Source organism: Bufo gargarizans, chromosome 2 (assembly GCF_014858855.1).
Source record: "Bufo gargarizans isolate SCDJY-AF-19 chromosome 2, ASM1485885v1, whole genome shotgun sequence".
Lineage (NCBI taxonomy): Eukaryota > Metazoa > Chordata > Amphibia > Anura > Bufonidae > Bufo > Bufo gargarizans.
Genome location: NC_058081.1, coordinates 483,998,776 through 484,070,864, shown reverse-complemented (window position 1 = coordinate 484,070,864; position 72,089 = coordinate 483,998,776). Strand labels below are relative to the sequence as shown.

Sequence of the window (72,089 nt, the reverse complement as noted above, 5' to 3'; positions counted from 1 at the left end):
CACATGTGTGTGCTATTAAAAGGAAAACGAAGCAGAAAATAGACGAGTCCACAGACTTATTACGAAAAGCGTATACATCTTTCTTGACTGACGGCACGGCAGAGCGTAAGCAAGCCTGGCAATTGGCAAAGAAGGATTATGATCTCTGGTACGCTAGGTGGGAAGAGATGCATAGAAATAGGAAGGAATCCATGTATTTTAAATACAGTAACAAAGCTGGTAGAATCTTGGCAAGGCTATCAAGAGGTCCCAGGGAACAGATGTGCATACCCTCTTTGAAAGACAGGTTAGGCCAGCTACAGTCGTCTCTGGACTCAGTCCTAGAAATTTTTAGAATGTATTACCAAAACTTGTATTCCAGAGAGGATATAACACGACCACTAACAAAAACCCTATTAGATAGAATTTCCCTCCCACAAGTAACGGTAGAACAACTAGAGGACTTAAATAGGGTAATCTCACAGAAGGAGGTATTACAGACAATACAGTCTTTAAAATCGGGGAAGGCCCCTGGGCCTGAAGGCTACACGGGCGAATTTTACAAGATGTTAGGGAAAGACATTGCTCAATTATTGATGAAACAATATAATGGTATACTAAGGGGGAACAAGCGATATTGACGGATAACACGGCGTATATTCGGCTGTTACCGAAGCCAGGGAAAGATCCAGCACTGCCGGCATCCTATCAACCTATTTCTCTCATAAACGTGGATCAAAAAATCCTATCAAAAATCATGGCAGACAGACTAGCCAATATTTTACCAAATTTGATTGGTTTTTCACAGGTTGGATTTGTCAAGGGTAGGTCGGCCGTATTTAATATACGAAAGGTACTGACGATACTGGATCACTCTTATCGCAAGACGCCTGACTTGGCAGATCCAGCTTTGCTGACCATCGATGCCGAAAAGGCTTTCGACAACGTTAGGTGGGAATGGCTGACGGCAGTGCTGGAAAAAATGGGGATCACGGGAGTATTTAGAATTTTTCTTGAGGGCGTTGTATACTGACCCAAAGGCACGGATAGCTTTGCCAGGATTTTTGTCTAGTCCCTTTCTGTTATTAAAATGTACGAGGCAGGGTTGCCCCCTATCGCCGTTACTGTTCAACATCGCATTGGAGCCATTAGCAAGATATTTGGAATCAAAAGAGGTATTTGAAGGAATCACAATAGGAACAAAAAAGGTTTATACGTCCTTGTTCGCAGATGATATTATAATGTTCTTAGCTAATCCTAAAAGAGATTTAGCTAAAATATTTGGGGCACTAAATGAATTTGGGGAGTATTCGGGTTTTAAAGTGAATATTGCCAAATGTGAATTATTATTCCTAAGGGGACAATCAGGGAGGGTCAGTTAAATTACACCAGGTCCCAGTCAAAGTAGCAAAGGAATATATTACATACCTTGGAATAAAAATAGGCAAATCCCCTCACTCCCTGTACACTCTAAATTACACACCATTATTCTGTAAAATCCAGCAGGAGTTAGGTAGATGGAGAAATTTACCCCTATCATTACTAGGGAAATGCCACTTAATAAAGATGATAGGCTTTCCAAAATTGCTGTATCTGATGCAAACAATACCGATTCTTTTGCGCCACAAGGATATAATGGCACTCAACAAAGCCTTCACAGATTTTATATGGTCAGGGAAAAGGGCACGTATTGGTATGAAAACTTTATGGCGGGCACAGAAGGCGGGAGGAGTACAATTTCCAAACATAAGGAGGTATAACAATGCAGGGATATTTTGACATTATAGAGATTGGATTACCCAAACGGCACACTACTCGAATGTGGCTTTAGAAAGGGAGTTAGCAAAAGGCCATAACTTAGGGGGAATCTTACACTCCAGATTGGCATTATTACATCCAGATTTGAAGAACTCGGTGGTGATCAGGGACACAGTAGTAACATGGAAAGAAATGAGAAAAATATATGGCTTATCCTTCTTAGCATCTAAGCATATGATGTTATTTGGGCATCCAGAGTTTGAACCAGTAAGGTCTAATAAAATGTTCAAAAACTGGAGGCAAAAGGGAATAAATACTATGCGACAGGTAATACATGACAAAGAGTCTAGATACTTGACATTCGGCGAGATGCAAGACAAATATGCTCTCCCTGGAGGTCAGGTTCTTCCTTATCTGCAGGTAATGCACTTTTGCAAAAATAGACTGAAGGACTTAAAAAATGAATATGCTGTGAATCAGTTTGATAACTTATTAAAAAATAGGGAACGCAAAATATCCCTATCTGAGGTGTATAGGGAGATTAGAGAAAGGGAGGACAAGAGAACGGAGGCCAAGTTGTTTCAGCATTGGGAGCCGCTCCTAGGAACATCAGAATGGAAAGATAAGATGGTGGATGGTTGGATGAGAGTGAGAAAAGCAGTGACGTGTGAAAGATGGAGGGAAAGCCAGTTCAAGTTACTCCACAGGGCCATATATGCCTTCAATATACCTCAAAGCGGTGCCTATCCTAATAGATTGGTGATGTGCCCGAAGTGTAAAGAGCCAAAAGCAAATCTAGACCACTGTGTGTGGAAGTGTCAAAAGACACAAACGTATTGGAAGGAGGTGCTCACATGGATTAAACAAACATAGAATGTAGATTTGGTTTGTGAACCACAAGCTGTGCTCTTTCATGTGTATGAGGATCATTTAAGGGTTCCAAGATTGGTGGACGGGTCACTATTAGTAGCGTTGAGGTGCTTACTCAATAAGTGGCTGGAACAGGAAATTCCGTCTATGGCTGAATTTGTAGGTCAGATGAAACATTTCTTGTTGATGGATCAACTAGAGGCAGAATCGCACAAGAATAGCACGTCGTCACACTTTTTAAACAAGTGGAAAACATTGATTAGTAAAAACCTGTCAGAGAGTGACATCCAGAAGATCATGCAGAACTTTAGGCATACAGAATGGTATCTAATGAAAGATCTAAGAGGGACTTTATGGAATTTGAAAGTGAATGAGTGAAGTTAAGATAAGTAGGAGGGAAGGTATAAAGAGACACAACCAGAGAAAAGTTGGGGGTGGGGGGTGGTTGGGGACATAAATTGTTGGAAGCATGCATTGTATTCATACAAATGTATACTTGTCTCGAGATATGGGCTATACAAGTATATCATCGGGAGTGGATTTTGTACATTTATAAGAGCATTTAAACTAAAATGGTGTAAAAGAATTTATTGGAATGACATGCTTTGAAAAAACACTAATAAAATGTTATTTCAAAAGGACTTTTGGGTCTCTAACAAGTTTTTTCTCTAAAATATTGCTATTTCACTCCCTACACTATCTGTCCCTTCTTCAGCACAGCTCTACCTGACTGACTGAGCCGAACACGTGTCATCGGGTGCTATATATGCACCTGATGACGTGTTCCGGACAGCCAATTACTGTAATGACAGTAGCCAACATGGCTATGGCATTACAGTAAGTGCCAGTACCTCCGGGCACTTTTATTAGCTGCGTAGCAGGGAGGAGCATTGCGCTTGAGCACACACAGCGTTCGGCTGAACATCGCGATGCTTGGCTGAACACCACGATGTGCCGAGCATCGCGATGCTCGAGTAAAATTAGTGTTCGGCAGAGCATGCTCGCCCAATACTAGTGGGCACTAATTTTGCCATGGATATAGACTCTGGGAGACCTCTGATCCTGATGTTGTTTCTTCCACTTTTCAGTGTCTTCATGAAGACGATAGAGTTGAACTGATATGTTGATCTCTGGTGTCTCCTTTATTCTCTAGATCTACTTTTCTGGATGTTAATTCATCCTGGTGAGATGCCATTGCTTCTACTCTTTCTTCAATGATTTGTAAATTGCTAGACATTGTGTGACTCGTGCTTATAGGATGTCTCCAGGCGCACTATAAATTGCTCCATGTCTTGCCTGGTCGGTAGTTGTTTTACATGTTCTCTCCAGTCCCACGTCATCTCTGGGGCTGGGGGAAACTGCTCTATGCCCTGCTGTCTAGAGGCCTGGGGCTCTGTGACTGGTGTACAAGATGGCGGCCACTGAGTGGAGGGAAGGACCTCTGAGGCCAGCGATGGTCCCCTCTGTTCCTACTCCGCTGATCTCGAGCCAGCAGTATGGTATCGCAGGCAGCGAGTATGGCCGGTGAGACTGTGGCTGCGCTGCAGCGCTTATTTTATGCACCATGGGGAGGAAGGCTGCCGTGTGAGGGTTGCGGCCTGTTACCGTATGGGGCGAAGAAGTGTTGAATGCCGCCGCATCCTATGTCCAATGCTGGTGTTGATAGGCCGGCCATCGAGCCCTTTCTTTTCCGAACCATCGAAGCTCTGGTAGGTCCGTCTGGTGGGTGAGGAACCACTTGCTTTTGGTCTCATGGCGAGAGCTTACAGCAGGTGCGTGTTCACTCTGCCATAGTCAGGACATTCCCCCCCCAATAAAATATTTTAATAGTATTGTATTGTGTGAGCAAACATACGTGTCAAGCTACTTACTCATTTCATACAATAATAAATCACGCATAATTGTCAGATGCCTCTGCTTTTTCTCATCTTGATATACAACTGACCAAGGCTACAATTTCAATTTTCTTTTATTCCAGTAAAATAGTCTTTGTCATTTAACCTCCATTCATCCAAACCCTGCTCCATGTTTTTCCCTAACGACAATTTTTTTTTTGTAAAAGCGGAGATGACAAAACATGAAGCAAGGACACAAATTTATTAACACAGACCATGCAGAATAGGTAAGGTGTTAATAACCAAAAGGAGGGAGTATTTATGTTTTTTATTATTTTAAATAATTAATAATATTAAAGAAGCACTCCAGCAATGTTTGTGCACCTATAATGCTAACCTTATAATAATAATATTCTACTAGTGTTTCTAACACAGCTCAGTTGCATCCATACATTTTGAACCCTTTCACATTATGAGCAGCTATGTCAGGCGATCACTAGTCTGTCCACTTGTTGTAAGCTTGCTTTGCTGTGTAATCTTGAAGTCTCCTCTGCGTGGCTGACTGCAAACTACACAATTACATCAGCATCTAACAAATCCAGCCTGCCAGCTCTCAGACACAACCCCTTCACCCGCAAGATCTTCCTTATTCCTGTATATTTCTTCCAGGGGCAGACTGGGAACTTAAAGTGGCCCTGGGAAAAATACTAAAAGTGGCCCCATTTTGTAGTCAGGTCCTAACTGATTGAAGGCAGGGCCAACAATACCATATTGTAGCACATTATACCACCCCAACAGAGACAAATACCTCAGTCCATCACAAAATACTGCCAGCAGCACAAAATACATCCGCAAAAACTTCCACTGGTAGGCTGTAAACAGGGCTCAGACGGCCCCCTGGGCATCGGTCCACTGGGAACTTGGCCAATCCACCCCTGATTTCTTCACATGCATAAAATGTTGCTGAAGATATCTTTTTTGTTCTCTTTAAAAGACCAGGAGAGGAGTGGGTTATAAAACTCCGCAGAATTGCACTAACTCTCTATGCGTAATGTGTGCAGAATCTGAAGTGTATTTCTATGAGATGCTTCACACTGCTTTCCTTGCCTCCTGCTGACCTATCCCAAGCATAGAGCAAGAGAGACAGGCTGAAGCTCATAGGCTAGACAGGGGATTTTGCCACTGCACTCACACATACAGTAAGTGAGTGAGAATTAAGGGAGTTATATAATCCTAAGTTTACATGTGGGCTGAACAGGAGACTGCATTATGAGAAACATAACAGAGGGAAGAAGGAGCCCAAATTGCTGGCAGCCAAAATATGCTGCATCAACTAAAACAGGCATATACAAAAGCCTTTACATTATTCTTAAAATAGCCTATGTTGAAATATACAGGCAAATAAAAAATGCTGTAGGGGTAACTATAATAAAGGTCGGGATTGAGCTGATAAGATGTGATATCATCTATAGTGAATAGTAGATCCTATGTTTTATATATATATATATATATATATATATATAGTGGTGTTACTTGTCATTGTAATTCTGTCTGTGATGATAAGAATAATAGCTACTGAAAAGTTACCTGTACAAAAAAGAGAATTAAGGACCTATTTTTAGACCTAGTGGCCAGTGTAAAAAATCATGATTATATAAAAATTTTTAATATAGAGACATGGTAAATTTAAAAACAAAATCAAAAAACAAAAACAAAACCTAATTTAACCAATAGTTAATTTTCTGATGACATATCCCTAACATCCCTCATCTATATACAGTCATGTGAAAAAATTAGGACACCCTTTGAAAGCATGTGGTTTTTTGTAACATTTTTAATAAAATGTTATTTCATCTCCGTTTCAACAATACAGAGAGATTAAAGTAATCCAACTAAACAAAGAAAACTGAAGAAAAGTCTTTTCAAGATCTTCTGTAAATGTCATTCTACAAAAATGCCTATTCTAACTGAGGAAAAAGATAGGACACCCTCACATGTATTCCCTCTTAAATTGGCTCAGATCTCACACAGGTATATCACACCAGGTGCACATAATTAGTAGATCGTTACTCTGCATGTTGAATGAGGCTTGCCCTATTTAAACCTCAGACATTTAGTTTGGTGTGCTCCTGACTGTTGAAGTGAGAGTGAGCACCATGGTGAGAGCAAAAGAGCTGTCAGAGGACTTCAGAAAAAAGATTGTAGCAGCCTATGAGTCTGGGAAGGGATTTAAAAAGATCTCAAAAGATTTTGAAATCAGCCATTCCACTGTCCGGAAGATAGTCTACAAGTGGAGGGCTTTCAAAACAACTGCCAACATGCCCAGGACTGGTCGCCCCAGCAAGTTCACCCCAAGAGCAGACCGCAAGATGCTAAAAGAGGTCTCCAAAAACCCTAAAGTGTCATCTCGAGAACTACAGCAGGCTCTGGCTACTGTTGATGTAGAAGTACATGCCTCTACAATCAGAAAGAGACTGTACAAGTTTAACTTGCATGGGAGGTGTGCAAGGAGGAAACCTTTGCTTTCCAAGAGAAACATCGAGGCCAGACTGACATTTGCCAGAGATAAAGTTGACAAAGACCAGGACTTCTGGAATAATGTTCTTTGGACAGATGAGTCCAAAATTGAATTATTTGGACACAACAGCAGAGGACATGTTTGGCGTAAACCAAACACAGCATTCCAAGAAAAGAACCTCATACCAACTGTGAAGCATGGAGGTGGAAGTGTTATGGTTTGGGGCTGCTTTGCTGCAGCAGGACCTGGTCAGCTCACCATCATAGAATCCACGATTAATTCTACTGTGTATCAGAAGGTGCTTGAAGAACATGTGAGACCATCAGTTAGAAAATTAAAGCTGAAGCGGAACTGGACCATGCAACATGACAATGACCCAAAACATACTAGTAAATCAACCAAAGATTGGCTAAAAAAGAAGAAATGGAGAGTCCTGGAATGGCCAAGTCAAAGTCCAGATTTGAATCCCATTGAGATGCTGTGGGGTGACTTGAAAAGGGCTGTACGTGCAAGAAACCCCTCAAACATCTCACAGCTGAAAAAGTTCTGCATTGAGGAGTGGGGTAAAATTTCCTCAGACCGATGTCGAAGACTGGTAGATGGCTACAAGAACCGTCTCACTGCAGTTATTTCAGCCAAAGGAGGTAACACTCGCTATTAGGGGCAAGGGTGTCCTATCTTTTTCCTCAGTTAGAATAGGCATTTTTGTAGAATGACATTTACAGAAGATCTTGAAAAGACTTTTCTTCAGTTTTCTTTGTTTAGTTGGATTACTTTAATCTCTCTGTATTGTTGAAACGGAGATGAAATAACCTTTTATTAAAAATGTTACAAAAAACCACATGCTTTCAAAGGGTGTCCTAATTTTTTCACATGACTGTACATTAGGATAACCCAATACATATTACTTTAGCAAATAGAATTTATCATGTAGAGAAAATTAATACAAGGCACTTAACTAATGTATTGTGATTGTCCATATTGCCTCCTTTGTAGACTGGATTCATTTTTCCATCATGATCATTTCCATGGTTACGAATACCCTGCAATCCAGCAGCAGCGGTCGTGCTTGCACACTATATGAAAAATCACTAGCCTATGTGCACTCCCACGGTCCCAGCCGCCAGAGAGGCCGGTTCCTTTTCCTATAGTGTGCCACTAGAGATGAGCGAATTTTTCTAAAATTCGATTCACCGGTTTGCCAAATTGTTTGGGAAAAATTTGGTTTGATGCGAATAAATATGCGGCGAATTTCGTAAAAAAATGGCTATTTCCTGGCTGCAGAGAGCCTTTATAGTGGTGTAGAACACTGTACCTTGTAGTAACTCGAATATGAAGTCTGCTTTGGTAGTGAAATAATACTGTGAGTCCGTATGACATGCAGAATAATTGCACACTTCACTTATTAGGGCAGTCACGGGGCCAAAATGGACCAAATGAGTCACGTATGAACTCAGCCTTACAGGTCAATGTTAGCGCCAGGAAGAAGCGCATTCCTTATACACCGTCATCAGCTGATTCCACATAGATGTCTACAGACCCTGTTCTATTAAACGTTTATACAAGTATAGCCCCCCTGACAGAGTGGAGAGGGTGTCAGCAGTAAGTTTGTGTTGACGTCACTGATTATTTTGCCCTTCCTCTGATCCATCAGAACAATAACCCCCAAAAAACAGATCCTGTCTGTGGAGCATCCGCCGTTCACTCGGTCAGCATTTGGTCAGTAATCCATCAGTATTGCTAAAGCCCAAAAAAAAACTGGAGTGGATCCAAAACAGAGATGACACGTGAACTGAATAGTTGCATGTCTTCTGTGTTTTGTACCCACTCCTGCTTTTGGCTACCAAATCACAAGCCAATTCTTTTTTATTTTTTTGAACGGGGAGAAAAAACAATGCTTATTTAACAAACAGGATATTAACATACAGAAAATAGAACACAGAAGGGGCAAAACCACAAGATTTAAAAGACAAACTGGAAAAACAAAGTGCTTCATCAACCAGAATGGATTGACGACCAGTGTCGGAGTGACCCGGATGGTAATGCATACGGATTAAGAAATGTATGGGGTTATGGCTGATAACTGGAGGACAGTCCAGCAAACAAGCTGACTCCAGATCATTCTGTGATAAGCTGGGTTGCTGCTAAGTGGATTCTAAAGGGTCTGAAGAAATGTGAGTAAAGACACTGGAATAAATTGTCCACTTCCTCCAACGTGACCTCGTCCTTTGATTTATGAATATCATTCCATAAAGTCTTGAAGTCCTCTGCGTGGATGGCATAAGAAATGTCTATGCGAGGTTCGACGGGCACAGAGAAAAGGTGTACAGTCACCCATCAATTTTCCCAAAAGAAGCCAGTTTCACATAACACATTTCACCACTAAGTCGTTCCAAACCGCAAAGGGAGGTGTACATTCACCCATACATTTTGTGAAAAAAAGTCAGTGTCACATAAAGAATTTCACCACTAAGTAAGTCGTTCCATACCGCAAAAGGAGGTGTACATTCACCCATACATTTTTCCGAAAAAAGCCAGTTTCACTTAAATAATTTCACCACTAAGTACGTCGGTCCATACCGCAAAAGAAGGTGTACACTCACCCATACATTTTCCGAAAAAAAAGGTTTGTGTCACATAAAGAATTTCCCCACTAAGTACGTCGGCTCATACTGAAAAAGGAGGTGTACATTCACTCATTTTCCGAAAAAAGGCAGTGTCACAAAAAAAAATTCACTGCAAAAAGGGCTTTACCACATATAACTGAACCGCTAAACGGCAAGTAGGCCCTTAATTGAGAGGGGTCACACATGGCTTGCATACACTACATGCCTCCAACATAATTCTTGGGTCTTTACAAGAAAATTATGTATTTGCTGTAATTCGCGAGAGGGGCATTGCTGGAGACATTGACTTCACAAAAGAGACAGAGCAGCGGAATTCTGCCATCTCTATTTGCTTCCCGCCGTTTACTGCTCCTGAATTAAAATTGGGGCAGGCAACCAGCTTCAGCTTCCTCTGATGTGTATGCCTACGGAGTACTTTTGTTATGGCTTTGCATAGGGAGCAAGATTGTTACACACAATTCTGATAGAACTCCTGATCTTAAGAAACTGGACTTGGACTCCAAAGCAGAAGCTCTCCTGTCATGTCTTGTGTGCAGTGGAGATCTAATGCAGACGGAGCAGATAAAAACACATGAATGTTTTTAACTTAGTGAAGCTGCTTGATTTAATTGTGAATAGATGGTAAAGGCAAAGTCTGCTGGTGTGTTGTCATCAGCGTCTTCATGATGTTTACTGCAAAACCTACGACTACGCAATTCGGTCCATACAGCAAAAGGAGGTCTACAATCACTCATCAATTTTCCAGAAGAAAACATGGTTGAAATAAAAAATTTCACCAATGAAAGGATAATGGAATCCGGTTCATACAGAAGTCTACAATCACCCATCAATTCCCCCCCCCCCCCCTCCCCCAAAGAAAAAGCCTGTTTCCCATAAAAAATTTCACCACTACGTAATTCGTTCCATACCGTAAAATGAGGTGTACAATCCCCCATCAATTTTCCCAAAGAAAACATGGTTGAAATAAAAAATGTCACCAATGAAAGGATAATGGAATTCGGTTCATACAGAAGAAAGTCTACTATCACCCATCAATTTTCCCCAAAAAAGCCTGTTTCCCATAAAAAATGTCACCACTGCGTAATTCGGTCCATCCCGCGAAAAGTGCTTCACCACATATAACTGCACTGCTGAATGGCAATTAGGCCCTAATTGTTTTCTACTTTTACACAACATAAAAGGCTTTTCAACAGATAAGTGCAGCGCTGGATGGCAAATATATTTTTATTTCGCCAGTTATACACGGCAAACTGGGCTTTAGAGTATAGCACTGCACCACACAAGTGCAATTAGGTCCTAGTTCTTTTACACTTTTACAGAACACAACAGGCTTTTCAACTGAAAAGTGCAACCCTGGATAGCGAATATATTTTTATTTTGCCAGTATCACACGCCAAACGGGGCAGTAAAATATCTGACTGCACTGCAGAACTGCGTAATTCGGTCCATCCCGCGAAAAGTGCTTCACCACATATAACTGCACTGCTGAAGGGCAATTAGGCCTTAATTGTTTTCTACTTTTACATAACATAACAGGCTTTCCAACAAATAAGTGCAGCGCTGGATGGCAAATATATTTTTATTTCGCCAGTAATACACGGCAAACTGGGCTTTAGAGTATAGCACTGCACCACACAAGTGCAATTAGGTCCTAGTTCTTTTACACTTTTACAGAACACAACAGGCTTTTCAACTGAAAAGTGCAACCCTGGATGGCGAATATATTTTTATTTTGCCAGTAATACACGCCAAACGGGGCAGTAAAATATCTCACTGCACTGCAGAACGGCAATTAGGCCATGTTTTTTTTCTGTTTTTACACAAAAGGCTTTTCAACACGAGTGCGACGATGAACGGCGAATATACAGTACAGACCAAAAGTTTTGACACACCTTCTCATTCAAAGAGTTTTCTTTATTTTCATGACTATGAAAATTGTAGATTCGTACTGAAGGCATCAAAACTATGAATTAACACATGTGGAATTATATACATAACAAAAAATTGTGAAACAACTGAAAATATGTCATATTCCAGGTTCTTCAAAGTAGCCACCTTTTGCTTTGATTACTGCTTTGCACACTCTTGGCATTCTCTTGATGAGCTTCAAGAGGTAGTCACCTGAAATGGTTTTCACTTCACAGGTGTGCCCTGTCAGGTTTAATAAGTGTGATTTCTTGCCTTATAAATGGGGTCCATTATAAATGGGGACCATCAGTTGCGTTGTGGAGAAGGCAGGTGGATACACAGCTGATAGTCCTACTGAATAGACTGTTAGAATTTGTATTATGGCAAGAAAAAAGTAGCTAAGTAAAGAAAAACGAGTGGCCATCATTACTTTAAGAAATTAAGGTCAGTCAGTCCGAAAAATTGGGAAAACTTTGAAAGTGTCCCCAAGTGCAGTCACAAAAACCATCAAGCATTACAAAGAAACTGGCTCACATGTGGACCGCCCCAGGAAAGGAAGACCAAGAGTCACCTCTGCTGCGGAGGATAAGTTCATCCAAGTCACCAGCCTCAGAAATCACAGGTTAACAGCAGCTCAGATTAGAGACCAGGTCAATGCCATACAGAGTTCTAGCAGCAGACACATCTCTAGAACAACTGTTAAGAGGAGACTGTGTGAATCAGGCCTTCATGGTAGAATATCTGCTAGGAAACCACTGCTAAGGATAGGCAACAAGCAGAAGAGACTTGTTTGGGCTAAAGAACACAAGGAATGGACATTAGACCAGTGGAAATCTGTGCTTTGGTCTGATGAGTCCAAATTTGAGATATTTGGTTCCAACCACCATGTCTTTGTGCGACGCAGAAAATGTGAACTGATGGACTCTACATGCCTGGTTCCCACCGTGAAGCATGGAGGAGGAGGTGTGATGGTGTGCAGGTGCTTTGCTGGTGACACTGTTGGGGATTTATTCAAAATTGAAGGCATACTGAACCAGCATGGCTACCACAGCATCTTGCAGCGGCATGCTATTCCATCCGGTTTGCGTTTAGTTGGACCATCATTTATTTATCAACAGGACAATGACCCCAAACACACCTCCAGGCTGTGTAAGGGCTATTTGACCATGAAGGAGAGTGATGGGTGCTGCGCCAGATGACCTGGCCTCCACAGTCACCAAACCTGAACCCAATCGAGATGGTTTGGGGTGAGCTGGACCGCAGAGTGAAGGCAAAAGGGCCAACAAGTGCTAAGCATCTCTGGGAACTCCTTCAAGACTGTTGGAAGACGATTTCAGGTAACTACCTCTTGAAGCTCATCAAGAGAATGCCAAGAGTGTGCAAAGCAGTAATCAAAGCAAAAGGTGGCTACTTTGAAGAACCTAGAATATGACATATTTTCAGTTGTTTCACACTTTTTTGTTATGTATATAATTCAACATGTGTTAATTCATAGTTTTGATGCCTTCAGTGTGAATCTACAATTTTCATAGTCATGAAAATAAAGAAAACTCTTTGAATGAGAAGGTGTGTCCAAACTTTTGGTCTGTACTGTATTTTTATTTTGCCACTAATACACGGCAAACTGGGCTTTAGAATGTATCACTGCACCGCTGAGCGGAAAATATATTTTTTCTTTTTCCACTAATACACGCAAAAAAGGGCTGTAATTTATGCCACTTTTTTCCCACTAATACAAGCCAAAAATGCTTTAGAACATATAACTGCATCACACAAGGGCAAATAAAATGTAGAAATATTTCCTTGTAATAAACCCTGTTAATGCCTGTATCAAACAGCACTTGCACCCGAATAAGAATGGTTTGCTGGAATTACAGAGCTGTATGATGGCAATTTTGATCCCCAGTCAGTACAGCAAGATGTAATAGGATTGTTCCTATTACCCAGGCTGTCACCTTCTCGACTGAACCCTCAACATAAATGCTGTGAATTGATTCCTCCCTATACTTTCCCTACACCTTGAATAATCTTTCCCTGCACTTGTAAATAGTTTTTTTTTGCACAATGAAGTTTTTTTCTATCGATGTCCCTAGCGCCTACAGACGTCTCTCCCTGCACTAAGTGCACTGGTAAACTGCAGAATCTAAGATGGCTGAGGCTATTTATAGGGCTATGACATCAAAGGGCTGGCTGGCTGTTGACTGGCTTCATGCATGTGAGTATGGGTGATCCCACCTTCCCAGAGTTCCTTTCTCCATGTCCTCACACGATCAGCAGCCATTTTAGGAAAAAATGCAAATTGCTAACACGAAGCGTGAGGAAATTTGCATTCGGTGCGAATCGAATTTTTCCTGAAATTCGGAACTAATTCCACTTTGTCAGCTTCTATTCGCTCATCTCTATGTGCCACCACGACCACCACTGATGGATTGCAAGGTGGTCACAACCATGGAAACGAGCAGTGTATAATGTGATGTAATGTTCTAATGACACATTCCCTTTAAGACAGACTGGATGCTAGGGATATGTCGCCTAACAACTACAGCTATTATTAAGTCTCTTCCATCAGCTACAGACATTTGGATGCCACAATGCATATTACTTCAGCAAATAGAATTTATCATGTAGAGAAAGTTAATACAAGGCACTTACTAATGTATTGTGATTGTCCATATTGCTTCCTTTGCTGGCTTTATTAATTTTTCCATCACATTATACACGAGGCTATTTAATAAAAGGAATCTGTCACCAGTTTTCTGCTGCTAGGCTCTAACAGCTTCTGCGCATGCCAACAAGTCCTGATATTTATGAGCTTCTGACTTTCTCCATTGACAGTTTTTCCAACTGAATTCTTATAAATACTCAGGACTCATTGGCATGCACTGGAGCTATTCGATACAAGATTTTAGAAAAATGGCAGAGTCAGTTAAAGCATTTTGCAAAGTAGTAGTTTATGTTGCCCTTAGTTAGGACATCATAAAATTGGTGACAGATTACCTTTAAGGAATTGCCCGCTTTGGACATTCGCTTCTTGTTAACAGATTAGTCAGGTGATCACAGGATGTCCCACTGCAGGAACCTCCAGAGATCAGTTGTAATCTGCAGAAGACTCTAACAACATGTGTTTTATTTCGTAACAGCGCTACCATAAGGGAAATAGAGCATTGCAAAGTTCTCAATGGAATCAATAGACCGACTGTGAAATAATAATAAATAAGGATCCTGAGCGCGTTTTTTTATCCCATTTTAGTGTGTTCATAAGCATATGCAATAAGTTATCTTCTGTGTTCATGCTGTTAGTTAGTTGTCTTGCTTGCAGCCTTTGTTTTCATTTCTGTTGGGTTATTTACCTGTATTGACAGAAGATAAGAAAATGGAAATTATGGAATTTTTTTAAAATTATTTGAAATAGTAAGAACTGTAATTATAAAAATGAATGCACATTGTGGTCCATTGTGCTGCACATTTATTCCATAATTGTATAACAGGTCATGGCGTGACCACCGGGGCCTAGATTGGAGGGGGAGCTAAGAGCACTTGTCTGAAATAGTGGTACTCCCATCTGAACAATTTAGGGGCCATTATGAAACAGATATACGCCTATATATTTTCTGGCGCAGATTGCGGTGCAAAGGTTCTTTGCGCTGCAATCTGCGATTTTTCCGCGCTCACGTCAGGTCTAAAAAAGTGAGCATGGCGTGGAAACAGGCTGGACAGGAGTGCCATCTCATTTACCATTTTCTACACTTGGGTTAGGCATAGAAAATGGTCTAAATGTAAGATAGCAAGGAACCTGGCTTACATTTAGAAGTGGCAATGAATGCGCCGAAGTTATGTAGAGGCCTGCGCCTCTACATAACTGCAGTAGATGCACCGCCAGGTGCAGGGCCTTATTAATCTTAATGTATCTTAATAATTTTGCCCCTTTGTATTGAAATATGTATAACAATAACAACCAAGCCCATTATCAATGTCCACCTAACCACATAAGAAGACATTTGATGCTAGATATATGCTAGATATAGTTACCTCACTATACACCGATCAGTCATAACATTAACATTCACTGGCAGGTGAAGTAAATAACATTGAGGCTCTCTTAAGAATGGTCCATGTCAAGGGGTCACAATATAAGCACGAAGGGGCACATTTATTAAGACCGGCATTTAAGACTCTGGCCTTAATAAGCCCCTGCACTGGCGGTGGATCTGCCAGAGTTATGTAGTGGCACAGGCCTCTACATAACTTTAGCGTATACACCGCCGATTCTAAACACAAGACAGCTTCCTAGCTGTCTTACATCTAGGCCATTTTCTACGTCTAAAACAGGAGTAGAAAATGGCAAATGAGAGGGACCTGCCAGCCCGTCCCCATCCCTCCCACACACATCTGCACTACAAATATGTCTAATATAGGCGTATTTATGTTTAATAAATGATCCCCTAAGTATCTAGTCAGCATAAAGACCAGTGCGACTTTGACGAGGACCAAACTGTCATGGCTAGTCAGGGTATCTCCCAAATGGCTTGTGGGGTGCTCCAAAAGTGTTTCAAGGAAGGACAACCGATGAGCCGGTAACAGAGTAACGGATATCTCCAGTTCATTAATGGGCTTGGGAAGTGAAGGCCAGCCTGTTTGGTCCTCTAAGATAGAAAGATGAAAGAACAGGACAGAATTTAAAGGATTTGCTGCAGATAATTTGGTGCCCAATAACACTGGACACTTTCAAAGTCCTTGTGGAGTCCATGCTTTGATGAATCAAAGCAGAACTGGTGGTTTATGGATGATAGGTGTAATCATTGCATAATGTACCATATATACATCCTATTATTGCTTGTCATTGTTAAATACAGTGGCATTTTAGGGCATTGACAACTAGGCCCCAATTTACTACACAATTTTCGGGGCAAATGGTTGGGAATGGCCAGCCCATGTAATCAAGCAACTGATCAGCCATTGAACAAGAAAATGCTCATTTGTTGGCTGATGGTCCTCTTTCATCCATCAGGGCTCGCACTGCTGGAACATTGGGTTGTGTCGCAGAGCCCTTAGATGGAGGTCCCAATACAGCTCTTGCAGAAGGTCCAAGGACATCCAAGGACCACTTATGATACGCAACTTGTCCATGAGAAAAAGCCCTCCATGTGATTGTAGAAAATTTGAGGCACAGTATGGACTGCAGTGGGTTTAGTATTATAGATCTGTACTACATCAGGGTACATCAAGCCTTATTTCTTTAGCATTAGTCTTTCGATATGCGCTGGACTAGTAAATCTGTGCCTCATGCTGCAGCATGAAGTTTCTTATGCAGTGTGTGTGTCAGCTACAGACACCGTAGAGGTTAAATATTACTTTTGGCAAGGTGCAGGCTCCACATGAATATTCATACATACTTCTGACAGACTCTGGGCGCAGACTGCCAGCAAAAGTCTCCAGATAGGCTATAAACACCAGTGGGCCTCTCCGACGGCACAGGCCTTTGTCTTACATGTGCCATGCCCATACAGTTCTGCCATATACTGTATAGGGGATACCACACTGCTATACCAAGTCTGTGACCATTATTATTAATATTGCTTTTAATTAAGTGCTTTGACAAAGAATATATTCGCTTAACCCATGCCAGGCAGACAACAAAATGTGCCTTCAATTGACAGAGGGTGTTGGGTGGAGGGTCAAGGTGGCACAGGAAAATTCAAATGCTACGAATAGTGAATTGTACATTATACCCCTTCCAACGTGCTTTAAATGGTTATATATATATATAGGTAGAAAGGTGTGGGCAGCACAGCTGTCTGTAGGTGCAGTCGGAGTGCCAGTGGCTGTGGGGGCGATCCACCTCCAATGAAAATAAATGAAAAAATTCCACAGCACCTCCAAGGCGTAAAAAAGGCTTTATTCACCAGACCCGCGACGTTTCGATCCGCTTTCTGGGATCACTGCTTGAGAAAGATCCCAGAAAGCAGATCGAAACGTCGCGGGTCTGGTGAATAAAGCCTTTTCTACATTTTTTTACGTTTATTTTTTCATTTATATATATATATGTCAGTTTACATAAACCGGTGCCGTATCTTATGGTTTTCATGGTAGGGTACGATTGTATTACAGCTTCATATAATCACCAAGTTGTAATACAGCACCCTTGGAAGTCTAGGGACCGTACTGTTCTTCCATATGGCTCCGATCTCACGCAGAGGTTATTCCAGTCAGATTCCATCTATTCCATTGGTTGCCATAGATTAGTGATAAATGAATCGGTTCCCTCTACAGATAAACCCGATTCCTTCACCATATTATCTTTACTGTAGCCGAAGGACTGACTTTATTAAATTGGTTTCTTTCCGATGAGGTCAAGATAGAGATGACTTCCGACATTTTAATCTCGCGCATGCGCCGTTACTGTGAGCAGCGGCACATGTATAAATATACTTCATTACAAATCCGTACATGAATTCGTTATGATTGTTGCATATGCCACAAATCCAAGGTTCGGATACGTAATGATGTATATTCATGCATGTACCGCTACTCAAAGTAACGGCGCATGCGCAAGGTTAAAATGGTCTTGCAAGGCCGGCAGCCATCTAAATCTGGCTTCATCAGAAATAATCCATTCTAACAGTGCTATAAATACAGTCCCTCGGCCACAGTACCGCTAATTTGATGAACGATTCGGAGTTGTTTGTAGCAGGACAAACCAATTCACTCATTGCTAATCTATAACATGGCACCTAGTGGTTTCTGCCAGGAACAACCTCTGTGTAAGATCAGAGCCATACGGAGGAACAGTACGGCCCCTTGACTTCCATGGGCGCTGTATTACAACTTGGTGGTTAAACAGAGCTGTGATACAATCGTGGGCATGGAGTTATCCTTGTCCACAAGATACGTTCTTAAATGGTTAAATGACAAAGTCAGCTCTGCTACATTTGCATATATACAGACAATGGAATGTGCTTGGAATAGGCGATATAAAAGCGATCTCTGTTTCCCGTGCAATATCCATGTATCAAAAGTGAAAGTAAAGCATTCAATAATTTTGGCAGACTATGAACTTTCAGATAATCTGGAGAACGCGCAAACCGACATTTAGTTCCTTACAGCAATGATCCAGCTGCTGATGTAACCCTGAGAGTAATGGAAGAAAGAGCAAGTAATGAAGAGAGTCACATTCACCAGGACATAGATTAGTGCAGATGGGGTGGGGTTCAGTGCCATCATTAAAGATTCTTCTTTAAAACTGCTGCTCGCAGCATTTTTTCCACTTTCGGAAAGAAGCTTCCACTTGAGGCTGCTGAAAATAAAGCAAACTTCTTTTTCTACCAGCTTAGAAGCCTGTTTCATGGCTGCTCAGTCCACTGCCGAGGGGAAACCTGATTTCTGGAGTAGTCAGCAAAAGTATACATAATAGTGGAATATGAACTAATAGAATCATTATTTTGAAAAATATGATAGATAGTAGACACATATTTAAAGGGGAACATACACAGTAAACCAGTATAGTAATTATATTTGTATATCCTGATATTATTGGTCCAATAACACTATGGCAGGAATATCTTCCCTGTATTGAGACTGGTGTGACTTTACAAAACACCATTTGATTCTAGCTGTGCAGCTAGACAGACAGATATAGACAAACAGATCGAGATAGATAAATATTAGATAGATAGATAGATATGAGATAGATATTAGATAGATATTTAAAGGGGAACATACACAGTTAACCAGTCTAGTAATTATATTTGCATATCCTGATACTATTGGTCCAATAACACTATGGCAGGAATATCTTCCCTGTATTGAGAATAGTGTGACTTTGCAAAACACCATTTGATTCTAGCTGTGCAGCTAGACAGACAGATCGAGATTGATAGATAGATAGATAAATAGATGGATAGATAAATAAAAAAGAAAATTCCACGGCACTTACCAAAAATAGATACGTGTTTATTTCACCAGATGCAACGTTTCGGTTCTCCCTTTAGAACCTTTCTCAAGCAGTGACCGTCACTGCTCGAAAAAGGTCCCAAAGGGAGAACCTAGACGTTGCATCTGGTGAAATAAACACGTATCTATTTTTGGGAAGTGCCGTGGAATTTCCTTTATGGTTTGACGGTAGGATCACCGCCACAGCCGCTGGCACCCCTTTTTTTCTACTTTGTTCTACTATTGTTTGCAGTGCTGCCCAGCCGCTTTGACTTGGATAGATAGATATTAGATAGAAAGATAGATATAGATACATAGATAGACAGGATAATTCGATATGAGAATGATGGATTGATTGTTTAGATACAAAGATAGCTAAAAAGATAGATAGACAGACAGATAGATAGAAGGATGCGGTAATTATATATGAAATAGATAGATAAAAATTTCTGCGGCAAGTGTTTTTAGCGGGGAATTTCAATGGATTATCATAGCCTCTGCGTCTGAGGAGCATGTATTAGTAATAATAAAAATAATAATAATACTTATAATCACTTATAAAAGGCTATTCAAATTTTTGTAAATAAATCTTGGTATATTCATGTAGATATGTTATAATAATGCTCATGTTAACAAAGAAGTTTTACATATTTGTTTTATATCGTCAAATGTCAAATTTTTAACCCCCTTTGATTTGGAATTATTTATAGAAAGTTAATCCTGTTCTTTATTGTCTGACCCATAATATTTGGCCGAATTAATATTTTTTGATCTTTTATCGCTATATAAAAGAAAAGCTGTAGTAATGCTTTCCATTTTCCTATACTAAAATAGGCCATTTTTTTATATCTTAAAACTTTTTGTAAATTTAAAAGGGCAAAATACTATTGTATCAGTGCCATTGTAATCAAGACAAAAAAGTGAGATAAAAAAAAAACACATAAAAAATAAATAGCTTAAATGTCAACCTGGAGCTAAAATTCTATTTGACAGTACATACTGCTGGAAGCCCATGGTGACAATCCCTCCAGCAATGGTTACGATTTGTATGGCTGTATAATGAGTGTCGGGAGATATATATGAGGCAGTTAGACACAGTTTGAATGGCCGGCTGGGAGAAAACTGGGGATTAAGTTTTCAAAAGTTAGAGTGATAAGTACAAAGTCCTGACAATGCAGTAGATTCACCTTTGCAAATACTTAACACTTTAACTTTAACCCATTCTGTGACAGTCTCGTGTTTTATAGTATGTTATAACAGTTTCAGTAGACAAAGCTGCCAAAGGTCACAGAATGCTCTTGATTATCCTTATCCACCTCGCGATTCACACGCACAGTTTTACAGCAAAAAATAAAAAATTAGGGAGAGCTTTCTTAAAAGTCAAACTGGGGTTAAAACTTCATATTTTGACATTTCTAAACCACGAATGAGATGGTAAATTTGTATTAACTGCTAAATTATTCAATATACTTTTTTTTACTTAAGATTAATGATAAGTGACAATAGAAATAGTGACATAGAATCTATCTATATATCTACTGTATGTCAATTTTTGTCTGTGTGTCTCTATCTATATGTTTATATAGAGCTCTCTAATATCTATCTATTCCATATCTATCTAATATCTCTATCTTCTATCTATCCGTCTCTTATCTATCTATCTTTCTATCTATCCCATATCTCTTTATCTTCTATCTATCCTTCTATACATCTCTTATCTATCTATCCCATATCTCTTTATCTTCTATATATTCTTCTATACATCTCTTCTCTATCTATCCCATATCTCTTTATCTTCTATCTATCCTTCTATACATCTCTTCTCTATCTATCCCATATCTCTTTATCTTCTATCTATCCTTCTATACATCTCTTCTCTATCTATCCCATATCTCTTTATCTTCTATCTATCCTTCTATACATCTCTTCTCTATCTATCCCATATCTCTTTATCTTCTATCTATCCTTCTATACATCTCTTCTCTATCTATCCCATATCTCTTGATCTTCTATCTATCCTTCTATACATCTCTTATCGATCTATCCCATATCTCTTTATCTTCTATCTATCCTTCTATACATGTCTTATCTATCTATCTCATATCTACCTATCTCATATCTATCTATCTTTTGCTTTATGTCTATATACCTATCTTTTATTTGTATCTATATGTCTATCAACATTATTCACAGTTATACATATCATATGTTGGTTAAAGATCAGAATCAGAAATATTGTAAAAAATAAAAATCCATCTGAACAACCTGTAAGGAAACGATGAGGAAAATAATGTTAATTATATTTTATACCACATGAACATGACAGTGCCTTGTTCTTTCTATGTACCTATATCTTTTTCTCCCATCTGTATTACTGGGAAGCTGATACAAGGAATTTAGAAGTACTTGCAGAATATTTTAATATTTCATTTTTATTGTATGTTATTTTTCTTGCCCAGTCAGAGAAAACTGGATCAGATTTTCATCAATGCAAACTATCAATGTATAGGTATCCACACACCCTTATAATTGTACTTATAGTTGCAGTCATCAATTATAAAACAGATTTATAGCCTTATACATAAACAGCGGGGCAGGTCCCAGTAGTGATGATACTACTAGCTAAAAACTTCATGTAAGTTAATAAAACTAAGATATTGTAATATTATTCACATCATTAAAGCTACATTTTAATATGATAATTTGAAGGGTTTTTTATTTGATTCCTTGGCATAAATATATATTTTTATTATTATTATTATTAAAATGTTTATGGCTCTCCAAATAAATACCAATGTTAGGGGAAAAAAGTTAAAAATAAATAATAATAATTCGATTCGTAGAAATAGTGTGTGCTTGATTATTTTTTAGAAATATTATTCAGGGCAAATATGACATGTTGTTATTGTCAACTTTTTAGGCTTTAGAGGTACCTGTTGCAGTGAATGGAAGTAATATTTGATATTAGGACAGAAATGTGAGACTATTAAGAGCATTACTATTTATTTTGTGCTTAATTGTGAAAATATATTTCTTATCATATATATATATATATATATATATATATATATAAAAAGTGGAAAAATGTGGCAGCACCAAAACATAACAGTGTAGCGGGTGCAATGTCCAGGGTTATCACTGCTTACCCAACATTTGTATGTAGAAATGGACAGCACATCCAGTAGAAAAATGTATTCAAAAAATTTTATTCAGCCACAGTGGCACAAGAGGCGACGTTTCGGCTCAAAATCCTGAGCCTTGAGAAAGGCTCAGGATTTTGAGCCGAAACGTCGCCTCTTGTGCCACTGTGGCTGAATAAAATTTTTTGAATACATTTTTCTACTGGATGTGCTGTCCATTTCTACATATATATATATATATATATATATATATATGGATTTTTTCATAAGTAAAAACATTGTAATAGGAATTATATAAATGACTGAATTGATATGAATCCTTTTCATGTCTATAAATGTCATCTGACCATCGTTCATGTTTTATTTATAGTTTTACATTTTTTATTCTATTGCAAATTAATGTAATATTTAACATAAAATTGGAGCATTGTAATAAAAAGAGAAAATGATATTTGTGCATGAAGTAGGTGATACCCATAGCCTGTCTGCATGTTCTTATCTATATTAAGTTTTATATATTAGTTCTAATATTTATCAAACTCAATAACATCCTGAATTTTTCTTATATTTTGAATAGCTATCTATATAAAAATAGCACAAATGAAAATTTGCGTTGAAATAAGTATAAGGACATTATTCACAAAGGTACACAATGAGTCTAGAGGAGTCAGTATGTAAAATAGCTGGATGGTAATGTAATATATGATTAATTCTACAATCTGAATAGAAATAGAAGTAAAATATAAATATTTTAATATGACACTACTATAGTGAGATTATAGCTACTGTATACCAGTTACAGATTGGTGAGTTTTAATTATTTATTCGAATCACAAGTTTCTATGGCTAAAGGTGGCAAATAGTTGGAATCTGCCACTCAATTAAGTTAATAAAATGTAAAAAAAAATAATATAAAATATGTGTAATAGGAAAGAAGGCAAGGCAGGTGTCAGGCAGGTGTCATGCAGGTGTAGATATGTTCCAATATTATTATTTTTTCTTTCTTTTTTTTTTCTTTTCATTTTTGCTGGGACAGTATTGAGGAAATTATATTTAATAGAAGTAATATACCTTATGAATCATATCTATCATGCAGTATTTTTTTAATATTTGTTGGGTTTTTTTTCAGAAAGTTTATACTTTTTGTTGAAAGCATTAGAAAACTGTGTCCTCCCTTCTTCCATTTATTTCATTTTAGGTGAATTTCACAATCTTTACTGTTTTTTTTATAACTTTACAGGTTCGTGAAGTAGGAGAATATATTGGTGCCCCGATAACTGAAATTATTATTTTTATTACTGTATTTTTAGAATTTTTTTTCTTGGCAAAAAACTTGGAAACTGTACCCCTCTCATTTTGTATCTGATAGGTCACTGTAGTATTCAAGGGGGAGCGGGTCTTAGCTATATTATCAGTTATAATAGCTATAGTATCCTACATATTATAGATTTGAATCTGTATAAATAGCTGAATGAATGGAATACTGCACAAGATGAGTGTGAAGACTTAATATATTAATACTGATCTATTACCATTTATTGACGATTGGGAATCAAACTTTTTAAGGCAGTTCCCCCCAGGGAAACAGTAGTGATGCTACAGATAGATAGACAGAGCCATAGTAGCAATATTAGAATTTTTATAATTTTGGTAGTGGGATTGGTATTTTATTATGTTTGCAGTGACATTGGCATTTATTTGGCAGCAGTACTTTAGTGAATTTAACAAGCAAACATGGGGCATATTGCCAACTTGTTTATTGCAACTTGGGGCAAATGACTATGGCAGTGTTGAGGTCTTATAAGTATTATATGAGTGCTCAGGTATAGTGTGATATTTGTTTTGGCAATTGCACAACCCTTGAAAGAACAGGCTGCACCATTTTATTGTTAATATTCTATTCAGTATCAAACCTTTCAAAAACTGTGCACGGAGTTGAATAGTTGGGGAAAGTTACATTTTTTGTGACTGTTTTAGATGAATAACTTAAGAATTGCATCATGGAAACTCTAAACCCTGGAAAACTAGCAAATATGTTGAAAATAATTTTAACATTTAATTACTTTAGGAACCAGTGGCCACGGTTTTATTGTGTTGATGGGTAAGGGTTATTCATTGTGATTAAAGTGTCAGCTTTTTGATTGGAGTATAATTATAAGAACTTATTAATGAACATATTTTTATATATATATATATATATATATATATATACACACACACACACAGAGTACAGGTGAAACTCGAAAAATAGAATATCGTGCAAAGTTCATGTATTCCAGTAATGCAACTTAAAAGGTGAAACTAACATAAGAGACTCATTACATGCAAAGCGAGATATTTCAAGCCTTTATTTGTTATAATGTGGATGATTATGGCTTACAGCTTATGAAACCCCAAAGTCACAATTTAGAGGTACCCTTTGCTCAGGGGGTATGGATTATTTAGCTGACTAGTGTGTGACACTTTGAGCCTAGAATATTGAACCTTTTCACACAATTCTAATTTTAAGCTGCATTAAAGCAATTCCTTTTAATTTGCATTACTGACATAAATGGACTTTTGCACAATATTCAAATTTGTCGAGTTTCATTTGTATATATATATATATTTTTTTTTTTTATTTAACCAATGAACTCGCACCTTTACTTTTCTGGTAATTTTTTTCAAACTCTCTTGTATGTTCATATTGCTCAAAAAAGAATTGAATATAGGAAACAACAGAAACTGGACAGCTAATAAATTAATTTCACCTTGTATACTTTCATATAACAAAAATATAAGTTACAAGGTAGAAGACAGAAGGCTTATATACAATATGTATGTGGGATTTGAAATCCTGCAGGATTTCCACATTTTTACACAGAAAAGATGCATTTCTCTCTATATACCCATGCCTTTATATCTATTTGCTAACTATCTATCAGTCTATTATGTATTTTTGTTTATGTATTCATTCATATAGCTGAACATATTCTACGTCAATAAAACTACCTATATGATTTTATCGATCTATCAAACTCTATATTATCTAAAATCTATCTGCTTTATCTGTAAAATTATATATCTAATATATATCTGTCTGTCTAGAAAGGCAAAAAGGCAGCACTCTCCAAAAATACGAAAAAAGTTATTTTTATTCACCCAAAAGTGTTTCAAAGTTTCATCTCAGCAACAGAGCCTTTTCAAGCCCAAAAGCTGTTCTACTTTTTGGATCCCCGAGTAATGTTTCCTAAGGACTTGGACCTCTGTTTATTACTAGTTACTCAGTGCTGCTATTGTAGCATTATTAGCTGTCTCTATATTATCTTATATTGTTTTTCTTATATCTAATATCTATTTATTTGCTTTATCTCTATATTATCTTTCTAATATCTATCTTCTATCTATCTATCTATCCAATATCTATGCATCTGCTTTATGTCTATATTATCTATCTAAAGTAGATAAATCTTATAGCTATCATATATCCATCTATCTCATATCTATCTAATATATATTTATCTGCTTTATCTGTATATTATCTATTTAATATCTATCTTCTATCTATCTTTCTATCTATCCAATATCTATGCATCTGCTTTATCTCTATATTATCTATCTAATATCTATCTTCTATCTATCTATCCATCTCTCTATCTAATATCTATGTATCTGCTTTATGTCTATATTATCTAATATCTATCTTCTATCTATCTATCTAATATCTATGTATCTGCTTTATGTCTATATTATCTAATATCTATCTTCTATCTATCTATCTAATATCTATGTATCTGCTTTATGTCTATATTATCTAATATCTATCTTCTATCTCTCTATCTAATATCTATGTATCTGCTTTATGTCTATATTATCTATCTAATGTATATCCATCTTATATCTATGATATATCTATCTATCTAATACCTATGTATCTGCTTTATCTCTATATTATCTATCTAATATCAATCCATCTTATATCCATCATATATCTATCTAATTTATATCTCTATTTTTCTACTTTACATTTATATTATCTGTATCCATCTTATATTGATTATTTATCTATCTATCTATATTGGTCATCTCAACTTTATATCTGTATTATCTATCTATATAGTATATATCCAATATCTATCTATCTATCAATCATATATCATCTGCCTTTTTGACAGTCAGCATCCGTCTGAATTCAGGGTGCGGTTTAGTACTGGAAAGTGATTCTGTTAGCCTCATGACTCTCATGTGACAACATTGCTGGAAAAAGTGAATCTCCAGCACTAACGCAATGTAAAGTGTCCGGCGTGCTGGATTTCGCCACTTGCTTGAATCAGATCCCTAGGGGTATAACCTTTTTAATCCTCTTTAGTTAATGTATTGGTGATCTTTACTTAGGCAAAATAAACAGAGCAGCTCCCAACAAAGGAAGGTCAGACTTCCTCAGTTACTCTCTGACCTCTGGGTCATGGCCTTTGTTCACTTCTCAATGGGAGCTGCTCTCAAAGGGGCATCACAAAATAGAGAACTAATTTAGGCACGTGCATTGAAAGAATCACTGGGTATCAGATTAAATTAAGCTGAACTTTTTTCCTATAGGAGAAAAAAAATTGGCCTGTTATATGTTAGGGTCCAGTATTGCCTTATTATACTGACAGCTGAATAGTAAATCTAGAGAAAAAGCAATGATTACTAGATCCACACTGTTGTATTGTATATACTAGGCCTCATTCACACTTGAGTTCTTTCCGCACTTTGTTGCACATCTTTTGTAAAGTACATAAAGGTTCCGTCACCGCATTCCATTCATTTCTAAGTGATTCAGTAGATGCTAATTTTGGCATCTGCTGCAATTCAAATCCCTGTATTAAACATTCTGAGAGGGGGGGGGGAAATGAAAAACTAAATGGAAAAATTGCTTTTAAAATTATGGTATACCAACAACCAAATTTTGAATATCTATTCACCGATCCAAGTTAATCAATATCCACTATTTAAACAGGGGGGAAAATGAATCTATTGAGATGTTTGTTTATTATAATATATTTTTTGTATGAGCAAACCTGTCTGTTTGGATCTATGTATAAACAAAATATGAAACAAAAGTTTGGAGCCCCAACCCATAAACTTAGAAATAATGTGAAGCTTGTTCTTGGCACACAGCAAAACAGAGCCGACAACCAATTCCAACATCCTTCTGAAACACAGCAGCAGAGTATATGTTAAGATTCTGTTAAATTTATCTAATATAATTTTTTTTATGACCATTTCATCATTTAGATGTTTGATAATCCTATACCTGTCAAAGCCAGATTAAAAGAATTTATAATACCTTATTTGTCATCCATATGATACATTTTATGATACTCCTCATTCGGCAGCAGTATCAACATTACTATCCTTGTTGTATAATTCAGCATATACTTTTGTCAAGGTTAAATGACTAAAAAGGTTGTACCTTTCACACACAAAAAATCCTCCCCTGCATTTTCAAGATGCAGGGGAGGATTTACAAAGGCCGACTTACAAATATTATCATAGTTAGAACTATACATTTTTAGCTTTATCCTTTAAATGCTACAAAATGCTTAAAATGGACAATATTTTAAGGTCTCCATTAAAGTTGCAGCACCTAGTCCCCTGTGGGTCTACTGAACAGAACATCGATCAGCATAAAACCTTATAGGGGAACTGATTTCAGTTTAGTAGTACCAGGGAGCGACAGGGTCAAGTGTTCTGGCCACAATACAGAAGCAAAATCACAGACTTACTGTATAAGAGCTGTGCAGAAGCATTCTTTTCTCCCTTTATTACATATTATTAATGTTATACCAGTCAAAATGAGATATCATAGCTTGCATCTCATTCATGATATGTGAGAATATATTTTAAAATTTGAGTTAGAAATATAAATTAAACTTTCACACTACTACTAAAGCTAGATATGCCAATAATATAAAAGATGATCCTTCAAACACCCCGATATTTAATTAACTGCTTAATAAGATCATAAAGAAGTCTTTGCTATAGAATTAAAAAAGTATTACCAATTTCTAGAACGTCCCCAAAAAATGTACACAAAACACAAAAAAATTCAATCATTCATGTATATACTGTAAATGTACTCAATGTTGGCACACCATTTCAGGTGCAACTACAGTGAGGAACAGAAGTATTTTAATACCCTGCGATTTTGCAAGTTCTCCCACTTAGATAATCATGGAGGGGTCTGAAATTCACATTGTAGGTGCATTCCCACTCTGAGAGACAGGATTAAAAAAATAAATTCAGGAAATCACATTGTATGATTTTAAAGAATTTATTTGTCTTGCACTGCTGAACATAAGTATTTGAACACCTGAGAAAATCAGTGTTAGGCTAGTTTCACACTAGCGGCAGGGGACTCCGTCAGGCTGTTCCGGTGGGTGAACAGCCTGTTGGATCCGTGCTGCCGCTAGTTCACATGTGCACCCGGACTACCGCTCCGTCCCCATTGACTATAATGGGGGCGGAGTTCTGGCGGCGACTCGGCAGTGTGCGGTGAGAGGCAGCCGGACTAAAAGTACTCCACCCCCGCCCCCATTATAGTCAACGGGGACAAAGCGGCAGTCTGGGGGCACACGTGAACTAGCGGCAGGACGGATCCGACAGGCTGTTCACTCACCGGAACAGCCTGCTGGAGTCCCCTGCCGTTAGTGTGAAAGTACCCTTAATATTTGGTACAGAAGATGTTCTATTGGATTTAGGTCTGGAGACTGGCTAGGCCTTGATATGCTCCTTACGAAACCACTCTTTGGTTCTCCTGGCTGTGTTCTTCGGGTCGTTGTCATGTTGGAAGACCCAGCCACGACCCATCTTCAATGCTCTGACTGAGGGAAGAAGGTTGTTGCTCAAAATCTCACAATAAATGGCCACATTCATCCTCTCCTTAATACAGTGCAGCTGTCCTGTCCCCTTCGCAGAAAAGCACCCCAAAGCATGATGTTACCACCCCCATGCTTCACAGTAGGGATGGTGTTCTTGGGATGCAACTCATCCTTCTTTTTCCTCCAAACACAACGAGTGAAGTTTAGACCAAAAAGTTCTACTTTGGTTTCATCTGACCATATGACATTCTCCCATGCCTCCTCTGGGTCATCCAGATGGTCATTGGCAAACTTCAGACGGGCCTGGACATGTGATGACTTGAGCAGGGGAACCTTCTGTGCAATGCATGATTTGAAACCATGACGGCGTAGTGTTCTACCGACAGTGACCTTTGAAACTGTGGTCCCAGCTCTCTTCATGTCATTGACCATCTCCTCCCTTGTAGTTCTGGGCTGATTCCTCACCTTTCTTATCATCAGTGATACCCCACGAGGTGAGATCTTGCATGGAGCCGAAGTCCGAAGGAGACTGACAGTCGTCTTTAGCCTCTTCCTTTTTCTAACAATTGCTCCAACAGTTGATCTATTATCACCAAGCTGCTTGGCAATTGCCCTGTAGCCCTTTCCAGCCTTGTGGAGGTCCACAATTTTGTCTCTGGTGTCTGTTGACAGCTCTTTGCTCTTGCCCATGGTAGTAGTTGTTGTCTGACTGACTGTGGGGTGGATAGGTGTCTTTAAAGAGCTCAGACAGGTGCTACTAAGTTAGATTAATGAGTGGAGTAGAGGTGGACTTTTTAAAGGCACAGTAACAGGTCTTTGAGAGCCAGAATTCTTGCTGTTTTTCAGGTGTTCAATTACTTATGTTCAGCAGTGCAAGACAAATAAATTCTTTAAAAATCATACAATGTTATTTCCTGATTTTTTTTAAAAAATTCTGGCGAAGTGAGACAGTTATGTGACATCCTGCTGCAGATGGTCATGGCCTTTAATATGGTTTTGCCGTTGGGAGAAGGAGAGGAGGTATCAGCAGAAAAAGTATGATGGTGGAAGTAAACAGGAGAGAAGCTTCAAACACAAAGACTGCTTTTTCTCCTCTTTTGGTTTTCATTAATGTATTACACAAAGGAACACCGATGACATTCACAAAATGGAAACCATAATAATCAATCGAGAGAAGAAATGACTATTTATGGTGATATTAACAACACATCCACTATATACATTTTATAACCTCATAAAGACTAAGGTCATTGATGCCTAAATGTTCAGAACACAATGTCATGTTGTTTTAGTTTTATATATATATATATATATATATATATATACACACACACACACACACACACACACACTATTATAATATTATTGTCCTATATTTCTTCATTTTTAATTCCATGTTGTAAACAACCATTTTATTCTCCTGTTTATTTTGCTCACCATCAACTGTAATACCCAAGAATAATCCTTAGCATAATTCTTCAGTATTTGCCTTGCTTGGCTGGTACATGGGCCCAAAGCAGCTGTGTACAGAATATTTTTTTTATTTAGACCTAAGAGCAGAAATATATAAAATAGAAATAAAATATATATTCATGAGGCAGTTGAAGGCCTAGTATGTCAATTGGACTTCATGGGTTTCCACAGGACTAACCAAATGTATAAGATCCCAATGCCAAGTACAACTCTCATTTTTACTGGAATTTTGTAACTAAATGTAATCATAAGATGGTCATACAGCTGGAATTTTCTCCTCAGACCATTTGTCTTAAAATCTTGAGGTCTACTAAAGAGTCTTAGTGAACTCAAATAATCAAGACCTATATCTGCTTTGGGCCAGGTGCCATTCAAGAAGACCTAGCCTTGGTCATAAACCATACCCTTATTTCACGATGATCTTGTTCAGGATATTGATATGTGAGTTCCTTTTGTACTTATTTTTTCCTGTCTGAATGTCTGTATGGAAGTTCCTTTGAAGTGGTCTAGACCAGTTTTCCGAGAAACCGTAACACAATTTAATGTTTCTACCCAAAAATAATGGCTTTGTCCTTTATACTGCTACTAAAGGAATAACAATATTCTGGCCAAAGCTTTGAGATGTACATAATCTCAAAAAGTTACTTATAAATAGACACTGGTCCAACAACATATTAAAATAACTTCCTATGAAGTTAGCCTATATAAATATGTATATGTAAATAAATATACAGACGTGGACAAAATTGTTGGTACCCTTTGGTCAATGAAAGAAAAAGTCACAATGGTCACAGAAATAACTTTAATCTGACAAAAGTAATAATAAATTAAAATTCTATAAATGTTAACCAATGAAAGTCAGACATTGTTTTTCAACCATGCTTCAACAGAATTATGTAAAAAAATAAACTCATGAAACAGGCATGGACAAAAATGATGGTACCCCTAGAAAACACAGAACATAATGTGACCAAAGGGACATGTTAATTCAAGGTGTGTCCACTAATTAGCATCACAGGTGTCTACAACCTTGTAATCAGCCATTGGGCCTATATATATGGCTCCAGGTAATCACTGTGTTGTTTGGTGATATGGTGTGTACCACACTCGACATGGACCAGAGGAAGCAAAGGAAAGAGCTGTCTCAAGAGATCAGAAAGAAAATTATAGACAAGCATGTTAAAGGTAAAGGCTATAAGACCATCTCCAAGCAACTAGATGTTCCTGTGAGTACAGTTGCACATATTATTCATAAGTTTAAGATCCATGGGACTGTAGCCAACCTCCCTGGACGTGGCCGCAGGAGGAAAATTGATGACAAATCTAAGAGACGGATAATCCGAATGGTAACAAAAGAGCCTAGAAAGACTTCTAAAGAGATTCAAGGTGAACTTCATGCTCAAGGAACATCAGTGTCAGATCGCACCATCCGTCGTTGTTTGAGCCAAAGTGGACTACATGGGAGACGACCAAGGAGGACACCATTGTTGAAAACGAATCATAAAAAAGCAAGACTGGAATATGCCAAACTACATGTTGACAAGCCACAAAGCTTCTGGGAGAATGTCCTGTGGACAGATGAGACAAAAATCGAAGTTTTTGCCAAGGCACATCAGCTGTATGTTCACAGACGAAAAAATGAAGCATATCAAGAAAAGAACACTGTCCCTACTGTGAAACATGGAGGAGGCTCTGTTATGTTCTGGGGCTGCTTTGCTGCGTCTGGCACAGGGTGTCTTGAATCTGTGCAGGGTACAATGAAATCTCAAGACTATCAAGGAATTCTAGAGAGAAATGTACTAGCCAGTGTCAGAAAGCTTGGTCTCAGTCGCAGGTCATGGGTCTTGCAACAGGACAATGACCCAAAACACACCGCTAAAAACACCCAAGAATGGCTAAGAGGAAAAAATTGGACTATTCTAAAGTGGCCTTCTATGAGCCCTGACCTCAATCCTATTGAGCATCTTTGGAAGGAGCTGAAACATGCAGTCTGGAAAAGGCACCCTTCAAACCGGACACAACTGGAGCAGTTTGCTCATGAGGAGTGGGCCAAAATACCTGCTGAGAGGTGCAGATGTCTCATTGACAGTTACAGGAAGCGTTTGATTGCAGTGATTGCCTCAAAAGGTTGCGCAACAAAATATTAAGTTAGGGGTACCATCATTTTTGTCCATGCCTGTTTCATGAGTTTATTTTTTTACATAATTCTGTTGAAGCATGGTTGAAAAACAATGTCTGACTTTCATTGGTTAACATTTATAGAATTTTAATTTATTATTACTTTTGTCAGATTAAAGTTATTTCTGTGACCATTGTGACTTTTTCTTTCATTGACCAAAGGGTACCAACAATTTTGTCCACGTCTGTATATATATATATATATATAGAGAGAGAGAGAGAGAGAGAGAGAGACTGCATTCAGAAAATATTCAGATCCTTTCTCTGTTATCACATTTCATGTTATAGCCTTGTGCTAAAAAAATAAAATAAAAATTAAAAAAATACGTTTTCCCTGTCAATCTGCACTCAATACTCATAAAGTAAAACAAAATTTTAGAAATGTTTATTCTATTCTGTTTTATTTTATTCTGTGTTCTGTATTCTTTTCACTAAACTATGTACCCTTTTTTTCCAAACATACCTTTGCTCATTGTGGCCAAAGAGTTCCATTTCAACCTCATCGGTCCACAGGACTTGTTTCCAAAATGCATAAGGCTTCTTTAGATATTCTTTTGCAAGCTTCTGACACCGAATTTTGTGGTGAGGATGCAGGAGAGGTTTTCTTCTGGTGACTCTTCCATGAAGACAATATTTGTGGATTTGTGGAGGTGGCGCTAAACAGTACAACAGTGTACCACAACTCCAGAGTCTGCAAATCTTCCTGAAGGTCTTTTGTAGTCAATTTAGTCAATTGGGGGTTCTTATTTGCCTTTCTAGCAATCCAACAAACAGCTGTCTGTGAAATTTTTCAGACATTCTCTTGACCTCCACTGTTCCGGTAATTGACATTTCTTAGGAGTATTTCGAACTGAGGAAATGACAACCTAAAAAAGGTTTTGCTATCTTCCTATAGCCTACTCCTGCTTTTTGGGACTCAACTATTTTTATTTTCAGAGTGTTAGGCAACTGGTTAGAAGAACCAATGGCTGCTGTTTTTGGGACAAGGTAAGAGGAGTCTGAGTATTTATAAAGCTTTGAAATTTGCATTGCCTGGCCTTTCCTAACAATGATTATAAACAAGTCTTAACCCTTAACAGGCCATTCAAGGTCTGAGATCTTGGTCCAACTTATCCGAGTGCTAAAATCTCCTTGAGTTCCCATACTTTTGCAAGGTACTCCTTTCCTTTTTTTCACTCCAAAATTGTACAAAACCAAAATAATTCACTGATATTGCTTAAAAAGTTGTTTCATCTTTAATTGTATGCCTTTTGGATATCATTTGATCCTCAAATTGCTTAACTGTTACAGTAACAGTAATTTTGACCAGGCTTGCCAAAACTTTTGAATTTCACTGTAAGTATTCAGACCTTTTTCTGTGACACTGGAAATTTACCACTGGGGGCCTCCTATTTCTCTTCGTCTTTTTTTGAGATGTTTATACGCCTTGATTCGAGTTCACCTGCAGCAAATTTAGTTGATTGGACATGATTTTGAAATACACACCTGTCTATATGAAGTCTCCCATCTGACAATGCAAATCAGAGCAAAAGCAAAGCCATGAGGAGGAAAAAAATTGCCAGTAGAGATCAGAGATAGGATTGTGTGCAGGTACATATTTGGAAAAGGATAGAAAAAAATTCTCCTGCACTGAAAGCTCCAAAGAGCGCAGTGGCCTCCATAATTCTAAAATGGAAGAGGGTTGGAACAACCAGGACTTTTCCAAGAGCTGCGACCCCACCAAACTAAGTAATCAGGGAAGAAGGGCCTTGGCAAGACAGGTGACCAAGAATCCAATGGTCACTCTGCCTGAATTCCACAGATCTATTGTGAAGATGGGAGAAACTCCCATAAGGTCAGCCATCACTGTAGCATTCCACCAATATGGAATTTATAGCAGAGTGGCCAGAAATAAGCCTCTCCTGAGTAAAAAATAAATATATATATATATATATATATATATATAAAGGTTTGCAAATAATCACCTAAAAGACTATTTTAGCTGTGAGTAACAAGATTCCCTGGTCTGATGAAACCAAGATTGAACTTTTTGGCTTCCGCAAGAGACATGTCACCACTGTTGAAGAACATCAGGTGACCATGCCATGCTGAAGAAGAAGAAAACAAAGTCCAGGCTGAAAGATGGAGATGTGGGAGTCAGTACGGAGGACCAGAGCAGCAGGGAAACAGGTAAGAATGATCCTTTCAGTAAGGGAGGCAGGCTGCCACCACCTGTTAGAAATTATTTATTCCTGGACAAACTGTAAGTCTTATTAAGTCATATAGTCAGCCAACTATCTACTGTGGTAATAGTTGCCTCCATGCTGAATGGAAAACTGATTACTTTGTAGAAAAGCAATTATCAATCATAGTTCCTTTATACTTAACTCTGTAAAAGGAACGTGAACTGGAACTCCTGATTCTGAGGAACCCACTCTACTGGACAAAAACAAAAAGTTTACCACTGAAATCCTTAATAGCTTTATTGCCATGTGTTTTAGTAGAGCCCAGGGAAAGTTTAATTTTGGCTACTCACTGTTGAATTTTTTCCATCTTTCTATATTATAAATGGTTTAAAACAGTTCTAAAGGGATGACCAGGGTTGGGCTACATTCACACGTCAGTATTTTTCTATAATCCGAATTTCGGTCCGTTTTTTTGTGGATCCGTTGTTCCTGAAAATGTTTCCGTATGTCATCCGTTTTTTGCGGATCCGCAAAAAACGGAAACATGTATACACTTCAATAATCAAATAAAGTTGTTTGGATTTCTTTGAAAAAAAAATGAAAAAAATAAATAAAAAAATTTGCTATGTGTTTCCAGGAACAGATTCCGCAAAAAACGGAAGACATACGGAATGACATCCGAATGTCTTCCGTTTTTTGCGGAACCATTGACTTTGCATTGTACTAGGATCCGATTTTTCAGGAACATAATTGGACATGTTTTATATTTAAACGGACATGCGGAACGGAACAACGGAAGTACAGGAATCACACTCTGAGGAGGCGACAGCCAGGAAACTGTGATATGCACTGTTCACAATGAGGCTTTAAGCATGATGGTTACATCATGGCCTGTGGGAACTGTTCTTTGGCAACATTGCACAGAAAAGGATGGTGGTTATTTAGCCAAGTGTCTGGAGCCTAAGAGACACAGGGGCTTGAGTGGGTGACACAGTCCTGATCTGGTCCTGATCTGTTCCGCAAAAAACGGAACAGATCAGGAAAGAAAAAACGGACGTGTGAATGGACCCTTAAGATGACTGAAGACATGAGACAGAAACCAGATAAGTGATAGACAATCAATCAAAGAACACTTGGCCGATATCTGACTAAAAATAGGTGAACATCCTCAGATTCAAAAATGGAAAAACCCATGTTGCATGCCCTGGAGGTTAATTTTAGTCAGCAATGACCTGAAAGAAATGACCAGTTGGGAAAAAACGAATAAACAACAGCTAATAAAATGTATCTGATACGTTTACACACAAAATAAAAATGTTTCTGTAATACTATTTTGCCATAATCACCTTTTTCTCACGCGTGACATCAAGCCTTTGTCACATAACCAACCCTAATTGTAATATTCCACAGATGACCTGTATATATTCCATCTGTATGTAAAAATACAAGAAAAAGAACTGGATTGCACATCTTCAATACTATGCTTTTATCTCACTGCTTCTCAGCATAATTAACATCGCTACTCAGGTTAATTTATCGTATACCTACCCCTATGCTGCATGCTGTACATGAGGCATTAGTATACAATTTGATTAAAAAGCATAGGCCCACTCACCACGACAAGGTTGCCTCCTTGAATGGCACCCTATTCTAAATTTGGTGCAGCACTGCACGGCGACCACTGATGCTGCAGCACCACCCCAGCAGTCAAACAGCGCCCCCGCTGTCTAATAAAGCCACCCTGGCTCTGGGCCCCACCAACCCACCAGGACAGCACCAAAGCAACAATGGCCGCCGTGCAGTACTGCACTATGTGAACAAGTGTGGAACTCACCCCATCACATACTCTCACCATGTGAACAGGTATGGTACTCACCCTATCACATACTCTCAGGAACTTCAACTGAGAGGTAGGAATATATACCCTTATGCAGACTCCTGCTAATTAAAAGCACCTGGGCCGAATGGGGAGGAGTGCTGATACCAGGAGGGAAAAGAGCATAGATTCTGCAATACATATAAACATTTTTCTTGTATTTTTACATGTATTGTAGAGTCTACGCTCTTTTCCCTCATGGTATCAGCACTCCTCCACATTCGGCCCAGGTGCTTTTAATTAGCAGGAGTCTGCATAAGGCCCCTTTCACACGGGCGAGATTTCCGCGCGGGTGCAATGCGTGAGGTGAACGCATTGCACCCGCACTGAATCCGGTCCCATTCATTTCTATGGGGCTGTGCAGACGAGCAGTGATTTTCACGCATCACTTGAGCGTTGCGTGAAAATCGCAGCATGTTCCTCTTTGTGCGCTTTCCACGCAACGCAGGCCCCATAGAAGTTAATGGGGCTGCGTGAAAATTGCAAGCATTTGCAGATGCGGTGCGATTTTCACACACGGTTGCTAGGAGACTATCGGGATGGGGATCCGATTATTATTTTCCCTTTAACATGGTTATAAGTGAAAATAATAGCATTATTAATACAGAATCCATAGTACAATAGGGCTGGAGGGGTTAAAAAAAAAAAAAATTTAACTCACCTTAATCCACTTGCTCGCGCAGCCCGGCTTCTCTTCTGTCTTCATCTTTGCTGTGCACAGGGAAAGGACCTGTGGTGACGTCACTGCGCTCATCACATGGTCGGTCACATGATCCATCACCATGGTAAAAGATCATGTGATGGACCATGTGATGACTTCAGTCACGTCATCAAAGGTCCTATTCCTGTGCATAGCAAAGATGAAGACAAAAGAGAAGCCGGGCTGCGCGAACAAGTGGATTAAGGTGAGTTAAATTATTATTATTATTTTTTTAACCCCTACAGCCCTATTTAATTATGCATTCTGTATTAAGAATGCTATTATAGGGAAAATAATAAAATCTACACAATACCTAACCCAAACCCGAACTTCTGTGAAGAAGTCCGGGTTCAGATCTGGGTACCAAACATGCCGATTTTTCTCACTCACGCATTACAATGTTTTGCACTCACGCGGAAAAATTGTGCATTTTCCAGCAACACACCCGCATCTTATCCGGCCCTAAAACATGACGCCCGTGTGAAAGAAGCCCAAGGGGATAAATTCCTACCTCTCAGTTGGAGTTCCTGAGAGTATGTGATAGGGTGAGTTCCACACCTGCTCACATGGTGAGAGTGTGTGATGGGGTGAGTTACACACCTGTTCACATGGTGCAGTACTGCACGGCAGCCATTGTTGCTTTGGTGCTGTCCTGGTGGGTTGGTGGGGCCCAGTGCCAGGGTGGCTTTGTTAGACAGCAGGGGCGCTGTTTGACTGCTGGGTCCCGCTGCCTGCTGGGGTGGTGCTGCGGCACCAGTGGTTGCCGTGCAGTGCTGCGCCAAATTTAGAATAGGGTCCCATTCAAAGAGGCAACCTTGTCGCGGTGAGTGGGCCTATGCTTTTTGATCAAATTGTATACTAATGCCTCATGTACAGCATGCAGCATAGGGGTAGGTATACGATAAATTACGCTGAGAAGCGATGTTAATTATGCTTAGAAGCAGTTAGATAAAAGCATAGTATTGAGGATGTGCGATCCAATTCTTTTTCTTGTATTTTTACATATATTCCATCTGTTCTTACTTCAGACATCATGACAAGGTTTGTCCTTTGTATGGCAATTTTTCAGCACTGACAATATTCACAATAAAACCATCCCTATCTGTGCATTGAATTTCAAACATGTAATATAATAATCAGTTGAAAAACAGTTGTCTATGACATAAAATTTTAAAAAGTTAAATAAAATCCACTAAACTCTACTAATATGAAAAGATAGGAATAGGAGATCAAAAGTGTAATAAGTACTTTAAAATGTAGTCCGCAGTCTAAGGCTACATTACACGAACATTGTGTTTTGCAGATCTGCAAACTGTGGATCCGCAAAACACGGATACCGCCCCATGTGCGTTCTGCAATTTGCGGACAGCACATGCCGCCGCTATCACAGAAAATGCCTATTCTTTTCTACAATTGCCAAGATTGAAGAACGGATGGGGACTCATTCATACAGTCGTGTGTGAATATAGCCTAAAATGGTACACGTAAATAGGTATTTGTTGTATACAAAATTCAAACAGAATGACCGAAACTAATGGATACAACGCATATACTACCAATATCTGTGCTGCCCAATTATTCTGTAATTCTGTATTACACAGCCAAATGATTGCTATTACATGCTCCGCAGCATGGGAAGAAGTGATCGCTGTGCCATCGCTTGTCCCCATGCTGTATATTGGTTGGCCAGTGGTAGATTGTTATTAGACACCACGATCTGCCGCCTGCAAACGATAATTTTTAAGCATGTCGAAAGATTTGGATTGCCCGATGATCGAGCAATGATCGTTTGCTCGTTCATCGGCAGCAGTATTACACTACAAGATGATCGCTAACGACCGTTAATGCAAATGCTCGTTAGCGATTATCCGCCAAAAAAATCATGCAGTGTAATACAGGCTTTAGAGTACTTCCACACTTGCGGCAAAGTGATCCGGCAAAACGCATGCCAACTGATGGCATTTGTAAGACTGATCAGGATCCTGATCCATCTTACAAATGCATTGAAATGCCAAATCAGTCTCTCCGGTGTCATCCGGAAAAACGGATCCAAAATATATTTTTCACATTTTCTTCGGTCTGCGCATGCGCAGATCGGAAGGACGGATCTGGCATTGCGGTATTTTGAATGCTGTATAATATAATACATTCCTATGGAAAAGTGTTCAGGCAAGTGTTTTTTGGGCCGGAGATAAAACCGCAGCATGCTGCGGTATTATCTCCGTCCTGAACAGTCAAAAAGACTGAACTGAAGACATCCTGATTGCTCTCCATTCAGAATGCATGGGGATAAAACTGATCAGTTCTTTTCCGGTATAGAGCCCCTAGGACGGAACTCTATGCCGGAAAAGAAAAACGCTAGTGTGATAGTATCCTTAGCTGAGAGAGAGGTGGTCTTTAGGATAGTTAGCAAGTTCAAAAACATGTCTGCAGGCATGTTCACTACTTTATCTTGAGGTAATAGTACCTACTCAAGTGTTTACTAAATTGCAAAAAGTTGAAAATGGCTGCTTCCCCTGCATGAAGGTATAATCACTGTAAATGGGTTGTCTGGATCAGAAAACAAATTTTCTCAGATGCTAATTAGGGAAGGCTGAGATAATTGAGGGAACCTTTTATTTATTAGCCAGAGCAGAAAGCAGCTACAAAAAAGGTCTCTCACTCAGGAGGACCTCGCACATGGACTGTCTGTTGACTTCAGTGGGATCTGGGTAATGCTTCTTTTCTCCTGTGATGGCGCTGCAGGGCAGATGAATAACTGCCCAGTTTCATTACATATTAAGGATGCATACTAACATATATATTTTGCGATCTGTGTGCTTTCTGCATCTATTTATCAGTTCTGCAAAAGATAGAACATGTCCTATACTTGTCTGCAACGCGGAGAAGTCAATGGGTCCGTAAAAAATAATGAATGCAATTCGGACACCACGCGTATTTTTCGGACCGCAAAAAATACAAAATATGGTCGTGTGAATGTACCCTAAAACTAATTGCTGGAGGCCCAAGCAGTGTGATATGTTTTAATCAGGTTATTGTTGAGGGATCCATTTATCAAAATTGAATTGTCCAAAGCAGAGAATCCCTTTAAGAGTCTTTTTACTATCCCTTAATGAACGTTTACCATAGAGCCCATAAGAATACATTTATAGACAGGTTACTTGTGCAGAGCTTGTGCATCTCTGGCATTAGATGATTAGAGATTGATGATTATGAGTAAAATAGATATGACAAGTTCTGCCAATTCCTTTGCCCAAGTAGATAATGTGATCTGGTTATTTTCTGGTCCCATAAAATAAATCCCTAATTTATCGTAGAGGTTGAGACTAGAGATGAGAGAATTGATTCATAAGAATCAATTCATCTCATGAAGCAGAGTTCTGCACCTGTCACAGGGTGTTCCCAAAGTTGAGGATACTCCCCCTAATGCTTGATTGGCAGGGCCGGACATTTCAGCCAGTCCTGACAATCTTGCACCTGTGCCACTGCTAAAAGTCCGCTACTGTAGCAACGAATTGTCACGCACCACTACCTGGAAGTGCAGTGACGCACGTGCAGTCGCTGCTCCTGTAGCGGAAGAAGAGCCTCTGTGCTTGCATCAATAATTGGAGCAGCAGCACAGGCGTGATATGTGAACTGTTTAACTCTTCACTTCAATAGTTATCTTTTAGAGCAGAACAAAAATGTTTTGTATTTGTTTGGGACCTAAAATGATGACTTACCTGCCCTCTAGAACCATGGCCCTGCTTTTTCAAGGCTGGTGTGTGCTACTGCGGCCTTGACAAGACCTACACTTCTGGAGGAGGCATGTAATTTATGACAAGGTGCAGTCTTAAATTACCTTCTTCCTCTGGATCTCCAATCATTATTTAAACCAGATTCTGGCAAAAATAATGATGATTTTGCAGGGGATGATGGCCTCGCCCTTGCTCTGCCCTCAAAACACCTCCTTTTCGCAGACTTGGTGAGAGCGGACTACAACGCAGAATGCTACTTTTAGTCTCATTATGGGATACAATATGATGCACACGTTGTAAATTTGCTGCAGCTATATTATCCTTTTAGTGTAGGACTGCCCTGAGCTGTTTTGGCTTCTACCACACAGTTGTCTTCCTTAAACAGGTTATCCCACAAAATGCATTATTATTCAATGAAGAGGACATTCCATATGAAGTATTTTTTCAATATACATGTAATAAAAATATTGTAAGTTTGTACATTACATTTTCTTCCTTGGTCGCTCCCCACCTTTTCCTCTATTCAATGGTGGACTAACATGCTCAATAGCTTCCCTGCTCTCTTCCTTCTTTCAGTGCCGTTATAGTGATTTCATAGAGAAGAGGTTCAGACACCTTTCATTCATCTCTCCTTTTAAATTCATACAAATACACCATTAGGACAAAAGTATCGGGACACACCTCTTAATCACTTAATTTAGGTGTTTCATTCAGCTCCTATTTATTCCCTCCTAGATATTCCACCATCAACTGTGAGTGGTATTATTTCAAAGTGTAAGCATTTAGGAACCCCAGCAAGTCAACCACGAAGTGAAGACCACGTAAAGTTACAGAGCAGGGTCACCGAGTGTTCTGACGCACAGTGCGTAAGTCACCAACACAAAGCTGACTGTGCATGACTCCAAACCTCCTCTGGCATGAACATCAGCACAAAACTGTGTGCTGGGAGCTTCATGGCATGGGTTTCCCCAGATGGAGTGGTGTAAAGCATGCCACCACTAGACTCTGGAGCAGTGGAAATATGTTCTCTTGAGTAATGAATCATATTTCTCTGTCTGGCAGTCTGGGTTTGGTGAATGCCGGGGGGAACATTACCTGCCTGACTGAATTGTGCCAGCTATAAAGTTTTGAGAAGGAGGGATAATAAGGTTGTTTTCAGGGGTTGGCCTAGGGCCCTTAGTTCCAGTGAAGGGAAACCTTAAAGAGGTTTTCCCGACTATCTGATCAGTGGGGGTCTGACACACAGGGCCTCTGCCGATCAGCTGATTGAGAAGGCAGTGGCACTCGCAATAGCACCGCAACTTTCTCCAGCTTTGCCTAGGCCAGGTGACCCCATGTTCATTGGTCACATGGCCTAGGAGCAGCTAAGTTTCATTGAAGTGAATAGGGCTGAGCTGTGATACCAAGCACAGTTGCTATACAATGTACCGCGCTGTTCTTGGTAAGCTGCAAGAAGGCGGCGGTGCTCACAGAAGCGCCGTTGCCATCTTAAAACAGGGGACATCCACTGATCAGAGTGTCATGAGTAAAAAAATAAAAATATCTCAGAAAGCCCCTTTAAGGCTTCAGCATAGACAACTGTATGCGTCCAGCCTTGTGAGAATAGTTTGGGGAAGGCCCTTTTCTTTTCCACCATGAGTATGCCCCAGTGGACAAAGCAAGTCCAATTAACGCATGTTAACGCACATGATCCCCAACCTCAACAATATTGAACAATTTTGAGATGGAATAGAACCGAGACTTTGAGCCAAGCCTTCTCGTCCAAGAGTGTCTGACCTCAAATGCACTTCTGGATGAATAGCTAAAAATTCCTGCTGTCTCACTCCAGAATTTTGTAGAAAGTCTTTCCAGAAGAGTGGAAGCTGTTTAATTGCAAAGGGAGGACCAACTCCATAATAATGCCTATAGAATTAGAACGGGATAAAAGCTCCTGTAGGTTCAATGTGTAGGTGTCTATATAGTTCATATAGCTATATCTCTGTCTAGACACCATGGTGCTAGTGATTTGTGGAATCATTGGGGCTTTGTGTGAGGGACGATTTTCTACTCCAGTGGTGGAAGAGGTTAGCAAGAGTTGAACACCTGGGAGATGCAAATACCCAGTGGCCAAATGTGACAAGCTGCTGCCCACTGACAGAAAGGGAAAAAAACAAGTCCTCTAGATATGTGCCATTTTCTAGAACACAGTATAAAAAAAAAAAATATTCTATAAATGTGCCTCCATTTTTTTCTTTTTAAAATCTTTAATTTGACTCTACGATAACATTTTCTATTCAAACAAATGATTAGTTATTTAAGAGGTAGGTGATTTTGTTGTGTATCCAAATTGTAATTCCACCGATGCAAACGAACAAGCTCACCGCCATCAGAGGACTTCTTTATACAAGGAATGAAAAGAAAAAAAAAACCTTGTCAAAGGGAAGAGGAATGGAAGAAAACATCCTTACATCTCTCATAGGGCTGAGAAAAGCTGCTAAAGTAGGTCAACAAGAATTTCTTTTGAAAACCAACCATGAAATTTTTAAATTGGCAGCGTCGTTGCTGGTTTAAAAATGCCTTCCCCTTACAAAGAAGCTGATAAAATTGCGGCTCCGGTGCGGACAGACAAAAGAGGGCCCCCATAAAATGTTGTGGATACCCCAGTAAAAATTTGGCAGTGTGCACCCATCTGCAGAAGCCTCGTAAATCTCTCCATCACTGTTGTGTAGCGTGTGAGAACAGTTCTTAAATGACAGAACAATGTCTATAAGCTGGCAAAGTTTTTTTTTTTTTTTTTTTACCTATTTGTAACATATGGCTTTAACCCCTTCAGAACCATGATATTTTCCATTTTTGCTTTTTTTCATTTTTGTACTCCCTGCCTTCCCAGAGCCATAACTTTATTGTTGCATTCAGATGAAGGCTGTATGAAGTCTTGTTTTTTAGGTGACGAGTTGCACGTGCAATTTAATGTTGCATACAATGTAGCGGGAAGTTGTAAAAAAAATTCCAAATGGGTTGAAATTTGAATTTTTTATTTATTCTACCATAGTTTTATGGGTTTCCTTTTTATGGTGTTCCCTATGCGGAAAACTGACCTGTTAGCATCATTCTCTGGGACAGCACAGTTACAGCAATACCACATTTATACAGGCTTTCTTGTGTTTTAATACTGACAAAAAAAACTCTGCAAAAAATTTTTTTTTTTCTTTGCATTGCCATTTTCTGACTCCCAAAGTTTTTTTGGGGTTATGTCTACAGAGCTGTGTGAAAGGCTGCTTTCTGCGGGGCGGTCTGTAGTTTTTAATGATACCTTGTGGAGTGTATATGAATTTTCAATCACTTTTTATAAAAAAAATTAAATCACCTTTAATTCTTTTTATGACAATAGAGTCCAATTACATAATTTTTTTACTTTTCAACTTTATTTGTTTCATCGCTTCTCAGTTACATAAGGCAGCAGGCCAGACTAGTTTCTTTTTTTACTTTAAAATGTGTTTCCTTCTTAGGTTACTTCCAGGCCGTCAATAATTTTCAACTGCAGAAGGCAACACTTACATACAATTTTATGATTGTTGTATTTTGTTTTGTTTTTGTCTTTTGCTTTCTTAGGCTTTTACACACTGATGCTACTTCATAATTGCTTAAGGCAACAGGCTACACTCGGTACTTTCCGCATCATAATTAGTTGTTGTTTGCAACAGGTTAAAAAAAAAAAAAATTTCATAAATTATATATTTTTTTTAATATATATTGTTATACATTATTTATACATTATTTCTAGATATTAATATTAAAAACACAACATTTGAGCTATTTGACACTTGACAGTGCATGTATATGTATGTATGTGATATATATGTGTATATATATATATATATATATATATATATCACACACACACACACGTCAACCCCATTTTTGTGCACTGTGAAGAGTTACAATGGCCTAGTAGGTTTGAAACAAATTTACCTGCTAATATAATCCAATGACAGCTTATGGGTTAATTGTACTTGAGACAGGTAGTGTTTGCCACGTACAAATGCGGTGCCAAACAGCCATAAACGAAAAAGAACAGACTTACAGTGGAAAGCTTGCTAGGTAAAGTAGGTGCATGCCATTAGAAATGTTTGCCTGCTGTTATTTGGAGCATTATTAAATCTGCCGATAACTGATTAGCTGTGGAATGGTGTCACTATATCCAGTAATTATTCCTCGTACTGCCTCATTACAAGTCAGGAATTGATCAGGAAGAAAGAATACCAGCAGAGGCTTGTGTCAACTGCAGGTGGGTAGATAGGAGAGCACCTGAGAGCACTGCAGATGCAGCAGAATATGGTCCCGTCTATTGTTTGCATTAGCGCCAGTAGAACTTTTTATATCGTGTGGTCAGTACGTTCTTTATTGTTCGGTTTTGTCGTATGTCCGTGCCATCTATCTCGCTTTTTATAAGTATTGCATTTGGTATTATTTGGAAGTGTAATACTGCAACATTGTGTAAGCGACACATATATTGCATCATATTCTATAATATATATATTTATCTGCTCATTTTATATATATAGTGTACAAACTGAATATATATATATATATATATATATATATATATATATATAAACTATTTTAGATCTACCTACCTATCGTCTATCTTCTATGTACCTGTATATATATTTTTTATCTACATATCTATGTATAGTCTATCCCCATCAATATATTTATATTAAATCCATCTTCCATTTAGAGTTTATTTCCTTCTCATATCTATTTGCATATATACCGTAGCTATCTTTTTTTAAAGTACACCTTGTATCTGTCAGGTTAGAAGCACTAAGCAATACAGATATACGTATCAAAGCATTATCTCATTATTCTGGTTGTTTGATATAAAATAAGAGATTTCTTGATCAGACTACTATGAACTAATAATACATCAAATCATGCTGAATTATCAGCTTTTATATTTTACTGACTTTACAGCTCAAACCCTTTTCAACACAGACCCCGTTTATTTCAGCTCGATAGAGCTCGAGGTTAGAGTCAATCTTTAAGTGGTTAATAACCTCGAATATTGTTTCTCAGAAAGACGGAAATTACAATACAAAAATGTACAAAAATTCAGGGTATTGATGCGCACTGTATGAAGTACACAGGCATTGTGCATGGGCGGTTTTTAAATAGAATTCATATACCGGTATACAGTATATATACCCCTCGTTTGTTCATTGTATTGTACCAGGTAAAACTTGGGAAACAAAATGTCGGACTTTAGAAAGCTGTAAAATGGCGTCTGGATACTGACAATGCGTGGACTAAAGCCAGATACAGAGACACATTTGTTTTAGAAGGGATCTAGTTTGTCTGTCTGTCTATGTTCTATCTATCTGACTTTATGTCTGTCTATCTATTTATCTATCTATCTATCTATCTATCTATCTATCTATATCATGCTCATATAGCTCTATGTTCTACTATCTATCTACTGTATCTATCTGTCTATCTGTCTTGCTCTCTCTCTCTCTATATGTAATTATTAGCATTTGATCTTTATAATGGTATTAGTGGTGTACATGACCTGTATTTTAGTCGAATAATCTATTAGACTGACCAGATCATATTCTTCTATGCTGTAAGCACGGCTGTACCAGACACAGTTACAAAAATGCTGAGTGATCCATGTGCTTGCTTTTACAGAATAGCCAAGTCACTACACTCTGGCGAGAAAAGGGTTAAACTAGTAACCACTGTCATCAATTCCACTTATTCGATCGTCTATTGTATTTAATGGCCATTTTCGACATGCTAGCTGTAAGGTTATTTCAATTAGAGTTAGAATCTCTAGGGATATTCTTTTTAGATTGGATAGTCATTGTCTGGTGTGGGAAATAAGTGAGATAGATACGAGATAAATGAATAGATAGATAAATAGATAGATAGATAGATAGATAGACAGACAGACTGCTAGATAGATAGATACAAGATAAATGAATAGATAGATAAATAGATAGATAGATAGACAGACAGACTGCTAGATAGATAGATACAAGATAAATGAATAGATAGATAGACAGACAGACAGACTGATAGATAGATAGATAGATAGATAGATAGATAGATAGATACAAGATAAATGAATAGATAGATAAATAGATAGACAGACAGACAGACTGCTCCTGCTAGATAGATAGATACAAGATAAATGAATAGATAGATAGATAGACTGATAGATGATAGACAGACAGACTGATAGATATATAGATAGATAGATAGATAGATACAAGATAAATGAATAGATAAATATATAGACAGACTGATAGATAGATAGATAGATAGATAGATAGATAGAAAGACTGATAGATAGATAGAAGATAAATTAATAGATAAATAGACAATAGACAGACTGATAAATAGTTAGATACAAGATAAATGAATAGATAGATAGACTGATAGATATATAGACAGACTGATAGATAGATAGATAGATAGATAGATAGATAGATAGATAGATAGATAGACAGACTGAAAGATAGACAGATAGATAGACCATTTAAGTGGATTAGATTGATATAGATTCTACAGATTTTAGGCTCTATGGTATCCTATTACTGCACACTTTTACTTTCATTATGCTGTTACCTGTATACTGCACCACACTGCATAGCTCAATAAAAGGTAACATACACGTTACTACCATTAGAAGCCAGTTACACTTTTATGTGACTCAGTACTAAGAACTTCCATAGAAATCAATCTAAAAGTTAGGCAGCGTGCTCATTGGCTACCTGGCTCCTGGCATCCAGCCAATTGTATGTCAGCTCGCCAGACTAATGTACGTTATCCTGCATGTGCCCATACTAGTATATCCCTTCCTATATAAGCTACGGTATACCGATATTGCATAGTGTATTTTGAGCTTATGTTACTGTCCCTGACACAACCGATAATATAATGATAATAATAGTAATAAATATCAGCGCACTATCTTTTTTGTATTCTCTAAAATTAGCGCCGCACTAGACGTCAGTCCCCAATTCCACTAGATAACTATGAATACAATGCTCAAAACAATAGTAAAGAAAAATACTCCAAAGAAAGAAAGGAAAGGCCTAGGGTGTACCTTTAAAAGGGGTACCTTTCTCCTGTGGCCTTACGTACCATGTAGGCCCTGTGACGGTGTAAACCATGAGGTGCACGTAATACTAATATAATAGACCTGCTACATATAAGCACAGGATCTGAGCTCCTTGCTGTAAGCTGAACACATTGAGCTATTTTGAAGTGATTACTCGCAGCGTCCCCCACATCCTGCCCACAAGGGAATGTGACTATTTTTAAGCCCTTAAATTTTTTTTCTTTGCTGTTGTCTTATATTGTATTCGGCCTTATACATGTGTATCCGTATAGATTATATATCTATTTATACAACTTAGCTTGTGGCTATCCTTTTACTTGTCTTATTTATACGTATAGCTATGTAGATAATACTGCAGACACCATTATAATCGCGTGTATACATTTTATACATAGTCAGATATGAGCCTCGAGTATCGTTAATATATATAAAAAATAAAAAAAAACTACTTAAAGAGGCAAATACTTGACCCACCAAACCTGTTCCTTCTTTTTCAGTACACAGCTACAGGCCCCATAAAGTTTAGTCAAGCCAATGCACGTATAATAGTCCCTCTCTAACTCCAGTCCCTTTTTTTTTTTCCCTCCTTCAAATTTACCAATGAAGTTAAAAGTATATATTTTTTTATTAAAGCAGGGAGAATTCAATTGGTTGAGAGAAATGGCGAGAGATGACGCAACGGGATACTTGGCCGGGTAGAAATGCTGATGTATGCCAAAGCAGACGTACCAAGAAGTACTGTTGCTATGAGAGAATTAGCTGGTAGAGGTCTGATTGCCACCCCCCACCCTCCCTCTCGGGTTTTTTTGGCTTGTACCATCAAGACTGCAAACAGCTCACTGTAAAGAAGGGAAAGGAAGAGTCCGGCGGATGTTTTCATTAGAATGAATAGGAAAAAAAATGGGGATACAGGTTAGTGAGAGAATTCAAGGCAAAGGCGTCTATACAGAAGGGGTGGGGGTGGGGGGGGGGGTATGGAAAATGCGAGAGGTGCAGTTAGAATGCTTTGGACTAGACATACCGAAAGATCACAGCACATCAGGCAGCCATAATCAATCACCACTGCTCCTATTTTTGGTTTTTATTTTTTTAATCTTTTTGACAAAGGATAAAAAAAGACCCCCACCTTAGTTTCTTTCAGTCCCTTCTGTGGATCTCGGTTAAGATTTGGCTTTAACTCCTTGACGTATAAAAAAAATAATGAAGTTAAAAAAAAAGTATAATAAGGGAGAAAAGAACACAAAGAGAAAAAAATATAGAACGCGAAAAACCTGGGGAAAAGCTTGCAGGAATTTTTTTTTTGTCTTGCTTCTTCGGCAGAGAGAGAAAAAAAAAAAAAAGTTTGTTCTGCTGAACTTAGTTGAGCTGCCTTTGGAACCGATGCCAAAAGAGGCAGGATGTTCTCCTTACAATAGCCGTACAGTGATCTGCCACAAATGGAAAAAGCCAAATGTTGGTCTTTGGGAAAGAAGGGGAAAAAAATGTCATACACTCGCTCCCGCTCGCTCGCTTTCTCTCATGCTTGCCGTCCATCTCTGAGAAAGTGTAACATCTTTGCTGCAGGAGGAGGCAGTGCTTGCACAAACGAAGGGTTAAGGAGCTGCTGGTCTTTTTGTGTCATTTTTTAATATCTGGTAGCGAGGAGGGTTCTCTTCTCACAGTCGCTCTCTGGTTTCCTCAAGTGTTTTTTTTTGTAGTTACTATCTCATTGGCTTTTTATAAACCGAGGGACGGAGGGGACGTTTATTTAAAAAAAAAAAAATAAATGTTCTGGGTAACCAGCAACGTGACATTTGGCATGATTTCTGCAGCTTGTTTGAGGTTATACAGGGGGAGGGAGGGCAGGCAAGGCTGCGTTATGAGTTCGGCAGTGAAGAGAGGGGAGAAAATGGAGGGCAGACACTTTTCTCTCTTCCAGCATGGTGGATCTTCGGCAGAATCCTCTGGCATTTTGCAGGCTTTCTTCTGCAGCCTGATTTTTTCCTCCTGTAAGCACACTCAATCAAACTGCAATCATGGCAGCTGGTTTTTTTTCCAGCCCAGCAGTTGAGCTGTGTCGCCCAAGTGCTTATCAGCTTTTGACTCTGTGCCAAGATCATAGCTCGAAAAGAGCCAAGCAGCTTCGGCTCAGTTTTTGCAGATGGTTTTAAAGTGAAGGCAGGGGAGTTACTGTGGGACAGGAGAAAGAAAGAAGGGGGGCAGGGCACCCAGTCGAATAGAAAACCGAATAGGGGAAATCTACGTGTCAGCTGGGTGTTAACAGGGTGAGAGTTGCCCAAGGGAACTGGGGTGCCATTGTATGCTTACATACGGGTACACAAGTCATTGCATCTATCTATGCCATATCTATCCATCTCATATCTATCTACCTATCTAACTATCCATACCATACTATCTATCTAATATCTATCTATCTATTTATCTATCTATCCATCTGTCTATGCCATATCTATCTATCTCATATCTACCTATCTAACTATCCATACCATACTATCTAACTATCCATACCATACTATCTAACTATCCATACCATACTATCTATCTATCTATCTAATATCTATCTATCTATCTATCTATCTAACTATCCATCTGTCTACGCCATATCTATCTATCTCATATCTACCTATCTAACTATCCATACCATACTATCTAACTATCCATACCATACTATCTAACTATCCATACCATACTATCTATCTATCTATCCATACCATACTATCTATCTATCTCATATCTATCTATCTAGCTATCTAACTATCCATACCATACTATCTATCTATCTCATATCTATCTATCTAGCTATCTAACTATCCATACCATACTATCTATCTCATATCTATCTACCTATCTAACTATCTATCTAACTATCCATACCATACTATCTATCTATCTCATATCTATATATCTACCGATCTAACTATCCATACCATACTACCTATCTATCTCATATCTATCTATCTAACTATCCATACTATCTATCTATGTCATATCTATCTATCTAACTATCCATCTATCTATGCCATATCTATCTATCTAACTATCCATCTGTCTATGCCATATCTATCTAATCTCACTATCTATGCCTGGCTAGCTATCCACATTTATGTCCACGTGTTCATACATGTTTGTGTAGCATATGTTACGTGCATACGTGTGCATATATGTATTAGTAAGTATTAAGGATTATTCAGAATCCGATCCGCATTTACTAGCGAATCCAAAGATGAAATCTGTAGCTGACACTGGGCTTCCGTTCTGGATCCTTAGTTTCATGTGCCGTGGATCCGCATAGGGATTTGCCTTATGCAGAGCTAATCCATGAGGCTTTCTGTGCAAAATCTGCAAGAATAATCAGCCTCGAAATCCCAGACCCTAAGTGACAATATAGCAAATCAGTTCCTATACAACAGTATGGGCCTAAGGTTATTTTAAATTCCCCCCCCCCCTTTGCAGGACATTTTAGGAAGCCAATACCTTCCAGGGGATACGGTAGTATAATGTAAACCATCGAGTGAAATAATAAAAGGTATTGGCGATGTCAAAATGGATCCCAGAGAGGGGGGCGGCAATGAGTAGCAGTATTACACGGTGTGTGCACATATGGTATGTATACATACACCTGATCGGGGCGCTATAGTGGTGCACATGCATGGGGCTGGAGTCACATGCTAGCTTTGTATGGCTGCTTTGTGCCTGGATGGGATTGTACAGTAGTGAAGGCAGTGCTGGCTGTTGTCTGGGTTCATGCAGTATGTGTTTGTGAGGGTACGTGTGTTCACGACGAGCTTGCTCACGCAGGGCCGTGCCTCTATTTCATCATCAGCCCTAACCCATCTCTTTCGCTAGCTCATGTACTCCTCCTCTTTCTAAAAGGCAGACTGCTCTAGTCACTTGCAAGGGGGAGATGGAAGTCTGCAAATAGCTACTGCTGCTGGTTGCATTCCTGCTGCAAGGGCCTCCCCTTCAGATGGCTTGTGCCAGGGCACAACTTTTCCAGTTGCAGCGAATAGGATCATTTTTTGCCTTGCTTTTCACTTTAACCCTCCGCTTCATTTGCAGACTAATTTGTGCTTCTTTTGTTATTCGCAGCTTTACTTTTTTATCTCGCGTTTTCTCTGTTTATGATTGAAATTGATTTTTTTTCCCTCCTCGGTGTAACAATGAGCCAGGCTGTGCCAATTTGATGCCTGTACAGTCTATGGCTTCCCTCCCCCTTCTTTTTTTTTTTGCGCTTCGTGACGCATTTGCCCATCGAGCAAACAAAACGCCCTTTTCAGTTTTTTTCTCCTTCTTACCCCCCCATCAACCACGGACCAACGCCACCTAACTAAAAGGATGGATAGTTCTGCTTCCTCTTTTAATCTGACAGTGGCTACAAAGGGAATACTGCTTTTTTTTGTTTTGTTTTTTCAGCTTTTCTTCCCCCTGCTTTCCTTCTCTGACTATTTCAGGTTTTTTAGGGGGTTTGGGAGGCATTTGCGTGTGCGTAGTAATGCACTGGCTGGGACAGGTGCCAGTTTAGAGACAAAAGAGAAAAAAATAGGCGGCAAAGATGGAAAATGGCAGTAAACAACAACAATTTTTTTCGAGAGAAAGACCCAAAATTGGCATGGCACATGCTGCTACCACTGCAGCCAAAGCGCCCGTATATATATATATGTATTTGTAGAATTTTTCACATAATTAAAGGTGTGAGCTAGCGTTAGGGGGCGGGGGTCATATATATTTTTTTTTACCTGCTGAATTATTCATAATTAAGTAGTGGAGCAGGACCATTAGCATGCACCAGATATGCTGTTTGCTAACATTCTTCATTCAAGACTTGTTAACTGCCAGACATGCTTAACACGCTTCTCTCTGTCTCTTTCTCCCTCCCTGCTTCTCTGCCTTTCTTTGCCTTTCATGCCAGCCCTCTCAGCCTTCTGTCGTTGCTGGGTGCTGGTAGCCAAGGGGTAGTGGTGGCAGGAGGAACGCACGCTGCCGAGAATCTGAAGCTAGTTGCTAGGTAAGGACCGCCTTCCAGCCCTTACAGGCCTGCAAGCACTTGCAGAAACTGAGCTCTCAGTCTGCTCTTGTCTGCTTTCCACAGGAGCAAGGCTGCAAGGTGAATGCATTCGAGCATCTGTCCGCCCTTTCTTCTGCGGCTCGGAGGAGGCTTTCCACTTTCACATGGGTAAGAAGAATATTTTTGCATACAGATACTTGACTCTGCATTTTCAGACTCAACAACGTCTAGAATTCTTGGCCACTTTAACACAAAGCAGCGAGGTTAACCAGCTTCTCAAAGGTTTGTATTTGTCCCCCAGGGGGGCAGTTTTATTTTATAGCATTTTCACACCTTTTTGCATTTTTTCAAGGTTGTTCATATTGATAGGATTTTAAGAATTGCTAGGATCTCTTAAACATCCTGCTGTCTCCAGGACAGATAACATACAGTTAACATACTTTCATTTTCACACAGCAAATGGCCATAGAGGAATGGCATGCTAGGAGGGAGCCTCAGCTTACGCTGCTTGTAGACTTTCATGGCAGAGTCAATTATTCGCAGGGGGCTGCTGTGATTTTTTGGGATTTTTTATTTATTTTTTGCTTTAAGATCATTTGTATAATTCTGGTTGGCACATTGAGGAAACCTCACCGAATGAACGAGTGGTAGAGAGGTGTTTTATTGTGTAGGGTCCTCACCAGTTCCTTGCTTGATTCCTTTTTATATCAATTAGTTGTGTCCGTTTTTGAATTATTATTATTCATTTTTTACGTCTTGTCCGTAGATTTATAGTTCTTATGCAGTTTCGGCCTAGTCATTTGCGGCTTATGCCTTTTACTGCTCATTTATCGAGATATAAAAAAGAGGAAGCTTATGTATATATTAAAAAGCGTGAGAGTGTATAGATCTTTGTATATAGTCTGCACTTGTCTACTGTACTATTTTCAGGAGTTTCTCTTCTCCATCTTTGAATTAGTACAAATTCTAGTTATCGGGAGAAAAAATTTTATTTTAAATAAAATTTTTAGCTGTTAGTTCATCTGCTGCATATATACGTAAATCTGTGTGTATAATATATATATATATATATACACACACACACACACAATACTAAAGATATTCTATAACAGTACCATATATAAAAGTGCGCGAATACCTTCCACCCCCCCCCCCCCCCCGTTTTCATTTCTCCAAATTAGTATTTCCGCCTATAATATGGCCGTAGATTATTTTGGCGCCAAAAAATACTATGGTGTATGCCGATCACCGTGAATTATATATGCTGCTTTGCCAGAAGTACACACAGTACATATTACAGTCAATAATATAGGGAATATATCACGTCTTGTTATGCATTATGATACACCCTATATCTTAACATAAAATTGATCCTCATACTAACCCTACACCCTCCTCTATAGACATGCAAAGCTTTCCCACTGTGGGCTCATATATATAGGGTAAAATATGGTATAGTCCTCTACGCGTTGCGCAGAATGAATGCAATTAAAGTCATTTACAGACGAAAGTCAAGGAATATTAGGAAAATCCAATTAGGACATGGGAAAACATGTCGATAAATGGTCAGTTATTATCTGGGCCTTGTGGGCTGCTGTTTGATGCAGCACGATGTACACGACTGACAGTATACTCAAGCTGCAGTCACTACAAACTCGTGGACATCTGCCTTGTTTTTGTGGTAGATTTTAACCTGTCATTTTTGGGTGTTTTGTCCTCCATTGCCGCTCTTTTTGTTCTACTGATTTTTCCCTTCTGCTCATTTATTATAAATGAGTGAGGCTGCAATTGTCATTGGGCTACTCATCATTGGGCTGAATAAAAATAAAATAAACCGGTAGTTATGCTGTAAATTTCCATTCCAGATTTTTTATGCCGTCAATTTTAGAAATGATAGATTAACATTTCATTTTATTTCTTACTTTTGTATTTTTATCTCATTATTTTCCCATCAAATTTTTGGGGAACTTTTCCAAAATGATTTAGGCCGTGACATTGTGTTTTCAAAAATGTGTATATTAGTTACAAATATAGATAGATATAGATAGATATTAGTAAAACAAACCAGCTCAACTGATCATTGTAGCCAGATACTAATGGAGAAATGTTGGCACATATCCAAAGTCCGCAGTGGATTAGGCTTTAGGATTTTTTTGTATTTTATTTTTCTCATTATTAATGCATTTTGCATTGTGTTATAGTTGCAATCCCCCCCCCCCAAATTATACTTTCCCTCTGCTGCTCTCTGTAGCCTCCAAAAATGGCGGAAAAAAATATCATTTTTAATTGTATTTTTTTATTGTGCAGAAAGTAAAATACATAAGGTGTAAAAAAAATATTGTAGTCCGTGCACTGGGAAAAGTGTCAGTTTATGTCTTAGAGAAACAGTAGATCAAGAAGTGCATTTGTAAATGTACATTTCAATCACTTTTGTAGGTATAAAGTATGAACCTCGTTTTGCCTGGCAGCCATCTTTGTTTCAGCAAGGGACGTGTCACTCTCTAATTCTTATAATATTATATAATAAAATCGATGAGACTGCCCTGACTGTGAGAGGTAAGGGTTAATTGGCCACAACAAAACCAATGAAACACAAAAACCGTATCTACAAGGTCACATTGAATTTGTGGGCTTCGTTGTGCCGTCAACAGGGGGTTAAAAATTACAAACAACCCAATTAGCAGTTTTTATAGATATCTAGGAAGGCCTTTGTTTTCGTGAAGGTTATCTGTATGGTAAGTTAGTGTATTCTCATACAATCCGGAGAAGGTTCTCCATTAGGGTACAAGACGCAGTGGGCGGTGTATTCAGCGCTTACCTCTGTGCTGGTTTCTATGGGTTCGCAATAGGTGTCATTTTAAGGGTGAGTATGAGGTGCCCAATTTGGTTCTGTGAAAGTCTTTTGTTATAGCATATAATGTTAATTGACAAACTCCTGGCATCAACCAGATGTTTATGGGGATTAATCGATCGACGCAGGTTTAGAAGTTATAGGCCTTCATCCTCTTTTCAATCCAAAGCTGCATCATTGAATACAGCACTGTTTTCTGGTGTGATCTCTGTGGATTTCTGTACGTAAAATTTTTCTAATCCAGACTGACGATTTCTATCGTGATTTTTTTATTTTTATGCTCCAGCCGAAGTTATGTTTCATATTTCAGTTCCGTGCAAATTGCAATGATCAAAAATAGCCTAGGGTTAATATTTCATGTACAAGTGAATTCTACAATGGAATACTTTCTATGAATATTCAGATTTTTAATAAATATAGCAAACTCACCAGCCCGAGTGAGATGAAATGGATTGTTAATCTTTCATTTTCTGTACTTTTCCAGCAGATATCCTTCGGTGTAAATATATTTCATAGACATATGGTCTGATATCGTGTTCTTTAATAATCTATATGAGCACCTTTTTTACTACAGTCCATTTCTCTCATACAACCTGAGAGATTCCCCATGTGAATACATTTTTGTAAAATAAATATTATTTTATTACTATTATTATTTGGGGTTTTTGGCATTTGGAGAGACATTTTGCCTATGAGCATACCGTACTTTCATGATATACGGTATATTGTCCAGCATCACCCACTGTATAGAATGCATGTCATTGACTGATATATTGTATATAACACCTATAGCCCATGTTTTGCAATGGCCAACTTCATGATAATAATAATTTTTTTTTTGTTATACTAGACCATTTTACGTTGAGTCAGACACCGTTAACCCCTCACAATCTTGAATTAGGAGGCATTTGTGAATATCGGCACCTACAAATTACATGACATACGCTTTTTTTTAAGCAAGTTGACAATTATGTGGCAAACGCAAGCCCAGAGAGGGTTAAGCGATGACTGCAGTGCACGGCACCTGTACACAAGCCGGACTGATTGGAATCAGCAAGCACCCTTATGCCTGGCATTTTGCAGGGTATGGGTTAGCTGTGTCCTGTGCTTGCTTAGCCCAAGTAGATTGACCCCTGCTTGAAACTCAGGGTGAAAGGAAGGGCAGGACTGGAGTCGAATGAACGGGAGTGCAGGCTCAGAATGCTGCAAGGTGTAGGTCAGCTTTGTAGCATGTGTGGCATGATGGCGCCATTATGCAGTATGCCCACTGCAGCGACTGCCTCTCTGCATGATGCCAGTGGGTATTGCTACAGATTCTCTTTTAGTTTGGTTGTAGATGCAGCTGCACAAGATCTCATTTGTTCAGCTCATCTCTGCACATTTTAATGTGCTAATGTTTTATTCACAACACAATTACCATTAATCGTATTAAAATGTTCCAAAGAGGGTATTTTCAGCTAGGTACGCAAGACGTGGCACCCTTCATCTCAGGTTAATGAAATCATCAAAGAGGCCTGATCGGGCACAGAAACCTTGCATTTTATCTTTGTCTTATCAGTATAATAGCAGATATTTATGTCCGATGAAAATGGCAGCCATTTAGGGGGCGCTATCAGGGCAATCTACGAAAATATATATCTAAATATGTGTAACGGGCGGCCAATGGAGGATCAAGGGTAAAACTGATAATGGTATTGAATTTGTAGAAAGTTTTAGAATCCTTGGCATATTGTGGGGTGGCACGCCTGGCGCCGATATATAGTAACCTTATACCAGCTTGGGAAATGATGGTGGTGTACCATACAGTCTGTATATTAATAAATAAATGACTGCACTGAGCATCACGGGGGAGTCTCAATGAATTTCAGGTTGATTTCATGAAGTGTGTGTTTTAAAATATATACTTGGAGAACGAGACCCCAGTGGGCATATACATGTTGGGAAATGGTGGCCTTGTATAGCAAATTATATTTTGTTGTATTCCGGTTTGCACTGAAATCTACATGATAGCCTTGAGAGGGAAAGCAAAAGCAGCCTGCCGTTCTTGTCATCCATTTTGCAGAGTTAGAAGCACTGTCTGTTTCAGCACCAAATAGGCACTAAATGTATCATTTAAAATGTATAGGCCAAGTCCGTCTAGCTCAAGCAGTAGGGACCTCCATTAATATTTTTTTATTATTATTTTGACAATTTTTGAGAATTTTGAACTGCTAAAAAAAAAAAAAAAAGAGGTGTACAAGCCGATAAGAAGTGATAGAGAGTATAAAAATAACAGAGTTAATATTTCCAAAGATTCCACATTGACCAAGGATGTATTTCTTTATAAGTTTAATTATAAATGTAATTGGCCTCCCTTTTCTTATGGTAGCAGTGACATTACCCATTTTTTGGAGCAGTTCGCCTAATTTGTAATTGGCTTTTATTAAAGTTTATTAAATATACTTTCAAACGATGTTCATGGGGCATGAGGAAGATTGGAAATACATTGTGATCCATTCCTCTGCAGCATTCAAAATGAAAGGCCCGTGTGAACGGACCGTCCACTGAAGCTAAACCCCTTCTAAGCGGCGCAAAGAACATGTGGCTATTATAAGGATCATTGGCCCAGCTTCTGTCAAATGCAATGGCACACACTGACCATGGCAAGAATGTCAATGATCCATGGGACATGAATATTTTGAGTGTCTCAGAAGCAGTCTGCTGCATTGAACACACCATCGGTAAGGGCCCCTTAGGTGAGACCATCATCCAGTACATAAACATTGCTGCAACCAGAGTAATCAAAACCATCAGGGATAGAAGACCAATGTCCTCCACCTGCTGCATTTCCCATATTAGCTTGTACAACTGGGCTAAAGGGTCGAGCTCACAGGTAGACGGCCCCAGGAGCATGCACAAAAAAAATGGATAATGACTGGTCAGTTAATGTTCCTTATTTTTTTAATGAAACTTATGAGGGCCAGTTTCAGCCAGATGCCAGGACCCATTTGGCTTAAACAGCCCATGGAGATCTACAGTAGATATTTGTGAAGTCAAAAATTGGATTAAACAATGGGCCCTGTGTGCCCAAAGGCCCACATCGAACTGGGGTTAACCCTGATCAGTTCTGTCTTAAAATGTTTGGTGGCTAGATATTCCCACTGCTCTGTTATGAGGACCTGGCAGACCTCCAGAAATGTCTCTTTTAATAAATACTTGTATTCCCCATGAAATAACTAACTTTGGGCCTATTTTAACTCTTTCTTTGCCAGTACGCTGTTAATTCCTAAAAGAAATGGACATTACTATTCCTCTACGCTATAGGGTGTGTGCTTACACAGTCTAACACCGGCAGTATTGATTGGACAGTGTATAGAGACACACCCTATTGACAAGGGGAGAAGTAATACCCAGATTTTAATTTATTCATACATTTCTAGGAGGAATAATAGAGGAAAGATGTGAAAGCGTTCTAAGACAAAGTGCGGAAAAACTGATATTTTATAGGAATGTAGTAAACCAGACCTGTCATACAAAGTAGAGGTCCTATTTAAAATGAAGTTCAAGTTAATGGGGTGATTTCTCTCTGCCACTAAAGGCATTGTGGCACTGAGCTCTGGGGTCCATGAACACTAGCCTCTTGTATCTTTTAAGATGACAGCTACAGAATGCTTATAATATAGCTGTTACTCTTACATAGTCACATAGGTTGAAAAACGACATAGGAGCATCATCTTCAAGCTTTCACTAGAACTGGCCATACACAAGAGAATTATGATGGCCAAAAATGCTGATTTAGACCATTTTTCACTGATCATTGGCACTTTTTAGAGACAAAGACGAGCATGACAGATGCATGCTGACCATTGACAGATATCTGTCTGGATTTTTTTCAGCCATTTTAGGGTGCTGTAGTAAAAAAGATGTTCATGCCTAACAACAGGTCTGCATCTCATCCATGGAAGCTCAGAGTAGGCCACAGATCAAGGCAGAAATCGATCAGTGATTTGGCATTTTAACTTATGGCATTGTCATCTAGACGACAACCTGCATAGACCAACCTTAAATGTCAAGTGATTCATAAAACAATGTGTTTAGTCCCTATTGTATGGCCAGCTTAAATTATAAAATAGGCAAAAGGGGGGGGGGGAGGGGGGTGCAGGTGAAAAGCCGCAAATCATTAATGGCTCCACAGTCACGCCTGGGCCAACAAGCGAACTGTCACACCTAGATGCAAGTAGAACCTTATTAACAACTTCTCTGGTTTCGTGGAAAGTCAGAAAAATGTCTAAGTCAGCAAAAAGTAGAGAAAATGTCCTGAGGTATCTTACTCATGTTTCTCCACGTGCTCCCGAGTAATTGTAAAAGCCAGATGAGTTTTGCAGAGCAGAGCTTGAACTTTTGTCACTTATGTAAGAGCGAACAAAGACTAGGGAAAATTTTTAATTTTCATTCTCGGTTTAGCACCTGGGATGAGTCGAATACAGAGAATCTAAACAAGATAGGGAACATGTTTCTCATTTTTACTAATATGAAGCCAGGTTGATATCCGATCTTTTAAAAAAAACTGACATAGGAATACTTTTCTATTCTGTTCTTCTGAGTTTTTATGAAGGCTCTATACTTAATTACCACTAGGGGATGAGCTGGCAATAGTCTGTAGTCTATATTCTACTTCTAGATATGAAATTGGTATTCCATAGTATAATGGTGGCACTTGGATGTGTATGGTTTTATAAAATGGATCATGATCTATGGATATTTTTGCTTCTTCTCTACCTGGCTTGCGTAGGTGAATTAAAAACCTTAAAGATGGTTGCCTGGCTTAGAAACCGTGCTTTCAAATACCCCATTAGGGCATTCTGAGTGACAAGGGGGGAGTCCCTGGTTTGGGATGTTCATCCATCAGTTAGCCTGAGCTAAGAAGGCCTACTAAAAGCTTCTCTCTTTCTAGAGGACCTGCCATGTCTGGGCTTTACATGGATGGCATATTCCTTGGTGAAGCTGTAGAGAAGCTGAATTCCCAGCAGATAATGGCTGATCACTCTGGGTCTCATCAGGGGGTCAACCTCAACCTGTGATCAGGTTATATTTGGGGACCTTTAAAAAAAAAAAAAGGATTATTAAAAGAAAATGAGCCCTTGAAAAAATTTAAGAGACTATCATTACAAAGTCAATAGTGAATTGCCATCATCCCACATAAAATTATTTCTAGATCCTGGCACTACAGTTTTATGTAATTTATTACAATCCTCATACAGTATCTTCACTAAGTTCAACAAGTGGTTTCTGTTTCTACTCTCTGTAAACCACTTCCCTTCATATCATGGTAATAAACATGCAAGTTACAGTCATTCCGTATTATCACATGAGTGGACACTTCCCCCAGCAACACACTCTCCTCCCTTGCTGATGAAGGAACCTGCTTCTTCCATTTCATCTACCATCTCAAGCTATCTTTCAAGCTATCTTTACCGCTCCATTTTACTTCAAGAGACTGCCCCATCACTTGCAACCTTGTCGTTCAATGGCCCCACAAAATTAACATAAAAATATTGTGCTGTGCTGGGAATCCCAAGGTAATCTACTACCTGTCTATAACTGACCACTTCCCTATTGATTATGGCCCACTCTGAGACGCATCTACCTACAGATAGCAACAGCAAACCTTGAAATGTGTTTTGTCTGTAAGATAGATGGTTACTCCTTTAATACTACTGCACTAAGTATAGATTGGAGGAGATACATTTGCATGTTATAGTACATGTGAGAAATGAGAACCATCATTTTTCTGTGTAGCATATGTATGATTTTGCATACGGATTGGACATCATTTCCCACTGTAAAGATGGTGCTCTTGTTTTGGAGGATTTGTCATGACCATTAGATCACTGACTGTATTGGATGGTGTGCAATACAAGATATCACACCAATTCTAAAAAGTTTAATTTGAACTACTATGTAAGGATCAGAAGTATTTAAAAAATATCTGATTAATATCCCAGACTCATAGTATGGCATAATGTAACTTCCTGCTAAGGGAATCTGCCCTTCTCCACCTCCAGCAGAAGACCAAATTGGCTATGACTAATGTCAGTAAAGGGGCAAATAGACAGTAGAGAACACCTTTATAACTCTTCTACCACAGGCATAGACACGAAACATGTAGTGTATGTATGCCGAGTAAACAAGAGAAACCAGACATGTTAGGGAACTATGTGCCACTATATTCCAATTTATCACCTATAAATACCTCTGTCATTACCTCTATTAAAGTACCCAGACACGTTAGTCTAAAGTTGATCAAAATGGACAGTGAAATTCAACCACTAAGGATCCTTTTAGACAATGGATGACATCCCACCATCATCTTAAAAGAAGTCGCCATTTTTTGAAATATTTGTCTTGGAGAGTTGGACAAAAGATCCTTTGTTCGTGGACAAAAGATCGTTCTTTGAAAGTACATTGCCACTAAGATCGTTGTACTTCACCTAGTGTCACTGAACATGTATGACCGGTTAGAACAACTGTAATGGCCAATATGGGTGTGTTTGCGAAAAACAATCATTCACCAGATAATCATTGCTTCAACGGTTATCCAACCATCTAACTTCTGTCTAATGTTTATGTCCACCTTTAGACTCAGTGTTAAGAGCTCCACTTCACAATGATTATAATAACTTTGGTGACAAACGTGAGAGGCAAGAGGACTAGGAACAGTCATATTTCACCATCGAGAGTATCTTGATGCGTTGGCCTATTCCTTAAAATTCCTTTACTTTTTAAATCGGCAAAGGAACGCATGACCAATTTCTTTGCCATGTGCTTAAAGTAATGTCTACTAAGTAGAACTTTCATAAACCATGTGCATGGTTTATGTGTTTCCAGTGGTGTACATAGAGAAGTAAGTGCCCCATAGCAAGGATCAAACCAGGCCCCACACACAGGACAGAAAGGTTTCCACCTAAACCCTTTTAAATGACCCTTGGGCCATTTTTACACTTCTTTATTTGCTAAAAGTTGTTCCATTAGAGGGTAGAGTCCTAGCCAAGTTTTCACCTCCAGTAGAAGAGGAGATAATCCCAACTAAGACTGGGCCCCCTCTTGCCCTGGTCCCCATAGCAGTCGCATGGTCTGCCGTTATGGTAGTTATGCCCCTGTGTGTTTCATAAACCAAGTGTATGGTATGGTTTCTCTGTATACATTGACACAGGCATGGAAGACAGAGATCTAGTCTGTACAGTTACTTATCTAATAATACTGTAATCTTGGAGGAGTATAATAACATAATTATATTATGGTCATGTCCAGTGGTTGGGTTATGTTAGGAGGTGTAGTGTTCTGTGTACAGAGTTGTATTGAAGATGTATCCAGTTGTTGGGTCACTTTGGGAGGTGTAGTGACTTTAGCTCTTGTTGTAGCCTATTAGGGTTTGTTGAGTAATTACATAGATAGTTAATACGGTTGAAAAAAGACATAAGTACAAGAATTTCATTATTTTTTTTGCAAGAGCTGAGAGCATTTGAGGATGACAATCAATCAGATTTATCCTTTAACTTTCCAAAGGAGCTCTGAGAAATGAAATGTGGAATCTGATTGGTTGCTGTGCGCAACTAAGCAAGTTTTCCTTTGCACCAGGTGTGATAAATCTTCCTCCATGTGTGGTAAGACTCTCGGCCTAGGGGGACTGTTGGTGTGCATTGTAAATAATGTGCAATACTCAATTTTACCTGCAGGGCAGCAATGACACAACTGCTGATTGCAGGGACTCTTAGGCCTCCTGCACACGACCGTATGGCTTTTTCAGTGTTTTGCAGTGCGTTTTTCACGGATCCGTTGTTCTGCTTTTTGTTTCCGTTGTGTTTCCGTTTCTGTTCCGTTTTTCTGTATGGCATATACAGTATACAGTCATTACATAGATAAAATTGGGCTGGGCATAACATTTTCAATAGATGGTTCCGCAAAAAACGGAACGGAAACGGAAGACATACAGATGCATTTCCGTATGTGTTCCATTTTTTGCAGACCCATTGACTTGAATGGAGCCACGGAACGTGATTTGCGGGCAAAAATAGGACATGTTCTATCTTTAAACGGAATGGAAATACGGAAACTGAATGCATATGAAGTATATATATTTTTTTTTTTTGCGGAACCATTGAAATTAATGGTTCCGTATACAGACCGTATACGGAACGCAAAAAACGACCAGTAAACGGGGGAAAAAAACGGTTGTGTGCAGGAGGCCTTAGGCTGTTGGAACCTCATAGCAAACCTTCTGATATATAGAACAAATTGTAACTGCTGACAGTAAAGAGTGGAGTGGGCCACAGCTTTTATTTTGATGGAGGACCTTGCAAAGCATTTACTACCAGGAATGTCAGGCCACAGATCAGAAGATGGACATGTCATAGTTAGGGCTTGTTCACACGACCGTTGCCCCTCCGTGCCCATGCTGTGGACCTCAAATTGAGGTCTGCAATGCCAGGCACCGGCCGTGGGGCTGCCGCATGCGGATAGCAACCCCATTCACTTGAATGGGGTCCGTGATCCGTCTGTTCCACAAAAATATAGATCAAGTTCTATCTTTTTGCGGTGCGGAGGCACGGAACGAAACCCACAGAAGCACTCCATCCGTTCCATACAGCATCTCCGAATTTGCGGAATGCACACGGCCGGTGCCCCGTGTATGTCGGACCGCCGTATGCGGGCCACAATATGGCAACGGAGGGGCAACGGCCGTGTGAATAAGCCCTTACTCTGATTTGGTGCTTACTAGTGACTATCGTCCACCAAATACAGCGTCATCCCTTCATGCCAGCTGTGACAGTAACTAAAGAAGGACCGTCCTGTATGTGACAACTTTTCAGACTGACTGGGGAGGTGGTTCAGAGACCATGCCCAGCTCTTCTCAGAACCTAGCACATTTCTACTGCTGAAAGGAGGGGACTGGAAATAAAAGTGAAATAGAATTTTCATCTTAGGTCTTGAAGAAGTGTGTGTTTCTTATACAAGATGTTTTAAATGCAAGCAATCCCCCTATAAAGAACATGCTTAAATGTAATGAAGTCCTTAATAATCACTACTGTATAAAGAATTATCATCACAGTAGGATCATTTCTGTTTGGATAGCATCTGGGGAGATGGGAGGATATTGGATACTAATGTTGTGGCAGGTTGAAGCATGGAGTATTCGGTTCCAACAGACTTTTAGGACCTTCTGTTAGATAACTGTACATTATAAGATTTAGAGAGTGGTGTTTAGATGGAACACATCTTTATGTTGTTTCCATAGGACTTGTGTCACATCCTTTCATGTCTGGCCTCCACAAAGGGACCGATTGGCTTCAAAACAGCAGCTGTGTGCTAAAACCAGCGTGACTGCTGTATTTCTGACATCAGTCGGTTTCCAGGCTGACTGATTGCATCAATACTATATCTATCTATTTTTACATGGGTGGAATGAACAGACACCAGTCCTTAAAAAGGTGTGAAGTGGTCCTCAAATGCATATTATTAACCAAACCAATGGTCATCAAGGTTGGTAATGGCCCATCAAGATCTTTCCTGATGAGGGGCCCAGATCATCCTTAGTCCGCATATATAAATCCCTATTGATAGAATTTAGTATCATATTAGTAGGTAGATAGACTATAGTATTCAGGGCATTTAACAAAAATCTAAAGCATTAAAAGGTTTATCTGCCTAGACATCAATATCAGATTGGTGGAGGTCTGACTCTCAGCACCCACTCTGTCAGCAGTTTCAATGTGGCTGCCATGGTCATTTGAGCTCTGCAACCTCTTCACTGGTTACATCACTCTCCGAAATATTTGCATTCGAAACACCATAGCCAGAACAGCTCCTCTGCAAAAGTGCCAAGAATCGGACATCCACCAATCTAAAATTGTTACCTACACTGAGGATAGGTTATCAATATTACAAAGTCTATCTATCTATCTCATATCTATCTCATATCTATCTCATATCTATCTACCTATCATTTATTTATCTATCTCATATCTATCTGTTATCTATCTCATATCTATCTATCTAATATTTATCTGTCTGTTCTATCTATCTAATTATCTATCTCTTTATCTATCTATCTCATATCTATCTATTATCTATCATCTATGTATATATCTCATATCTATCTATCTATCTATCTATCTATCTCTCATATCTATCTATCTATCATAGCTATCTCATATCTATCTCATATCTATCTATCATAGCTATCTCATCTGTCCATCTACCAATTTCTGTATCCATCTGAATACAGTAAATTTCTATATCTATATATTTTTGGTAAATATCTATCATTATTAGATTCACGTGTGTTGTTTTACTCTGCATTATGGATGACATCTTAGTCTGACTTCTATTATTGCAGTAAGTTTTGGGTATTGAAAAGATTTTACAAAAGCAACAAATTCTTCTACACATGACTTAACTGTGATAACAAAGGTGATTTGGGGTAAAATTTCACTTCATTTCATCAAATCACTTCTGACTGAAGAATGTCTCATTTATATTTTCCATTCTGCCCAAGCAAAGAGGACTTTTTAAAAAAAATATTTGAAGGCTATGCCCGCCCTGGCAACCAATTTTTCTATCTGCAATAAAATAAAAAAGTACAAATGGTCTTGATTAATAGTCTTGATTAACAATTTCCATTTTGTGTCTACAGCTCCTATGCAAATCTATGCATCTCCACAGTAACAGACTATAAACCTGTGGTCCGATACTATAGTCATAACCGCTTCCATCCCCTACGTCTTACTAACTTAACAAATGGATGTTAAAAGGGTTATCCAGGACTTACTGCTGATGACCTATCCTCAGATAGTTCATCAATATCAGATCAGCGGGGGCCCGACACTCCATGAGCGCCAAGGCCTCTTCCTAGGCCATGTGACATCACCATATATCAGTCACATGTCCTAGTTGCAGCTCAGCCCCATTCAAGTCAATGGGGCTGAGCTGCAATACCAAGCACTGCCACTATATGAAACAGCGCTGTACTTGGTAAGTGCCCGGGAAGCCGCTGTGATCACCAAAGCTTCCGAAACAGCTGATGGGAGGGGGGTACCCAAAATCACACCCCTGCTGATGTGGATAGGTCATCAAATTTATTTCTCAGATAACCCCTTTAATAAGTATTAGGGAACAAATGGAATGAATTATGACTGCAGGAACAGAATACACAGGGTTTGTATGTAGTCTGTTATCATGAAGAGGATATTTTTAATTAAACCTATTTGAACGGCTACAAAAAGTATTGCAGTGATGGGTATGAAGAAGGCTTGAACGACACATTTTATATATGCTCCCCATAGACACACACACTTTCTATTGTGGCAGGGTTACGTTTGTCAATCAATGTAGCTGTATAGACTGATATAAGGCACAGTGTAGTTTGACGTTCTTAGCACAGTGTAGAAGGGTTAATATACACTGCTGGTTCCTGAATATAGCACACAAGGCTATTTGACATCCTAAAATATGTGAGCAAAGCAAACAAACCACAGTAGTAAAAACACACAGTGTGCCTCCGATCCAAAGGGGTTAAGTGTGCAAAACCCTGCGCTGCATGCATGAATTCAAGCCCTAAACTGCACATTTTACATTAATGTAAGTGCACACTTCACATATTAAGTTTCCACAAAGTGAGCACATTGTCCAATTAACTACTGGGGATGAAGGGGCCTGCCAGGAGCTTGGGCAGATCAGAATGAGCATTTTATCATTTTTATATATTGCTATTTTGTAATATTCTTATTTTCTGTAGTTGGTTATTTTTGTCATCAGATTACAAATGGGCATACCCAGTGTTACCCAGTGTTGGACAGTGTTGGACTGGCCCACCAGAGTACCAGAGGATCCTCTGGTGGGTTCCTGCTCTGATGACAAAGTTGGTCCCAAAGGTCCAGGAGAAAAAACCCTTTCGAGACAATCATTTGCCACTAGGGTGTGTATTTGAATCAAAACCTATTAGACTTTATTAATGATATCAGGGTTGGTCCTGGGCATAATTTTCTCTGGTGGGCCCGAGGAACCCCAGTCCGACACGGGGCATACCGACTGTCCTGAGCACTGGATCATAAAAATGTGTGTATGTGTGCATGCACATGAAGACGTTTGTATATGCAATTTTAGACACAGTTTTAGAGTGCAACGGGACAGGGCTTGTATATCCTAATAATTGTAATTCAGAGGTTGGTAGTTACCCATATGGGTATCTATTTAATGCTGACCGCCAGAAGTGTTGCATGCTGGAAAACTTGCTGCCACCGTCTCTCTTTCTGATAGAAAGACTGGATCCCTGTTGTGCCCGCTATGCCACTGGACCAGTGGTAGCTGAGAACAAGGGCTATCCTACTCACTGTAAAAGTCAATAGATCAAGTTAGACTGAGAAATTAAAAAAGTTTTTCACTTTCTTTTTTTAGAACATTAAAGTTCCCAGAGGGTTCTGTGATGGTTTCCCGAGTGCATTGTCACTTTTGGTGATATTGTATTACATTGACAAAGCCTCAAAATCTGATCATCCATTGGAAATGTGACTGATAGACTTTCATTGGGTAAAGAAGAGCTATATGTTTAGCATCTCTTTGTTGGCTGCACGTACATGATCATGCTGGATTGCTAGAGTAAATGTGGTATGTAATCTGTTTCTAGATAGCATTACCTGTGAAGTGTTGTATACACTCATTGACCAAAAAGTATAAAAAATAAACAATAAGGTCCCTCTGCACCTTGTCCCACTGTCCGAGCCTAACTTGGACGATCTCCCATGTGCTGTAGCAATTTAGAAAAAAGAAAAGTCATGGGGAAAAAAATATAAAAATGTCATGGCAGAGGTTTCAACAGCATTTTTTAGCAGGATAATGCTTGCCCACACACAGCACTTTCTTGGCCTGCCCCTTCACCAGATTTATCGACACCAGCTTCGGCAACCTACGAGAGTGCAGGATCTACAGGTCCAGCTGCAACATCTCTGGGCAAATGTGCTGCAGGATACCATACAGAACCTGTTTGCCTCCATACCCAACCGTATCTCATCCTGTATCCTGGCTAGAGGTGGCCCAACAGGGTACTACAGCCTCCTTTCAATTGAACAGCTTTTCCAAATAAACTTCTCCTTTCACTCTAGGGGGTCATTCACACCACTGTATGAATGGGTCCGCATCTGTTCCCGCAATATTGCGGAGCGGGTGCATACCCACTCATTTCAATGCGGATGCAAAAGATGTGGACAGCACACATTGTGCTGGCCGGATCTGTAGCTCCGTTCCGCAGGCCTGCAAAAAATATAGAGCATTTCCTATTCTTGTCCGCAGTCGCGGTCAAGAATAGGCATTTTCTATATAGGGCTGGCCCTGTGCATCTCGCAAAATGCAGAACGCACATGGCCAGTATATGTGTTTTGCGGATCCGCAATTTGCGGGGGAGCTTCATGTATAATAAGTTCATAGCAATACCATAGGAGCTTCAATGGGATTAGGCTGTATTAGACAGGGTTTGTAGAAGTGTGTGTTTGACATATACATCAACATTTTTCCAGGCGCATATGTAAAACATATTCATAGCCCCCCCCCCCCCCCCCCCCACTTACCCAATTGAAAAGAGTATCAGGCTGGTCTATTCCGACATATCTTCTTTTTGCTGTATAGAATAGTGTGGTCGACTATGCTAAAAAAAAAAAGGATACCGCATAGTATACTGCATTGTTTTAAACAAGGGAGCCTATTATAGGAGACATATGGCACTGTCTGCCATGTGACCAAATGCAGTGTGAAAGCACCCCAAAATATGTAGCGTTACATACTGGCCAATAGGAAATTATACATCGTCCTATAAACACTGCGCACTTTCCTGGAGTTTTTGGGCCCATTGGCATTATTTTAAATGCTCAGAGTGTGGCATATTTATTGGGCATTTTCCCGCAGACTTCTCTATAGGAAAAACAAAACTTCAGGAAAAAAATAAAGTAAAATAATATAAAAGGACTGTAAAAACACCACTCCAGAAAAGGACTGTAAAAACGGATCAACTTCAGGGTGTTTTTTTAGTTTTTTGCATAATCCTTGACAGAAACAACTGCTGATCGCATGCAGGTGATCAATTTGAATGCTACGAACCCTGTCTATTGACTGGAGCTAAACCATGGGCAGAAAGACACTACGGCTTCGGACACTGTGCCAAGAGGGGACATGTCCCTTCTTGGGGCAGTCACGGCTGCTGCCTCCTATTGAAAACATTGGGAGCAGAATCCGCACCAAAATTGTGCCGGCATAAATCGCTGTGTTAACGTCACCTAAGGGTACATGCACACAGCAGTGTAGTTTATGTGCATTTTTCCGTGTGGGTTTTCGCACCAAAGTCCACATGTTTTAATTGAACATTTTGTTACAGATTTTGACAAGGATTTGCTCCCATTCTCATCCTCTTCATCGCAAAGGATGAAACCTGCACTGAAAATTTGCACAAACAATCTACATTTCCGTGCATAAACATATGAACAGTGTACATGAGATTTGGTAAATTTTCATAAATTTGCTGGCTGACGATTTTCCGTACAAAATACGCATGCGAATATACCCTTGTGGGGGTCATTTATCAAACTGGTGTAACGTCGAACTGGCTTAGTTGCCCGTAGCAACCAATCAGATTCCACCTTTCATTTTGGACAGCTTCTTTGGAAAATGAAAGGTGGAATCTGACTGGTTGCTATGGGCAACTAAACCAGTTCTACTTTGCACCAGTTTGATAAATGACCCCCATTAAGGTATATATTCACACTGCAAAAATATGACAGTGTCCCCGTTCATCTCCATTGGGTTTTACAGAAATCCATTCACATGCTGCAGAAATGACCCCATTCACATGTATAGACTGGATTTTCAGACGCAGGAATTTCAGCAACAAATTTACCACGTGTGAACCTAGCCCTATAGATTGCGACACGCGCTCCTCTCACAATGCCCTCTAGTATATCCAAAGACATCATCTGATTTCCTGACACATCATGGCGAACACAGTTACTACTCCCACCCAACAATGAGGAAATAAATTCAGTTTAATCTAAGTCAAACTACTCACGTGGCCAGCTAAGATTGTTCCCTGTGCATTTTTTAGTGTGTGTCACTTTAAGACATTTTAGGTTTCAGGGGACAGATGAAAGCATATCCTACTGGCGGGGTATTATGGCGCTTATCTCGAGCAAGCTCACAGCAGCTGGAGATCCCAGTTCTTTCTCCAGGCCAGCACACCTGTGAAAACAAGGCACAAGGGGTAATGTGAATTGGCTTTCATGGGCCGGGCAGGCGCTCAGTCTTTACTGCTGCTGGTAAATTGTCAAGTCTTGCCCCAGTTTTCCCTCCTTCCTGTATGAGACAAGCAGACTGTAGCCAATTACCACTGAAAGCACGTTAACTCTTCCTAGCCTGAAACCATTTCGGGGGCCTGAAATCGTCAGCGTTGTACAGCAGGATATTTTCCTTGCTCCCATCTGCATTTTTTTATGACTTCCCCACTGGAGAAAGCTGAAAATGTTGTTATTGAGCAGTCACAAGCCAGCTCAATGGTTTGGCATGGAGAGGGTTAA

The 72,089-nt window shown here is 39.1% G+C and overlaps 1 long non-coding RNA gene across 1 annotated transcript; it reads right to left on the bottom strand.

The window, feature by feature from the left end:
- Nucleotides 1-14,723: 14,723 nt before the first annotated feature.
- Nucleotides 14,724-50,794, bottom strand: LOC122928381. The gene is made up of 2 exons (XR_006387879.1): nucleotides 49,770-50,794; nucleotides 14,724-14,845 (listed from the first exon to the last, which is right to left on the bottom strand). It is a non-coding gene; the product is annotated as an uncharacterized LOC122928381 (long non-coding RNA).
- Nucleotides 50,795-72,089: the final 21,295 nt, after the last annotated feature.